Source organism: Meriones unguiculatus, chromosome 8, assembly GCF_030254825.1.
Source record: "Meriones unguiculatus strain TT.TT164.6M chromosome 8, Bangor_MerUng_6.1, whole genome shotgun sequence".
In the NCBI taxonomy this organism is placed as follows: domain Eukaryota; kingdom Metazoa; phylum Chordata; class Mammalia; order Rodentia; family Muridae; genus Meriones; species Meriones unguiculatus.
This window is the reverse complement of record NC_083356.1, coordinates 71,730,056-71,795,976: the sequence shown is the minus strand read 5'-3', so window position 1 is coordinate 71,795,976 and position 65,921 is coordinate 71,730,056. Positions and strand designations below refer to the sequence as shown.

The window sequence follows — 65,921 nt, the reverse complement described above, 5'->3', positions numbered from 1 at the left end:
TCTCTTTCTCCCACTTTCAGAACTTTGGGCCACAGCCTGATGGGGTCTTCACAAAGGTCTTCACAAATGTCCATGGGAAGCAAGCTGTGAGACCTGAAGTTTCTGTCTCAGGCAGAATTGCCAGTGCAGAAGTCCCTGGCCCTCCTGGCTTGACGCCAGACCCCAGTGTTGACTGTGTTCAGAAAGAAATCAAAACACCCAAGTCATCACACCAATCAGCATTGAAGCCTGGGACATCACCTCTCCCCAGAGCAGAGCCAGCCCCCACCTTCTACAGGGGAGCAGAGGTTGAGCTGATATGATTCCACCTTCCTGCAAATGACTGTAATGCAGGCATGTGAAGGAGGCTCCAGCAGCAGTTAGAACCACAGTGATCTAGGTCTCTGCTCGGGAGGCAGAAGGAGAGAGCACATGCACAGATTAGTGAAAGGTGAAGGTCTCAGGAAAACTGATCTGGAAAGAAGGGTGGGGGTGGAGGGGTGGGAAGGGCCCAGCTTTGGCCTGACCCATGAATTGGGGTGGGGCTGTGAAGCAGAATTGCTGTCATGGCAGGGCTCTTGTCTTGAGCAAGGGTTGCAGCCCAGAAAGCCTCTGGGTCTGGTAATGGACTATGGTAACAATGGGGCAGAGCCTCCAGCAAAGAGGCCCAGCACCAATGGCTCCTACACACACATATCTCTTTCTTTCTGTCACCTGGGAGTGTCCCAGGACACTGGAGGGCCTGGGAGGAGAGGAGGACCCACCCTGTCCTTCCTGACCTCTCAGCCGGCCTTGCTGTGTCAGCATCTCTGGGACCAGCCAGTCATCTCCAGAGCAGAGGGCTGTTGCAGTACGCTGTAAATCAGAGTGGCAGCCCCAGTCCCTGTGGACCACTCAGGCCCTGACCTCAGACGGAGGTCAGGGTGAAGGGAACGTTGCCAGTAGCCATTTGGGAAACTCTGACATCTTCCAGACCATGGAGCAAAGGAGAAAACAAGGTCATCCAAGCTGGAGTCACAGCTCAGCTTTGGGCTTTAGGTGTCTGGTTCCCCAAGGCAAAAGTGGGGGGGGGGGTACCCTTTGCCCAGCTGTGCTCACAGCAGCGCCCACCGGTACGGGTGTCAGGATGTTAGCCCTGTCCTTATCCAGGACCAGGTTTTCATCTTGACTCTGTGGGCTGCGCAGCTCTTAGTGGCAGAGGTGGGAAGCCCTAAGCACCAGGGTTCCCATGGTGATGGAGCCAGCTGTGGCCCTACCCCATGTGGTAACATTCACAGGTTTCTCCCCAGTGCCCGAGCCAAGGCAGAAATGCCCTAGTTTGACAGTTTGTGTTAGGAGGAATGGGTGGCTCGTTTTACAGAGGGACAAGTAGAGGCTGAGAAGGAGACTGAGACTTGCTTGAAATCGGGACTGTTAAGAGGTTGCTGGGGTTGCCTCTCCATTTCCGCAGGCCTGTGCATCCCCACAGGCTCTTTTTTACCCACCTCCCTCTTCTGCCCTGAGTGGGGACCCTGGGGGAGCCTGGCTTCATCCCGTTGACTGCTGAGAGCCAGGGGAATGCACCCCTACACAAAGCTGCCTTGGCCCTGCCCCCTAAATAAACAGGACTGCTGCGTTGGCAATCTTGCCTCCACCATGCTTCACAGTTATGAGGCATTTATGGGCGTCTGGGGAGCAGCTCACATCTCTCGAAGGTTTGGGAGAAATGGGGAGGAGCGGAATCCGGCTGGCCTCCCCAGAGTGAGCAAACTAGCCCATCCAAGCTCATCTTAGGTGGGAACTCTTAAAGGGATGGGCCAATAAGAAAAGCTTTGCCCATTTATTTTTGCTTTTGAAAGCACACGTTGCAATTTATAGGGAAGTTAGAAAGTATTAAAAGCTAACAAAACATTTGTATATTTTGAGACAAAATCTTGCTCTGCAGCCCAGGCTAACAGAAGATTCCTGATCCTCCTGCCTCCTCGGCCTCCTTTGTGCCAGGACAACAAATGTGTCGCTTCACCCAGCTAGTCATTTTGAAGTTAAAATTACCTACAAGTCTCCACCCAGAGCTAATAACTATCAATATTTTTGATAGACGTTTCTAGTATTTTCTGTTACAAGCACTCCTGTGGGAAGTTATCTTTCCTTCCAATGCCACAGGATGTTGGGATTACAAAGACATTCACTCTGTCCAGCTTTTGTTTGTGCTCTGGGGATCACAAGTCAGGTCTTCATGCTTTTGTGACAAGTGCCTTACCCACCGAGACTTTGTTTTTTTTGAAACAGGGTCTCTTGTTGAACCTGGGGCTCACTAATCAGCTGGTCAGGCTGTCCAGCAAGCTCCAGAACTCCACCCACCCATCTTTGCCTTCCTAGTGCTGTGTTTACAGGTGGGCACGTGGATACTTTCATGGCATTTCCTAACTGAGCCATCTCCACAAAAGAAAGGCTAGCACAGCCTTTCATTTTGCCCCTGGCCCCTTCCCTCTTCCCTCCCAGCCTCAGCTGTTGGCAGAGGGACTCCAGCTCCTAACAGGGAGTTGCTGTGTGCTTCTCTGTGAGGATGGGTCTGGTCAGGTTCCTGCTCCCACCCCCTCCCCGCCCCATGGTTGTTTCTGTTGGCAGAGGAGACCTTACTGCCCTGGAAGGCAGGCCGGAGGCAGGAGGCTGCAGGCTGCCAGGTGCTTTCCAACCTTAGCTGAACAAGGAGGTGACTCTTCGGATACAGCCCAGAGCTGAGATGGGCACTCTCCTTAGCTGACCAGTGCCTATATGGCTAGCCAAGATGTGGGGTTCTGCAAAGGCAGAGAAGACAGCAGGTCAGGGCAAGGCTGGGAGCTTGCCACTTGGATTTGAAGCTAGTCTTGACAGCTATACTTTGTGTGACTTTGAGCGACTCAGTCACTCTGTGTCTTGTCTTCTCGTCTATGAAAAGGGACACTGACAATAGCACTGGTCTCCCAGGGACATCTCTGAGTCAGTGAGTTCACACTGGTGGACATAAAGCCAGTCACCAGTGTCTACTGCTCCACCACTTGGTCCATCTCCATCCTGTCACCTCCATGCCTGCCATGCGATACAGTCTCATCCCTGCTCCCCTTCTCTCCCTCTTTTCTCTCATATGCCAGTGTGCTAGGCTCTCAGGCACAAAGCACAAGCATCCTTGGGTAATAAGGCCCACCCCTCCACCTGCCCTACTCCTTCCCATATGCAGGCAGCTGGCCAGCTTTCAGGCTACCCAGGACCAGAAAGACACTGCACGCCTCTGCCCACTGTGCCCAAGGATCCCCCTGCTCCTGGACTGCCATGTATGTAGCGGCCAGCCAGAATCCTCAGGGCAGAAACCCCTCTACTTACTTCTTCATGGCTGGCCTGAAACTCATAGCAAGCCTCCTTCCCCAGCCTTGAGTGCGGGGTTTACAGGCGTGGGGCTTGCTCCTTCTGTTCAGTCTCCTGCACATGTTGGGTAGATTGGGGCTTGGAACAAGACAGGGAAGGTAGGTTAGCAGGACTGGAGAGAAAGCTGTGGATGGGACAGTGCAGGGGGTGGGGGGGGGCAGGAAAAGGAAACCATAGGACAGGAGCTCCCAGTGCTCTTTCTGGAAGACATAGTCATGTGTCTATCCTGGGCTTCCCAAGTCCACAGAGGCCTTCTGGATACTGGCACGGCCTGTCCAGCCTCTGCTGACCCTCTGTTGCCCTGCCCCTTGTCCCTTCAAGAATTTGCTCAGCCCAAGAATCCCCAAAGAGGTATGGAGGGAAGGATATATAAGCCAGGCAGGGATAGCTCTTAGAGAGTCAGGTTCTAGGTCTCAGCTGAACCGGGTGATCTAGAACCTGGTGACAGTGGACAGGACTGGTCCAGGAACAGGTGACAGGGCTTTTCAAGAGTGGGCCAGGCTGATGTGTTGGAGATGCAGACTTACAGGCAACTTTGTCTAGGAAGTACCTTTGAGTCTCGCAGCCACTGTTGGTGGCTGGGATACCAGCCTCCAGAGTCCCTGTGAGTCTAGGGCAGGGACGAGATCACAGATGGAGGCCCACACCCACATGCCTACTTATCATCCCAGACAGAGAGTGGTGCACGCCTTTAGTCCCAGCACTTAGGAAGCAGGGGCAGGCGGGTCTCTGTGAGTTCAAGGCCAGTCTGATCTACGGAGTGAGTTCCAGGACAGCCAGGGCTAGTAGTGAGACCCTGTCTTGAATAAAATCTCCCACCCATCCATGAATTCAGAGCAGCCAGTCCATGTTGAGCAATTGAGAGCAGGTTTGCATTAAAGTCTTAGGACTGTGCCTGGGGCAGTGGTCTGAGTCCCTCTCATACTGATGCATGATCTAGAAGAGAGGCAGGCTCTACTGGGCATGTAGGAGCAAGAAGAGCTGAAGAAAGATGGGGGAGTGAAAGAATTGTACCCCTGCGGCCTTTCCCACTGCACCTCCACTTCTGCCCACACCCGACACCCAATTCTACTTGCTCATTCCCTGAGCTCAGTTCTATAAAGCTCCAGCAGGAGAGCAGGGAAGTTTGGAGTGCTTGAGCCTAGATCTCGCCTTGAAAGCATTCTTCTCTAGGAAGAGGCGTGGCGGAGCTCTAAGGAGAAAAAGTGGGTTCCAGCCTCTGGACTACTGGGGGCCCTGGACCAGCATGGTCAGAGGAGTCTTTAATAGAATACTGACAGCCATGAACTCTTACCCAACATGGGTCATTTTTCTTAAGCCTGTACAGTAACACTCAAAAAGTATTGTTAGGGTGTGGGAAGGGTGATGGGAGGGTGGGCACTGGCCCAGGCCACGGGGGCAGGAAGAACATTGTCCATATTGCATGATAAGCAACCAGCATTGACAGTCACCAGCTGAACACTTCAAAAGAGCTGGCAGAGAGCAGGATAGGTTCTCAACAAACATCTTAAGGGATGAGTGTGCCCGTCACCCTGCTACAGTCTCCGCATACCTCGCACTTGTGCCAAAAGGTCATCGATAGGCCATAAATGAGCCCAGTTACTACAAGTCACTAAGGGTCAGGAGATGGCTCGGCAGGTAAAGGCAATTGCTGCCAAGCCTGTCTTCCTCAGTTCCATCTCCAGAGCCACACTGTCGGAGCAGAGAAACAACCCCTGCAAACTGTCCTGTTCTCCACAGGTAGCGAGTACGGTGGCATGCATGTGTGCGCACACACAAAATAACTAAAATGCAATTTAAGGGCTGGAGAAATGGTTCAGTAGTTAAGAGCAGTTCTTGCAGAGAACCCAGTTTCCGTTCCTAGAACCCACGCAGCAGCTCACAACCACTTAAAACTCCAACTCCAAGGGATTCAAGCCTCTAGGAGCATATACACATGTACATACCCAATGCCCCCACCCCCATATTCACATAATTAAGAGCAAAATGTTAAATTTTCAAATGGAAAAAGTCTTTCCAGCTTTTCTATATTAAATGACATTAAGAGCAAATCCTTCACTCGGCAGTGGTGGTGCATGCCTTTAATCTGAGTGGCTCTACAGAGGGCCAGCCTGGTCTACAGAGAGAGTTCTATGGCTATAGAGAAACCCTGTCTCAAAAAACAAAACAAACAAACAAACAAACAAACAAACAAAAAATAAAGGTAGTGTTGGGGCGGGGGGGTCGGCAAATCCTATCTAACCAAAGGCAGGAGTGACGGGCAGAAAGCAATGCACTGGAAATGGACAGGATTTACAATTCACACTGGAAACATATCACTTCTCTAAGCACAGAGAAAAAAAGAGCCCAGGAGGAAAATGTGCAGAGCATGTGAGCCCCAACCTCCAGAAAAGGGGGTATCCACTCTCAGCAGGTCCTGCAGGCCTTGGGAGGGGCACCGGGAGAGACAGAGCTTCCTCCAGTGTGCTGCCATCCACAAGGCTCTGGGCAGAGCCCCTGCGGACAGTGGGACTGCCGGACTGCATCCCCTAGACCAGCGCTGTTCCAACCTCTACTCCCAAACTCCTCACTGTAGAAAGTTTTACATGGCCACCAGTATACACAAACAAAAAACCTATCTGGCTGGTGAGGCGGCTCAGGGGGTAAAGGTACTTGCTGCCAAACCCGATGACCAGAGTTTGATCCCTGTAACCCACATGGTGAAAGGAGACTTGCTACACATGACACACATTGTACACACACATGTAATAAACACTTTAAAGAGGGACTGGTTAGATAACTGGCGGGTGCTTTTCATTTTCATTATAAAGGGCCAGAGAGATGGGTCTGCAGGTAAGAGCCCTCACTGCTCTTGCAGGGGACCTGCAAGGGATCCTGCACCCATGACCGAAAGCTCACAAACTGCCTGGAACTCAAGGTCCAGGCTTATCTGTGCCCTCACCTGCACATGCTTATCTCCCTAATGCACACAATTTAAAGGTATAAAAAAAAGTAAAAATAAATGCAATTGACTTTTACTGTTAAAAAGTAAAAAGGATAATTAGCCAAATGTCATGGGATGCCTTTAATCCCAGCACTCAGAAGGCAGAGGCAGGTGGATCTCTGAGTTCAGCCTGGCATATGGAGTTCCAGGCCATCTAGGGCTACATAGTGAGATCCTGTCTCAAAAAAAGGAAGAAGCCAGGCCCAGTGGTGCACGTCTGTAATTTTAGCACTCAGGGTGGCAGAGGCAGTATGATATCTCTGAGTTCAAGGCCAGCCTGGTCTACAAAGCAAGTCCAGGACATCCAAGGCTACACAGGGAAACCATATCTCAAAGGGGGAAAAAAAAAGGGGTAGGGTGGGGGGATCTCTGGTGATGTGGACTGCTTGCCTAGCATGTGCCAGGTCCAGGGTTCAACCCCCAGCACTGGGGGGTTGGGAGTAATGGGGGAAGATGTACTATCTAAAACAGGTGCACACAGCTTTGGAGGTGGTAGAAACCTGTCTCCATGGTTTTATACATATGTCCAAGCCCAGAGTGTCCAAAGCCAAGAGCAAACCCTCAGGAAAATCAAGGGTTTTGACGATGATGTTGGCTGCTTGCAATTAGGCCACTTTAGTTTCCTCCCTAGGCTCTGCTGCACTACCCTAGTGAACCTCGCATCTAAGCAGAAACAAGTGTTTTTTGGAGAGCCACATCTAAGGAGCTCAGAGATGATGTACTGACCCCTATGGGACCCTTATTCCTGCTGCCTCCACAGGAGCTAAACTCCAGTGCTGGCTGTGCCACGGGAACACCCAAGAGCTGCGCTCCAAATCCATTACATCAGAAATTCTGGGGCGGCCAGAAGCAGCAGTTTTTTAAAAGGCCCATGCTGACTCCCAGGCTGAAGGCTCCTGCTTTAACTATCTGTAGTAGAAAATGGCACCCGTGTTCCTGGCGACCATGGTTTCAGATGCCGTTGGAGAACATCACTCACATCTCTTGCTGTGGTGCCTTCTGCATAGCAGAAGGGGATGATAACTCAGGTCACTGGTGGGCAGAAACCATCTCCGTGGTGCTCACAACATTGTAAATTCTAAGTTCAAGCTAAACCTTGTTGCTCCCTGAATTACTTATTCCTTAATGGTGAAACCCAGGAAGTGGGGTGATTACATGCAACTGTGGTCTGGTCCAGGGAGGGATGCCTGGTCACTTCAATCTCTGATATACCTACCATGCTAACAAATTCCACAGATGAAGTGACCATGGCACAGCACTCATCCCATTGGGCAAATTTATTAAACTCCCTTGTTTCCTGTGACCCGAGTGCACCCTGGGTATAGTGACATGCAGAAAGCATCATTCTGTAAGCCACTGTGTGTTCTGAGTATCTGTAACCACTGGCAATTCCCTGGCTTGAACATGGATACCCGGTGCGTTTCCAGGAGTGCCTGTCCCGAGTCACTATACCCAGGTAGCTCCTGGCTACCCTTCTCGCCCCAGCCCAATAGCGAATTTGCTATAATCTGCAGGATGTCCATGTGGCAAGGGGGAAGCTCACAACCTTACCCAGGAAATTCAAAAGGGACCTGGGAATGAGGAGAGTGGGAATAGAAACATGGAGCTGGCAAAGCGTCATCTGCAGCTCCTTCAGCGTTAATCCAGCAATGAGTAATTCTTTAACATGGATCCATTTTCTTGGTTTTAATTCTGCCATTTTCTCTTAAATTTTAGATTTTAACAAAGATAACAGGTTTATTATTTGCCAAAATCCAGTTATGAATCCAGAGCATACAAAACACAAAGCTACAGAAAGATTCCCAAAATGCACATGTAATTTTAGAAAATAGTTTAGTACACTCTTGTTATAAAACACATTTACAGGAGGACATTCACATGTTCTTGTTCCAATTTGCTTATGATAATTCACAAAAACATAACTGAACAAATTGTATGATAAACCAAAGAGAAGCAAAATAAGACAGGTATAACACATTCACCTTGAAATAACATTTTGAAAGTAGTCACGGCACCTTCTTTTAACCAAAGCAAGGACAAAGCAAACTTTTCGCCTGGCCAGCATTAACTGCTCCTGATGGTGCTTTCAGGAAAAGACACCCGAGATGCAAACATGTCAAGCACTTTCCGCAAATACCTTTACCAACTGGAGGAAGGAAGGTTTCAGATCTGAGAGACACTTCTAAGGCAAGTCTTGCTCGATGGAAAGGATACCCTGGCCCCTGGCCAGAATCTAGACCCAGCAGCCTCTAACTCTCAAAGTAAACACAGTGTACTGTCCTGCTAATCTCATATGCTCTGATGTGGTTAGCAGTGAGCCAGCAGATGAACAGAGTCCTATGACACACTCACTGATGGTGGTCAACTACATGTTTTGGAAAAGCTTCTTTCAAAAAAAACTTGTTTCTTAATCTATGTGGTAATGTGAGCAGAGCTCGAAATGTCCCGGCTATTGCCGTTTTGTTATGCCTCCTCAGAAGCAGACTTTTCGCCTTAAATCACAAGTCCCTGCTAAACTGAGCACTTCCCAAAGACACCAAGAAAGAAAATTTCAAGTGGACAGTGAGGTTTTCTTTCAATGGCTTACTGAACCCTTGCCCTAGCCAGAGCAGGATTTACTTCCCACCTGGCTGGAAACAGGCAGGAGGTTAAAGCCTATGCCCTCGCTTCACAAGTGTTTACAGACAGTAGAGTTCTGTGCACCAGCAGAAAGACACAGATTAGGAGACTGTGTTGAAACTTGGCAAAATGCACACTGTTTTTTCAAAGCTCTTAACAAATAAAACCTGCTTCAGCAGAATTTCTAACACAAACCCTTTTAAGAATAGATGACAAAAATAAAAATAAAAATTCCAAAGAGTGAACATTAATTTTCAGGGAGGTCTTCCTGCCCCAACTGTATGGACACCAGGACCCCACATTCACACACTCTTCTCCATGGAGGGTTGGAGACCAGGAAGGCAGCACTCCTGTCCTGGTTTCTAGTCCTCCCCTGCTTTTCTCTCACAAACACACACACTGTCTGAGGGAGGCCACAGTCCCCAGGGACTCAACACAGCATTTCATTTGCTATCCTCCCATGGAATCCCTTGAAATGCATCCACTTTTTAAATTTCCCTGGCAATCCTCAAGCCTTCACAAGCAACCTAAAGTGACAGGCCAGGCCAGGCCAGCACAAACCCTTCATTTGGTAACTATGTCCACAACTCACAAGTTACACCAACCTCACAAAACACTGCAAACATATATATGAATGGCAGCTCAAGAATTGTTCTTCCATTTTGAGAAGGGAAAGATATTTAGCCAGAAAACTAAGTCATATACACTAACATGGGTAAATGAACTTGTCACAGTAATACCTTGTGTCAAGCTGCCTTGCCCACCAGCTCAACAGCTCCCAACATGGTGCCTTCTGAAGGCCCAGGAGACCCCAGCTTGAGACAGTGGCCACTGGTACCAATTCCCAGTACTAAGGCTGTTAAAGAAACTTCTACCACACAATGGTTGAAAGGACTTGTTCTCTCTCTCTTTAAATATGAAGTCTGTTCTGTTGACCACTAATGTTTTTGGGCATAGAAAGGAAATGTGGTCTACCCATTTACATTTTAAAAGGATTTCATATTTGCTATACAGATTCACAGTTTAACCTTTAGAGCCCCCACTCTGATCTGACCTTTTCTACAGAACAAAAGCTCCCAACATTTTGAATTTCTGACTCCAAGAACATCACAGGCATTCAAATGCCCTCTCCAAGTATCTACAACTGGCAAAAAGTACTGAGGAAGACCAACAGTCCAAGGGTTAGCAGGTATGTCCACTCTTTAACACAGACTCTTCAAGGTAAACAAAAACAAAACCCAGCTATTGTATGCTGTTCCTAGCAGGCCTGTGGATGACAGTCTCATCCTCGGGCACTACTAGAGAAAGCGTCTCTTCTTGGCACTGCTGTCACCCTGCTCCGGGTCCCTCCTGTCCCAGTTAGCATTTCTCAGCATGTGCTGAGTCACAGAGCCATGCCTTTCCTCTTCACTGAAAGCTCTAGGTGCTCTTCTATGCCTGAGCTCAGCATCTGGGTGACTAAAATTCCTCTTACTTGTGGAAGCAGCAGCAAGGTGAGCAGGTGGTGACTGAGCCTGCATAGGAGACCTGTGGCTGCCCAGAGGAGCAACAATGGCAGTGGACGGTGGTACAACAAAACTTAGGTCCTGGAAAATCACAGGAAAGCCAGACTGTCCCAGGAGATGGACTAGCCCAGGGAGCTGGGAGCTCACAGGCTGTGCATCCTTCAGGAATGTTCCCTTGGCTTCAGCATCCAATCTCCTAAATAGTCGTGGATCTCGAAGTCGTTCTTGGAAAGGTGGCCTTTCAGATTCCTTTGAAGTAATAGCATCAGAAGGTGTGTGGTACAGAGAAGCAGCAAAAGATGTCGTGGTAAGTCCACTGTCTAGCCTGCCACTGGGCAAGCCACCCTGAGGTCTGGGTGCCTCTGGGGCAGTGGCTGGGGGATGGGTTACACTCCTCTGTAGCACAGGCTTCAGTTTCAGAATCTTCATTGCATCACGTTTATAGTTTGGGCCACAGGTCTTAATAATGGCCCCACGCTTCTGAGCATCCTGAATGAGTTCATACCAATGTTCGTTCTCCTGCAACAAAGGAGAGAAGTAATCACACCCTACAGAGACACTCATGAAGCATGGGGGCCCAACTTCCAGACGAATACACTCTTAAACACTCACTACTCAGAAGACAAGGTCAGAGAAGTTCAAACACACAGCGATAATGGAACATTACTAAAGCTAGGGCTGATGACAGCTGTTAAGGAAACTCCACTTGAATCACTGCCATCCTTGCAACACAGTAAGATGCCACCCTGCAGATCTGCACTAGCTGTTCCTAACTCTGCCAAGCCGTTTCAATTTGTGTTAATTAAAACTCACCCTGCTGCTGCACCAATCGTAAGTGCACCGTGACTGCATTGCTGCAGCAAGCATGTAATTTCCCACTGCTTCACAAGGCTCCTCTGCACCCTGCTCATCTACACCGCCACCTGCCCCTAGCCATGGCTGACATTTTTAACAGTTAAGACTTGATTTTAGAAGGCAAGTTTCTGACCACAGCATTTACTGGCTTACCAAAGGTCTCCCAAGCCCCAAAGGACTAACACATTTTAATCTATTGAGGGAGAATAACAAAGATATTCTCCCAATTTCTGTCATTTAAATTTTTAAAAATTTGTGTATGGGTTTGACTACATGTATGTACATGCATCACTTGTATGCCTGATATGCACAGAGACCTGATGTCAGATCCTCTGGAACTGAAGTTACAGGAGGTTGTGAGCTAAACCTGAGTGGCAGGAACCAAACTTAGGTCCTCTATAAGAGCAGCCAATGCTTAATCTTAACCCCTGAGCACCTCTCCAGACCCTAAATCATTCTATTATTTTACTCTTCTCTTGCTTATGTTGTGCACATGCTGCTGGGGATGGACTTACACCTTAAGTCCTTACACCTGCTGGGCATGTGTTATACCACTGAGCTGTCTCTAGCCCACCATTAAGGGTTCATCATATATTTCTGTGTCCTGTATGTTTGTTTGTATTAAGTCAGTGCAGGTGCCTACAGAGGCCCAAAGAGGGCACTAGAATGCCTGGAGCTGGCCATCCAAAATGGGTGCTGAGAATCAAAATCCCTGTCCTCTAGAAAGACAGCAAATGTTTTTAGCCACTGAGCCATGTCTCCAGCCCCCAAGACTTCATTTTAAAATGTCAATATTTTTAATGTTAGAAACAATCTTTTAATATTCATGATAAAATTTTGTTTTTCCTTATCAACTTAAAAAGGGACATTAAACAATGGTATATGGCTTTTACATATACATATAAAGGGTACAAAAACAACACAAGCCGAAGACCAAAGATCTAGTTAAGATTTAGGTAGGAGACATATCTGAATGCTCTTGGCTACTATTAACAAAAGAGGGAAGAAAAACAATCTGAGCTGGCTCCTCTCCTCAGATAACCACCACTTTTAAAAGCACCAAAAAGTTACTACGCCCGCATGAGAGCGCAGGAGTTAAAGAATAACGCTCACAATCAAAACTTCGGAGGCACCGATACATTGTAACCCTAGATGAGCTGAGCAGCAAGCACATACTACCCAGTTGTCTGCCACTGGCTTCACTCACACTGTCCACACTAAAAAGTAGAGTGTTATGTTTCAAGAACCCTTCAAGCAGAACGACTCTACAGCAGACCTTGTGACCCAACCCACATGCCCAAAAAAAGGCAGTTGCAAGTCCCCTGCCCTCTCTTTGAAGAAGCTGCTCACACATCCACAACCCTGTTTGCTAAGCTCTGTCCCAGCACTTTGTATGTGGATTTACTGACGCACACCAGGATTTAGATAGGTCATACAAACCTGAGCTTTGAGCTGAGAAAGATGGTTTGTGTGTACATAAAAGCTCACAGCCAAGTTGCGGAAAGACCTAACAACCTTTATTTTTTAACCAAGAAATGGTTTCCATTTTGATGGAGAAAAAAAACAAACAAACAAACAAAAAAAAAAAAAAAACAACCAAAACCCCACAAACCTGTAACAGAAAACAATGGATAAATTTGTAATCCCCTGTAGCACCCACAGAGTGTACCTACCATCAGAGTCCTCAAATGTCCAAGGATAAAGAGGCTGTACTTGGCTCGTGTAATGGTGACATTCAATCTCTGCAAACTTGCCAGGAATCTATGCAACAACAAGAAAGTTACTTCTGTCTGCTTCCAGGATGTGCCTATCCCTGGCCCAGATGCTGGGGGTTAAATATACACATGGCTTTTTACATGGGTATTGGATAGTCACTCTCAAGTCCTTATGCTTGTATGGTAAGCATTTTACTAATGAGCCTTCTGCCTATTAAACTTGTTTAAGCCAGTGGTTCTCAACCTTCCTAATGTTGCAACCCATTAGTAGTTTCTCATGTTGTGATGACCCCCAAACATAAAATTATTTTTGTTGTTATTTAATAACTGTAATTTTGCTACTGTTATGAATTGTAATATAAATGAACTGACATGATGGACATTTGATATCCCTGTTGAAAAGGTCATCCAACAACCCCAGGAGTCACGACCCACAGGTGGAGAACGACTGTTTTAAAATGGAAGGCACTGAATCAACTATTTATTTGATAGATAAGGCTTTCTAAGAGTAGTGTCTGTGGATCTGGATGACAAGAGGATTCTCAGCAAGCGACAAGGCAATGTGAGCTACTTACCCAATTGAGCCTTGTACAGAACTCGCCCTTACACAGGTAACGATGATACAGTCTTTCTGCCGGCCCTGGAAGGCATCCACCGTATCCACTTCTGCAGGTCTATTTATAAAAGGCAGAGGTTTACTAAAAATGTAGAATTATGAAATTCATGTACGCAGCAGTATTTAAAACTCTTCACTGTGAAGCTGGGTGGTGGCGCACACCTTTAATCCCAGCACTCAGGAGGTAGAGGCAGGTGGAGCTCTTTGACCTTGAGGCTAGACTGGTCTCCTGAGGTTCCAGGACAGCCAGTGTTACAGAGAAACCCTGTCTTGAAAACCCAAAAAAAAAAAAAAAAAAAAAAGGTTCATTATATAGTCCAGATGGGACAGTCCTTCCAAATAACATTCTGAGGTCAGCAGGTCAGCACAACATCCTTTTTCCATTTTCGTCATAGAATTTTCTGAAACACAATTCTTAGTGTTTATCAAGTTTGTAAGAAACCATCTTCTCCCGAGGCTGTCCATATTTATATATATGTTTCCTTAGGCCTTTTGGATTCTTCTATGATTTCATCAGCTTGACTCATGGCAGAGAACGCGCCATTCTTCTTTGGGAAGCTTTGTCAAGGAGACTGAATTTTGTTTTCACACCACTTGAGGTTGCTTCCACACACATGCCTGAGCATGTATGTCTGTGCGCCACAAACATGCAGAGGCCAGAAAAGGGCTTTGGGTTCCAAGAACTGGAGTTACAGACAGTTGTGAATTACCATGTGGGTGCTGGGAATTGAACCCAAGTCTTCTGGGAGAGCTGCAAGGGCTCCTAACCACTAAACCATCTCCCCAGGCCCTGGAACCGAGTCTTCTTATCCACACACTTCTTTCCATGTTCTGGCTTTTCTTTTTCTCATAGCACGCTTCGAAGCTTTCAGTGGATGCATCGTATACTACTTTGTTGGTTTTATTTACTCCTACGTACTTTATTATTTTTGGTGCCATTATAAATAGAATGTTTTTACTTCCTGAGCAGACAACTCACTGACAACAGTTTTTAATATATTGATCTTCTATTCTACGAGTCTCTTAAACTTGTTTGTTAACCATAAGGGTTTCTTTGTGTAGCTTCATTAGTGAACCTATAAATATAACCATGCTGAATTATTTATAAACCTACACAAGAAAAACTCTTCCTTTGGCTAGACCCTCTACTGCAATGGACAGCAGAAGTATTAAGAACAAACATCCTTCATGGGTCTACGGAAAAAGACTATTGAACCATCATGGAGCAATGCTAGCTAGCGCTTTCTACAGATACCTTTTAATCAAGCTATAGAATTTTCTCTGTGCTCTTAATAGTGTTTCCAACTGTGAAAGATGATAGGTCTTGTTGAGTTCCTTTTCTGTCATCTGTTGGCTATGGCCTGTGGGTCATCTTCTCAATCTGTTTGTTCTTTGAGACACAGTCTCCAATCGTAACTCAGGTTGGCCTTAAGCTCATGATTACCCTGCCTTGCCTTCTTAAGTATGGAAGTTCCAGCTGCCATATCCTGCTTCCTTCTCTTATTCCATTGATCTGCTGAGCCAACACTGTACTCTGGGATAAATTTCACTTGGTTTTCAATTCCCTTTAATGTGCACAGAATTCAGTCTGCCACTGCTAATTAGCATCCTCACATCTGTAATCATGAGTAGTTATCAGCCCTGTGGCTCTTCTAACACCTCCTCTGGCTTGGTGTCATAAAATGAATTACAGTGATCATGGAGCTGACAGCATGGTTTATCACATAAGGTAGCTTGCCACCAAGCCCGATGTCCTGAGTTCTCTGAGCACATGCACACTGTGGTGTGCTTGGCTTACACAAGTTTAAAAAAGAAAATGTTCTCATGCTTTTGTAAAGTCCCAAGTATTACTGGGTTTTCTGTTGCTGTTTTCAGATAGGCTATTTTCTATGTAGCCCAGGCCGGTCTGAAACTCTAGCTCCTCCTGCTTCGAGTCCCGAGTGCAAGGATTACAGGTGCACAGCTGGTTCATTAATAGTTGGGGGAGCTCAGCAGTCAGCTGTAACCCATCTCTCATAATTGAGGGGTTTAGGTTAGTACCTCTATGTGCTGTATATATAGTTTCTTCAAATGTTTATTTTTCCTAAGGTCAGTTTTGTATGCTTCTAGATTAAGAAACTTAAAATGTTATTTTGGTATTTTAACATTTTTGTGTGTGTCTCTGATAACAGTGCATGTGCGCACATGAGCAAAGGCCACAAGAGGGAGCCTTTGCTCCCTCTATCACTGCCTTCTATCACTGCTTAGTCTTTGAGACAGCCTTTCCCTGAACCTGGGGCACATGCTTTCTAGACAGGCTAGAAACCAGCAAACCCCAGCAAACCTGTCTCTGCCTGCTTCTGAGCTGAGGTTACAGGAAAGTGTACTGGACTCTCAGATTATTGTCTAAGTGCTAGGATCTGAACTCTGATCCTCATGATTGCATACCAAGTGCTAGTAGCCACTGAGCCCTCTCTTCACACTGTTTTCTTTGTTGAGACAGGTCTCATGCAGCCCAGGTTAGCCTTGAACTCACTATGTAGCAGATTATGATGACTAGTGTTAATAATCAGGTTGGTAAAAGTTATGATAGCCTAAGAGAGGGGCTGAGGGCATGTCTTCGGGGAATTATCTATTGATGGTGTTAGTTGAGTTGGAAAGACCCACCCAGTGTGGGTGACACCATTCTCTGGGCAGGAGATCCCGGACTGTGTAAGAGCGCAGAAATCTTGCTCATCGTTAACATGCATGCATTCACTGCTCTTCTTCTTCTGATGGGATGCTTCAGGGTCTTGCTGCTTTGATTCCCCCATCATGATGGGCTGTAATAAACTGTGAGGTGAAATAAGCCCTTTAATGCTTTTGTCACAGTATTTTGTCACAGTAATGGGAAAAGAAACTATGATACCAAGGATGACCCTGCCTGGTCATCCTGCCTCCACCTTCCCAAGTGCTGGAATTACATGTTTCTTAACACACACCTGACAGTGACTTCCAGATTTTAATCTTTGACTTTATTGTAGAGGTTAGGAGATAAAAACACAATCTTAGCAGGGCCTGGTGGCACTGTAATTCCAAGTACAGAGGGAGCTGAGGCAGGAGGATACCAAGTTCAATGACAACCTGTGAAACTTACTGACATGTTTACGAAAATAATAAAACGATTGGGTAATAAAGATGCCTACAGCATTTGTCTAATGTACAAGACTGCCCTGACTTACCCCTGGTACTGTTAAGGAAAAAAACTAATTCAACCTAAACAACAGAAATACATGTAAAAATACATCACCCTTTTGTATCAAATTCTTTCTCCAAATCCTTCTGGATCATCATCTTCTGAGCCTTGTAATGGGTTATTATGCCAATATTTCGGAAGGAAATATCCTTTCTTTTCTCTTTAATAAGTTTAATTATTTCCATCACCAACTTTATTTCTTGAACATTTATATATGAGCTAAATAAGATGGAAAAAGAAGACAATGTATCAAATCTCATAGCAGTTCTATTTAGTTTTCCATTACAGTAAAGAGCACATAAATAGGTGTTTTCCTCTCTAGTCAGGCAGCAGTGTCAAGAAGATATAATAGGGATTATTCATATACATGAATATGTTGCAGGATATCTGATCCCATTTTGAACCCCCGAAACTGTGAATTGTAAAACCCTGTTTTTTGTTTGGTGAGGTTGAACCCTATCACACAGCTTTAATCCAAACTTTGTTTACTGTAAACGGGTGACTATGGTGAGGTTTAGCCATCCCTATCACACACTTTTAATCCAAGAGCTTTCTGTACACAGGATTTAATAAGTTAACCCTAGGTCAAGAGTTGGAACAAGAAACCAGATGACAGGGATTAAAGAGAAGGAGGGACTTTGAGTTGAGGGTATTTAAGACAGCATGGAGAAGTAGAACAGCTTTGGCTCAGCCCTTTAGCTTTAGCTCTTCAGCTCTCCAGCTTTTTGAGCTTTGATCTAGCGAGTCTCTGGCCTTTGGTTTTTTGGGCTTTTCCTCCTGGGCTGTCACCTGAGCTAGTGACAGCCTTTTGGGCCTTTTCCATCCAGATGTGAGCTGAGAAGGAAGGTCAGCTGGGTGCTTTCTCTGCTTTTCTCAGCCAGCAGGTTTTCACCCCAGCATCTGGCTCCTGGGTCTTATTGGTAAAATAGAATAGTTGGGATTTTCATTCATTTATAACATGAGTAACTACAAACAACTGTCCAATCCAGGAAGTGATTGTAAAAAAAGGGAGTTTGAACCAATGAACCACACACCTAAATCGATAACACCCAAACAGCTAAACACAAACAACATGGCCCAGCAGTGCTGAACAGCATAAAAGCCATCTCATCCTGCCAATGTCCTCCTTGCTGGCTCTATATCCTATACTCCGAAGCCCAAACAAACTCCAAGTACCTGTGTCCTGTCATTCTCAAACTAGATTCAACCCACATCAACCTTGTTCTCCTGAGTCTTAAATATCCAGTAACTACTGACATGCCATCAGCCACTCTAAACTGAGGTTCACTCCCTCTCCTAGCCCTTGGTTATTCCTCAGGTTAAGATTCCATTAAGGGGGCTGGAGAGATGGCTCAGAGGTTAAGAGCACTGGTTGCTCTTCCAGAGGTCCTGAGTTCAATTCCCGGCAACCACATGGTGGCTCACAACCATCTACAATGAGATTTGGTACCCTCTTCTGGCTTGCACACATACATTCAGGCAGAATACTGTATACATAATAAATAAAGAAATCTTTAAAAAAAAAAAAAAAGATTCCATTAAGGTTCCTTGTCTTCTGGTCCTGTAATGTACCTGGGGCTCAGCTCTTCATCCTCTGCTCTACTTCTGAAGATGCCACATGAACCTTTCAATTGCAATCCCTATGGCATTGCAATCCTACAATAAACTCTGTATTTTTCACTCCTTCAAGGAATGTTTGCCCCATTTCCTCTTCTGATCTTAGAATCTGTTTGTTTGGTTTTTTTCTTTATTCGTATTTCCCCACATTCTCATGAACATTACCTCCAGACTGTTAACTCCTCTATTCAGAGTAATCCTTGGCTCCGCTGATATATTTTCTACCTGGCAATATACTAAAACCCCTACGTTTGCTGTCATTTCATAGGTACCTAACATATTCCCTCACAACTCAAAATCTTTAAAAAACGGTCCTACTAGGCTTCTGTCTACTCCGTTAACACCCATTCATTCAGCTGGATCTTTTCACTGCACTTAACCTACACCTGGAATAGTCACTCATCTCAATGACTAGATTATTAATGCCTGCTTTCCAATGAGACCATAATCATCTTACCATGGGGTCTCGAACTGCTATGACCTAGTATGCAGAAAAGGGGAAGCTATCAATGCAAACAGTGAAAATGACAGTGCCCTGGTACTGGAGAGACTGGAGAATAAAGAAAAAAACATACTCATTATCCCGTTGTTCTGAACCATCTCCAACATCAAACACAAGGTAGGGCTGAAATGGCCAATCTGATGAACATCGAATGGATTCAGTCAATCTATAGAAAAGCAACCATATTCAGAAAATATGCTCTAAAACACTCATTTTATGATTATCTTCTGTTTTTCAGAACCAGGAGAAAGTTAAGGGATTAAGAAGTCTTCTTTTACAGATGTATAGCAGTGAAAATTTTAAACTGATTTCATTTCCATTCTAGTACCAAGGAAGATGATCTACACAACTATAACTCAAGAATAGCTCATAACATAGTACAGAAGATATACATAAAGGGCTAAGGAAACATGGTGCAGCCTCCAGGGAAAGCAAATGCACAAACATGGCTAAAAGCCTGGCTTTAATCCCCAGAACCACCAATACAAAGAAAGCCAAGAAGTTACCAATGACTGCACTTGTCTCTTTTTTCCTTTCCTTTCCCCACCCCCCCCCCCCCCTTTTTTTTCCTTTTTCTAGAGAGCTTTCTCTGTAGTCCTGGATGGCTGTCCTGGAACTCACTTTGTAGACCAGCCTGGCTTCAAACTGATATTCACCTGCCTCTGTCTTCCAAGTGCTAGGATTAAAAGCCTATGCCACCACTGCCCTGAACCCTCCTTTTTCAATTTATCTGCATTTGATATAGTCAATATAGCACTTATAATTAGAGAAATACCATTTTAAGTTGACGATGTAAGGTAATTCCCCTACCCTTTACCCCAAAAGGGTCTTTTCCTGTAGCCTTGGCTGGGCTCTTAACTCTTAATCTTCTTGCTTCTGCATCCAAAGTAACAGGGTCACCTGCATCAGCTAACACAGCTAGCATGATTCATGCTTTTTATGCTAAGGCTTTTTCCATAAGAAGCTAAAACTTCAAGAAGGACAAGTTTACAAGCAATCAAGGACACCCACCTATTTGTTTTCAAGTTTTTGTTATAAACATAATTAGAAGGGAAGAGACATATGTCTGGATGCATCCTGTACTGAATGGTGAGCTGTAAAATGGGCAGCCTGCTGATCATGCTTTGCTCCACATTCTCCTCTAGGAGCTTGCAGAACCGTGCCATCATTGACTGGTCATAGCCATACTCCTGTGCTTTCTGAAAAGAAAAGAGTAATTCTTTAGAGTTTGTATGGAGTGTGAGGGGGGAAAATGGGGCAGGTGTGGCTCATGCCTTTAGTTCCAGCACTTGGCAGAGAGAGGCAGTTCTCAGTTTAGGGCCAGCCTGGTCTACAGAATGAGTTCCAGGACAGCCAGAACTACACAGAGAACCTTGTCTCAAAGAACAGAAACAACAAAGCGGTTTTATTTTTTCTCCTTAACATGTCCCACTACTATAAAAACTGATACTCCAGTACAAATGTGTCAAAGTTGAGATGGTGTAAGAGCATCAACAATCAGATTTAGGGAAAGGTATTTACGGATGATCCTCAGAGAGCTGTGACCTTTGACTCTGAGATGTTCTCTCTTTAGAATATCCAAAGTGCTATGGAAGAGGTGAGGGTGTGAATGACCACACACAAAGCTGTTCTGATAGGAACAAGGGACTACCTGAATGAAGGAGTCACAATAAAAGAGGAAAAGTAACTTAACACAGATTTTAACAAATCATTTACCCTTACAACCTCACAAACAAAAGCGTTATGTGTCATTATGAAGGAGCCATTGCAGAGTGATTTCTTCACTGAAATTTTGGAGTATGTGCTTTATCTGGCACTAAGATACATAAGATCACAGTTAAATTGATTTTGTCAGCCAAATCATGGGTTATAACCTCAGCATGAAAAGCAATGACCCAAACAGATGGTGAAAACTGCCCACGTTCTCACAGCTGTATTTTTAATTTTCAATGATAGAAGCAAAGATCCAAGACCAGCTAAACAACCCCAGAGTCCAAGTGTGGTCGAGGCCTATGCAGAGTCATGCATATTAGTGGGGACATTCACTTGGAACATGTGGACAGGAGGAGTAAGCCTTTTATATAAACTTCCTAGGTTAAAATAAAGCACTGTACCCTAATATTTATGTAATTTTACAGAAATGTGTCTAACTAAAGAGTTGTTAACAGATATCTGGCAATTTCATCTACATTCCCCAATGTTTACTCAATTTAGCCCCAAATCCAATTTTAAATATCTCTGGGAAAAACAGAAAAAAGAATTATGTAACATAACAGACGTACTTAAGAAAAAGTAAGTCCAACTTACAGATTTGCACTTGAGGACATTTAGAAAAAAAAGCTGTCCCTGAAGAGGCTAGAAAAAAGGCTGATTCCATATTACTTCTGCTCTTTTTCTTTTTTTGGTTTTTTGAGACAGTGTTTCTCTGTATGGCTTTGGCTGTCCTAGAATCCAATATGTAGACCAGGGCTGCCTTCAACTCAGAGATGTGTCTGCCTCTGCCTCCTGAGTGCTGGGATTAAAGGTGTGCACCACAACCGCCCAGCATTGTTTTGTTTGTTTTAATAATTTGTTTAGTTTATCTTATGTGCATTGGTGTGAGAGTGTCAGATCCCCTAGAACCAAAGTTAGAGACAGTTGTGAGCCACCATGTGGTTGCTGGGAATTGAATTCAGGATGCCTGGGAAGAGGTTAAGAGTCAGTGCTCTTAACCTCTGAGTCATCTCTCCAGCCCCGCACTGAAGTAGAAGATCAGTGGTTAAGAGTACTTCCTAAGCCAGGTATGGTGCCACAACCCTAAAATCCCAGCACTCAGGAGACAGAGGTAGAAGGATCTCTGTGAGTTCTAGGCCAGCCTGGTCTACAAAGCAAGTCCAGGACAGCCAAGGCTCCACAGAAAAACCCTGTCTCAAAACACCCAAAATCAACAGCAGACTAGACCATGTCAGCACTCATCTTCCACAGCTCAATCCATAGTAAGTGCATTTTCTTTTGTTATTTGCATTTCCAGATGTAAGGGGCAGAATTGTTTTTAACTATTGAAGAAAAAAAGTCCCAACTAGACATCTATTTCCAAATCAGGCCTCCTTACATTTTCCTCAGCTTTGAGAACACTTAGTGGCATAAGGTGTGTGTGGGTCTTTACCTTTAAAGCTGTTGTGCATGTTTTGTGCCCTTATCAAATCAGACACAGTGCCTCCTCTGGCCAGGAAGCTTTCCTGTCTATGGAACTTACCCATACTTCAGAAGCACAACATATACAAGGCCATTTGCGGAAACACTGTTTTGAAACAAGGTATCCCTGTGTATCCCTGGCAGGCCTCAGGTGAGAACCTGCTCAGCCTCCTCAGTGCTGGGACTGTAGGCACAATCATGTCTGGTCACAATTTTTCTCATAAAACTTCAAATAACACTTCTCTTTTCTCTAACATTTCCTAATTTTCCCTTCAGTAAGAGATGAAAATTCAAAACAGTACCATTTCCTCAAATGAAAAGAGGCCCTCTGACATCAATAGAAACACTCACCATAGAAATGACTGTGGGGGGGAGCTGTTTGGGGTCTCCCACTAGGATAAGTTTGCTGCAGCGGTGGATGAGTGGAGAAAGTGTCTCAACTTCACAAGACTGCCCAGCCTTGGTAAGAAAGTGGACAAGGAGAAATAGCCTTAAGTTCTAATCACCCAGAAAAGTACAAAACTTTTTTTTTTCTTTTTTGGTTTTTCGAGACAAGGTTTCTCTGTGTAACTCTGACTGTCATGAACTCATTCTGTAGACCAGGCTGGCCTTGAACTCAGAGACCTGCCTGCCTCTGCTGGGATTAAGGGTGTGCACCACCACTCCTGGCTCCCAAACTTTTCCTACACTACACCTAAACCTCTTTGTTTTTAATTATGCAGGACCTCATACTTGGTGGGCAAGCGTTTTACTACTGAGTTACATCCCCGCCTCCTCTATACCAGATTATCAAAAGCAAGCATTTTTTTAATGCTCAAAATATATCATACTTGTATGAAACCTCTTTATTAATACATATCTAAGACGTAATATGTACAATGAAGATATAGCAATGAAAATGAATACATATAGAAGATTTCCTCATAAACAAATTATCTAAATACAACTTTTGGTTGGGAGCCTAACCTTCCATGGCTAAGCCATCTCTCTAGCTCCTAAACATAATTCTTAAACAATCTAACAAGTATTGTGAACTCAGCCACCACAGATGCCTTAACTGTGGAACTAGCTACCAACGGAAGGCTGTGGACATCCTGAGTGCCTGCTTTCATCTTGCTGAGCTGCAGCCTGGGAAGCGTCTCCTCTAACAGACGTTTTAGAAGGCTATGTCTGAAATTCAGTTGTTATTTGTCTTTCTCCTGACTTTCTAATTCAGTAACATTGTTTTTATGTTATTTCCAATTTAATAAATAAAAACATTTCCATTGTTTATGTTATCATTTCTGACTTTCTAATTCGATAACATTGTTTTTATGTTATCATTTTCATGTTCTTTCATTTTATCATACTTAATTCCTAATACAGGGTTTAGGATTACCTAGACTGATTCTCTGAATCTAATGATCCATTTCTTCTATCTTCTGAGTTTTCATTTTAGACAGACAATGTTCAGAAAATGGACAACAGCCAAAGCTGTTCAAAGTAATCAATTTGTATTTCAAAGTTAGTAGAGAAACTGCAACAGCTCAAAATGGATCGTGTTAGAGACAATCCTGCCCAGACTAGCCCTACTGTTATCTAGAATGGAAACTCAGAAGACAGAAAAAATGGATCTTTAGATTCAGAATCAGTTGAGGTGATCCCAAACCCTGTCGTAGGAATTAAGTATTATAAAATGAAAGAACATGAAAATGATAACATAAAAGCAATGCAGGAGGCTGTCAGCACCATGTTTTACTATGTGAGGTCGTGTGCACATCAACTAAGGGCTGGGGGTGTAGAGGCTTCCTAACAAGCAAGGCTGGAGGTTCACTCTCCAGCACTGCAAGAGTAGTGACCACTTAGGAAAAATCCCCACTTCATCCACAGCACCCAAAATTCACCCACAACTTTTCTTCAAAGTCCTAGTCACACCTGTACACTTGAGTGCCGACTGACCTCATCTACAATGACACAACTGAAGGGAACACCCCCTTGCCCTCGAAAAGCAGACTCAAGCAGTAAGCCACCACTTGTGCTCAACGTGCAGCAGATGACATGGGACTCCAAGATGATGGTGTTCTGTGTTCTCTGTGGGCGTCCCTGAACCTGGAATGACAAAAGATAACTACATTTATACATGCAGGAACCTCTTACAGTCCTATTTTTACTATTAAATATCTACCATTTTTTGTTCATGTGACATAATAAAAATATTTAATAAAAGGGAAAGCCTCAGATCTACAAAACAAATCCATCAGGACTTCAAGGCAATGTATATGAATTTTAGAAGAAGTGGCAATTTAGCTTCAGTGCTAAATGCATTGCCATTCTCTCCTCTCAGCCATAACACTATAGTGATTAATTTAATGGCCCATAGAAAACGTGATGAATTCACAGCCAAACTTTGGGCAAAGCACAAGAAGTCTTGTGGAAGAAGTGGGGGATGGGTATAGGATCTGGAGGGAACAGGAGCCCCACAAGAAAACCGACAAAGCTAAAAAACCTGAGCCCAGGGGGTCCTTGACTGATGCACTGATGCACCAACCAAGGACCATACATGGAGAGAAACTAGAGCCCCTGCTCAGATGTAGCCGATTGGCAGCTCAGCCTCTATGTGGATTCCCAAGTAAGGGGAGCAGGGGTTGTCTATGACATGAATTCTGTTGCCTGCTCTTTGATCACTTGCCCCGACGAGGCAACCTTGCCAGGCCACAGAAGAAGAAGACCCAGGCAGTCCTGATGAGACTTGATAAGCTATGGGCAGATGGCAGAGAAGGAAAACTCCCCCTTTCAGTGGACTAGGGGAAGGGACTAGGGGGAAGAGGAAGGGTGGGACTGGGAGGAGTTGAGGGAAGGGGCTTCAATCAGGATATATAATTACAAAATAAACACCACCACCAAAAAAAAAAAAAAAAAGATATTACGAGCAACAAAGCTCACAATACCTATGAACATTGTACTTCATCTGTGAGTATGGATGACTTAGAGGTCACTTACACTGTTAATGAAAATGTACATTAAATTTAACTGTGTTTATCTTTGGTCCAAAAACACAAACCACCAAATAACCTTAAACTGTCCTGCTGAACTTACTTGGTTTCTTTTGTTTTGTTTTGTTTTGTTTTGAGACAGGGGTTCTGTGTGTAGCCATGGCTGTCCTGGAATTCACTCTACTGGGTAGCCTCAAACTCAGAGATCTGCCTGCCTCTGCCTCCCAAATGCTGGGATTAAAGGCGTGTGCAACCACCGCCCAGATCTTACTTGATTTCTTTAGAGACTGCATTCTGATCATCCAGACATAAATCTACCTTCAATTAATCTAATAAAAATCTGGTATTCTTACAGTGAAGTCCATAAGGGAGAAGCTATATAGCTATTCTCTGTACCAGGGTTCAAATCTCTGGCATTCATCTCAGAAATTAGAAAAACAAACAAACAAACAAACAAAAAAACCCCACACACCTGTATTAAATATGCACATTTTTTGCATTATTTCTTAAATGACACAGTATAATTATATATATATATAAAATTCACATGGGGTTAGGGATTTAGCTCAGTGGTAGAGCGCTTGCCTAGCAAGCGCAAGCCCCTGGTTTGGTCCTCAGCTCTGGGAGAAAAACAAACAAACAAACAAACAAGGTAACTAAAAAAAAATTCACATGACATCAGTTATTTTAAGGAGATAATTTAAAACATATAGGCCAACATACATAGGTTATATGGAGGCAGCTGTATGTTTTTATGCCAAATCATATCCCACTATCACTCAATTTATATTCATAATAGAACACATGATAGTCCATAGTTACTACCTTCTTACTAAATTACAAATGTAGTTCATTCCTGTTTTTTTCTCAGTATCCACAAACCTATTCTTACAGACTATACTCATGGTAGCAATTCCCTATTTGCAGCTGGTAAAAAAAAAAAAAAAAAAAAGAAACTGTGTTTAGTAGTGACATAAACCTAAGAGAAAACACTGATATCTCCACGATTGCAGTTTTTTAAAACAAAACTGCAGTCTCAGAAGTGTTTATAAAGAAAGTAAACCACTTCAGGTAAACTACTTACCTCTTTTATTTTCAAAGCAAGTTCTTGCCTTTCTTTTGAGACTTTGGCAATGTGTCCATCTAATTCTCGCCTCTGGAAATAAGTTAGAATATTATCACAAAAACTAAGCACTTTAGAAAGCTTTCCGACACTTCATACCTTAGGAGAGTGAAAAACATCTTACCCATGAACTCACTGAAACCGTGTGCTCTCTTCTCTACCAGGCAAGTCCCAGCACTCCTCTACACAGCTGAGGGGTCAATATGTCTCCTGTGCTGCATGTTTGCTGTCTGCCTAATATCTAAAAGCTCGGAGCATCATTCCTTCATTCATGTTAAAGGCGCTTCACCTACAACTCAACAATCCTGCCACAGTGATGAGCACAGAACACAGGCATGGAAAATCATGGTACTCCTCCCCCAAATAAAACCAGGGATTAGATCTGCCTGGCAACCAGAGACTAATCAGAGCGTACTGCTGAACAGATGCATGGTATTTTAGGCCGGGGTGGGGGCACCCAGAAATACTGGCACTTGTCTTCTCATGGCTGACATACAGAAAAAAGGAAATCAAAAGGTGGCAAAATGTTACCTGTCAAGGTTCTTGAGCCAAACATACTAAAAGCTAAGTCATTCTTGACTTTCTGAGTATATGACCCAATAAATTCTTTTTTTCTCAACCAAATTAGAAAACATGGTTGTTTTTACTTATGTGTATGGGTGTTTTGCTTGCATGTATGTCTATATCACATGCATGCCAAGACTCTGAGGAGAGTGAAAGATGGCATCAGACCCTCTGGACCTGGAGTTACAGTTGAGAGTGAGTTGCCACATGAAGGCTGGAAATCAAACCTGGGTCCCCCAAAGAACAGCCAGTGCTCTTAACCACTGAGCCATTTCTCCAGTCCCTAAAGCGGGTTTAACTCATCAACAGAAAAGTGTCTAATAAACACAATATGCCATCTACTTTTATAAATAAATCTTTACTACAACACACTCGCATCCGTTTGTTTATACTGATCTGATTAGACTCTACAGCCACAACTGGGCTGATAAGCTGTCACATAGACTGGGCTATAATCCTGGCATTAGGCATGCTACACCAACGTAATCCACAGACTCACACCATCTCAAGGAGAGCACTGTCACACACCCATTAACTAGTTCACACCTAAGCCACTTCTGCAAGGTCTATGTGAGGAGGTGTCCATACCTGCATCTCTCGCCCACCTCGACACAGAGCTCGTTGACGAGAAAGCTCATCAAGTTGACCATCCAGAAACTCTTTTCTTCTAAGCAGTTCTTGAGTATGAGAAGGTAATTCCTTTTCTAACATAAATGTAAAAATCACGTTATCTATAACAAATTCACACACAAACTCCTTCCCAAAGCTAGACTAGTTGAGGAGTCTCCAAAACACCATTAGTGTCCTCATCATTACTTTATCATAAAAAAAGCAGCACTCCAATGCAAACAGCCCAGCACTTACGCATTCTATGGTTGACTTGGCTGTCCAAACTGAACTTTAGAACCTCCGCATTAATAGACTTTTCTGGACCCAGCCGAACTAAATTTATATCTCCACAGTTTCCTGTTGATAAAAAGACACAAAATCAGTGGACTTGGAAAGGGGCAGGGAGGAGATGAGGGAGGGAGGGTGGGATTGGGGAGGGAATGAGGGAGCGGGATACAGCTGGGATACAGAATTAACAAAATGTAACTAATAAGAAAAATATAATTTAAAAAAAAAGACAAAATCCCATTTCCATACTAACCAGAGAAGGCAACACAACTGTCAACTGCATGCCAAGAGCTATGCTAAAGGCTTCACACACATTCTTTTCAGATGTTCTGTATAATAAAGCTGTATAATAAAGCTGTAAGGTAAGTACTAACCACTTGACTCAGTACAACCTAGGAAGGTCACATGGACAGTGCATGTAGAGCTCACAATGTTATGTTGTTGTTTCTCAAACTTTTCTCTATACAGGGTTCCATAAAGAATACACTTGAAGAATTAATGGTAAATCCAGATGCTGAGATTAAAGGCCTGTGCCACCACACCTAGCTCAAAGTTTTCTTAACCATATATTTCTATGTATTTTATTTTAAATAGGATCTTATTTGGTCATCCCACCCCCAAACACCAAGAATTAAGATGTTTGTTTTAAGAAAAGGTTTTATATGTAGTACTGACAGGCCTGGAACTCAGTATGTAGACCACACTGTCCTTGAACTTCTAATTATTCTCCTACCTATATCTCCTAAGTCTGGGTTACAGGCATGCGTACCACACTTGACAAAAATTTTCAAAACAACAAATATACAGTGAAGAAATGGCATATATAGTTACCTTTAATACAAGTTTTTAAAAATCCTAGTTCAGTTCTCTCTCCTAAATGTGAGGCCATCTTCTCTAGCCAACATATTTACTTGAAGGTTTCAAAATCGTCAGATTCACCATGCATCCACCAGAAAGATGGAAAAGATCATCTGGAATTCATCCTAAATATCTACAAATATCCTACACATTACAATGGCCATCCTTTATACTGCAGAATGAACTTATAAAAACCTAAGACAGGAGTGCCTAAAAGCAAAAGCAGGCAGAGCTGAGAACAACGTAGGAGGCATGGAGCTCTGGTAGTTTCCGTGGGTGCTGGAGCAGGGCTAGGAAGAGGGCTGGTGGGTTAGTAGGCATTTATTTTGCTCTTTAAATTATCATCATTAAGGTATAATTTACATTCAATAAAATACCGGCCTAAAAACTCTTACTTCTATGTTTCTATTAGCAAATACCACTCAAATAAAAACAAAAATATCTGTAATGGGAGCTTGTATTTTAAGGACCACTAGAAGGGGAAGAGGTTTGGAAGAAATGGAGCAGTGAAAAGAAGTGTTGGCCTTTAAATGTCTGAGTTGGCCTGTGTTTAGGTAAAAAAAAAAAAAAAAAATTTCTTCCGGGACTATGCAACATACAGGCTTAGGCCATATATGCACTTAGGAGATACATAAAAGCAAAAAAGACCCAACTGTAAATTCAGTTAAAATTTAAAGAAACAAACAAACAAACAAACAAACAAAAAAAAAAAAAAAAAACTCAGGAGGCAGAGGCAGGTGAAACTTTTAAGTTTGAGGTCAGTCTATAGAATGAATTCCAGAACAGCTAGGGCTACACAGAGAAATTCTGTCTGGAAATACCAAAAATAAATAAATAAATAAAATGAGAAGTGCCAGTTATCTATAAGAACCTAAGTTAAAGCACATTTTCCCCTTTAAATTATGAATTAGCAAAACTCTTGCTACTGAGAAGCTGAGTGACCTGACCCCTGAAAATATTCAACAATTCACAGACATTTGTCAAAAAGAACAAAATAAATTAACCCCAACAAGAAATAACAAACTGTATAAAAGTCTGTTTTACAACAAAAAAAGAACTATGAGCTGTTCTTATTTATTAGCACTTTCTTCCAAGTCCTAAAATAACACATCAACAATCAATGTCACAAAGTGATATTCACATGTTGGTATCACTGTGATTTACCAAAGGCACAGGAAAAAAACAAACAAACAAACAAACAAACAAAAAAAACCTCTGCATTATCTTAATAGATATAAAAGAAAAGCAGAAAGGTTATAATTTATTATCAACTAACAAAACTTTAGAATGTTCCTTTATTTCTAACTTGACCTGTATATACCTGACCTTGGATAGACTTCAGCGCAGGCTCTACTACAGAAGATGCGGTGCCCCACCCTGTACCCCGTGTGCTGCTTCACTGCAGTTAAAGCACACTGAGCGCAGCAGCTGCAGTCTCTTGGCTGCACATGCAGCCCTCTTGGATACTGCTATCCAATCTGTGGCTTGAGAGCCTGTCAGGTGGACTGCAGGATTGAGGGATACCAGAATTGCTATTACTTAAAAGTTAGAACAGAAGGATAGAAGGATGATGTCTACCCTCACAACTGTTAAAAATACATGGCGAAAAGGAAAAAGTTCAGCTACAGACAATGCAATAAGTTTTAGAGGAAATCAACCCTATTTTAGGTATACATGTGCCAAGAGAGGAAAAATGTATGTCATCTCTCAGAATATAGACATGTTCCATGTAATTCTCAGTGAAAGGGAAATAAGGACATGATACTACCACATGTAGGAACCCTTCTCAGGGGATAGCTCATTTGTTCTGTCATTTCATGTCTCCTCATTTTTGGTGATGTGATACTGCACGTGCAGCAGCTACCCTGACGAAGAGATACACTAAGGAATGCCAGTCACAGTACTGTAAGGCTCCGAGACATAAGAAATCTGCTCTCCAAAGAGTCTGCACAGCAGAGGTCAGTGCCTGTACTAATCCGCTCCCTAAGCAAATGTCTGTCATGCTTAAGCTAAAGCATGTGGAATTTCTGTTACTCGAAACTGACTCTGATCTTAACTGATAAAAGGCAGTGTCAAATATTCTCAAGGAAAATAAAGATGAACAGAAAAATAACAAAAACAACAAGTTGAGTATCATACCCAAAGGATTCTTCTTGTCTTTACATTTTTCTTTGAATTCGAGGATAATTTTTTTCATAAGTTCATCAACAGCTGCATTGGAAGGTGCACACACGAGGACTCGGTTTTGCTTGATCTTGGCATTGAAGTTTTCATCTGAACGGCCCTTCCTCTGGCTCTACAATTTGTCACACAGCAAACAATAAGCTATATTCATTGGAATCAAGTCTTCCTCTCCCTTCTAAGAATGCTTGCAAGTTCTCACAATGGTTAAAGGAAAGCACCCACTCCTTACACAATGTCAAAGTTATTGTGACCAGTGCTACAGAGGCACAGCACTTACAAGAACATACAATACCCTAGGCCTCATTCCCAGTGCCAGACACACACACACACACACACACACACACACACACACCCCTTCTTTGGCATAAAGTTCTTTCAGAGGACTCAGGTTCGATTCCCACCACCCACATCATGGCTCACAATTGTTTGCAGCTCCAGTTCTAGGGAAATCTGTCTTCTTCTGGTCTCTATAAGCACTGTATGCATGCTATACAGACATATGTGTGAGCAAAACATCCATACACATAAAATTAAAAACAATAAGGTTAAAAATAAATCTTCTTAAATACATAAAGGAAAAAAGAACTTTAATCCAGGTCAAGTAAAACAATGTCCAGGCTAATAGTTTCACACCTACCTCTGTCAGTAAGCGGTACAAGAGACCAACAATAGTTTTTGATTTTCCTGTTCCAGGTGGTCCATGAATCAAACAGATTTTGGCAACGGATGGGGAGTGTTTCACCATGGCATATGCAGTTTCTATGGCTTTCTTCTGGTCTTCATTAAAGTCTTTTAAGTAGGTAATCTATAGAGAAGATGGGTGTAATAAATTCTTTCTGTAGTGACACATGGGAGAAGTAATAAACAACAGTTGTTCCACTTTCTTTCAGTCTATGTCAAACAGAACAAGTGTAAGTGACTGACCTAAGACAAATTTTCACAACGAGAAAACTTAATGAGTTATTAATTACTAATTAGCATATTTAGGCATCAGCCTACTTATAACTGTGGTTTTATTTACGCATCTTACAAATATGACAATAAATTACTTTTTCTGTTTTTTTCTTTGAGACAGGGTTACTCTGTGTAACTGCCCTAGGCTATCCAAGTTGTCCTGTGTAGACCAGGCTAGCCTCAAACTCCAAGAAATTTGCCTGCCTCTGTCTCTCCAAGCACTGGGACTAAGGGCATGCGCCACCACACCCAGCTCAATTTTCTTAAATAAGCTTTTCTTCAATTATTCTGATTTTTTTCTATTTGGATTCTAAGAACTCTCTTTCCAAATTCAATATTGCATACTGGAAAACAGTTTTCATGGCAAGACATAGTCTAAATTCATTCTTACTTTCAATTTAGATAGCCATACTCCTAACCTCTTTGATTCATTAGATTAAGATTCCTTCAAAGGTACAAAATTACTGGATAATGAACATGAAAACCTTAGTATATGATCAGGGTTTAGAAATATTCATTTCCTTTTGCATTTCTTTGCTAATTTTCTGGACCATATGTACAATTTTTACAGTGGAAACTACAGGTTCATCTGTTCATTTCCAACAATCCCAGTTTACCAACTATTCAAATAGAAAACTCACTCCACAAAACTTTGCCATGAACATCTCCTCAATGGTGAACACCCAGCAGATGCTGGAGAACAGCTGAATGGTGTTCTTTTCACTTTACTGTCTTATCCTTACCCTGACATAAGCTACCCTACTTAGGTATCTTGCAAAACTGAAGAGAACTAAACACTGTGCACAAGCATACAGGACACTGCAGCAGCTAAAACTATCCTGACAAAAATTGTCCCTCACTCTTGTGGCTTCATACAGATCAGCACTCACAATCCTCTCAGATGTTGTTGTCAGTAGGTCTTTGGTACAGAAGTCCATGGGATTTGGATTTAGAACAGCTCTGGCCAACTGGTTCCGACTACTCAATAGAGACATGGCTTTCAATTTCCTCTGTGTAGTTACCAGAGAACTGATTACAATACATTTGGTAAGTTCTTTTAGACTGGCTGGCAAGATATCTTGTGTCTGAATGCACAAGGAACACTCCGCTTTCCCACTGCGCACTATAATCAAAGAGGAGAAAAGCAATGCATCAGTGTAATGTTATCCAACGGAAAAGGTTAGTCACAAGTGTTTAGAACTCGTATTTTATATGACGTATAAGTCACTTATATTTACTAAATATTATTCTGATTTTTTTCACAGTTCAAGAGTTGGTCTCAGGTTTTGTGGAGTGATTTAGATACTTGAATGGCTGGTGGAGAACTGTTTGTGAGTGCTGCAAATGAGATGAACCTGTAGTTTTTTTTCCACTGTAAAAAACCAAACACTCCTTCTTTGAAGCCAGCCTCTGGATAGCCAGGGCTACACAAAGAAAACATGTCTTGAAAACCCAACAAACAACCAAATAACCAACCAAACAAAAAAGTGTTCCTGTCCTCCAGAGAAAAATGCTAAATAAATGTCAGAAAGTAGTGAGTGCTATGGAGAAGCAAAGACAAGATGCGGAAGGATTGGAGGAGGGAGGGCACAGAGGTGGAAGGATTGGAGGAGGGAGGGCACAGAGGTGGACAAGCTGATCATTGTCTTCCAGACAAGCAGAGTGTGAAGGAAAAAAGCTATGTCCTTTTAAGAAGGGAAAGAGTTCTATAAGCACTCACCAAGCACAGAGACAAGGGGTAGAAGCATGCTGGGAGTATTTCAGATATAGTGAGGCAGAACTAGCACAGTGGGAAAAAAAGTAGGAGGCACATACTACACAATCCAGAGAATAAAATGGGGTGTGTAGTTTTTGTAGAGTTCTGGGTAACAAGACAATGACTCAGAATGCTACTCAGTTAGGAAAAGTCATATGGTATCTGTGTATAGGTAAAAGGCTCTGCCATATACATTAAAAAAACAATCACTTTCTACTACAAACCAAGAAAAAAGTGCTAGATGTTGGGCATGGTGGGCACACCTTTATTCCTAGCACTTAGGAGGCAGAGGCAGGTGGATCTCCGAGTTCCGGGTCAGCCGGGGCTATCCAGGGGAACCCTGCCTTAAGACAAACAAACAAACAAAAAAAGCCCCAAAGAATAAAGTGTTCGGAGGAATGTGATAGACATGATGGCTGGATATAGGATGCAATGAACAGAAACCATCAGTCAAATTTGCAATGAATTAGATACACTTGTGAAAGACACAGAGGATCTGAGATGACCACACAGTTTAAACACAGAGGTTCAACAGTTTTGATCTTTAAGTTCAGAAAGAAGATAAATGTAAATTTGATAATTATAAATTCGGCAAATGTAACCCTTTTCAAGAGCCAGAAGTAAAAATTGAGCTGTAAATTCTTCCACACGTGTTGTACACAGAAAGTCAAGCTAAACTTGGCACATCGGTTAAAATGCAGTGTAGTGCTGCAGTCTCACGAGGATTAATGTTACTTTGAAGACATGATACAGTAAGGATGAATACTTCCTTTCATGAATACTAGTGTTTCAAAAGGCAGACTGACATAAAGAACCTGGGCTTTGTAGTAAACCACAACTAGGGTTTGAACCATGCATTGTGACACACACAACTGTAGAAGCAGCTTCTTGGGAGGCAGAGGCAGAATACTTGAACCCATGCACTCAAAAACATAGAAAAGCCCCACTAAAATAAAGTTTTAATTCTGGACTGCAAACTGATGTTAGCAACAACCTTGGCTACATTACCTAGTATTTCTGAGCCACTGGCCACCTTTGGAGAATACTATAAATGTGCAGAACAGCAAGACACACTGCTTGGCAGATGTCCTTAAGTTCAAGCTATGGGGAAGAGATCACTACAATGCAATAGACACGTGTAAGTGACGGAAACAATACATTTCCATGTTTAAGCCGCCTTGTAATAAATTGTTTGCTCTTTTTAATAGTAATTAGTCACAAAACCAAGGTTGGAATGTGACTTAAGTTATTAAACAGATGACTTGAAAGTGATATATAAAAGTGACAGATGGAATAATACATCAGAGGAGGACATTAAAACAAAGCTTGGCCAGGCAGTGGTGGCTCATGCCTTTAATCCCAGCAATAGGGAGGCAGAGGCAGTCGGATCACTCATGGAGTTTGAGGCCAGCCTGATCTACAGATCGAGTTAAGGGCTACACAGAGAAACCCTGTCTTGAACAGACTTCCTTCCAAAATCAAACAAAACAAAGCCTGAGGCTGGAAAAATGGCTCAGAGGTTAAGAGTATACATACTGCTCTTCCACAGAACCTGAGTTGGGTTTCCCAGGACCCATTTTGGGAAGTTCATAACTGCCTGTAAGTCTGGCTCCAAGGGGAACTGGTGTATCTGACCTAAGGAGGCACCTGCACTTACATGCACACACCTACCTAAACATAACTAAAAACAGAGCTTTCAAAGAGTAAGCAGTAAACTTGGAATCTTAAGTGAGAAAATAGAAGAATTCTAACGGCAAGTGACCAACCTGGAAGCATCAGAATAGACGGCTAAGACAGCACAATGTATAGGAAATAATATCACCTTGTTGACACCTCCTGTTTACTTACCGACTGAAGTACGGCGGAACTTATGAACATAACCACAGTAATAGCAATCCTGCAGGCCATTCCTGTCCATATCTTTTTTATCTCCATGTAGTTTCTCAGGAACCAAAAACACCAGATCATTTTCCTTTGGGTGGAGCTGTTTAGCTAGTTCAGATTCCTCTAGGTAAACTATGAAACAAAAACTGGCACTTACGCAACTCTGAACAAATTTCAAGATCTACTTACAAGAAATTAAACCTTTGTGCTAAGTTCCGAAGTATAAAGTCCTGATAGAACACACACATATATACATGCACACACACATTAAAAGGGTGACATAAACCAACAAAAATTTAAACTACTGATGCAGATCCTAAGGTTGCAGCTGTGGTTGCCTACACATGACCTGCATAAGATCAAGATCAAGCCAATTCAAAACTCCAGAATGGAAAGCAGCGGGGCTCCACAGGTCCACCACCTGCTCCACCACCAGCTAAGGAGGAAGGGTCACTTTTCTTTAGTAGGATGGACACTTGCAAGATTCCACAGGGCCCAGTGGATGACCCCACATCCAGAAACAGAAAGGTAGCACCAACTGAGCTCAGTTGAGCTTACCAAAAAAAAAAAAAAAAAAAAAAAAGACAGCTGGGTTTTGGTGGGGCATCCCTTTAATTTCAGGTAGATCTCTTGAGTTTGAGGCTAGCCTGGCTTACAGAGTTCCCAGACAGCCAGGGGCTACACAGAGAAAAAACCAAAACACAAGCCAACAAAACATAAAATAGTAACTAAACATTATAAAAGGGGACTGGATGGCTCAGGTGTTAAGTTGCTATTCTTCCAGATGATCTGGGTTCAATTCCCAGCACCCACACGATAGCTCACAAAAACACTTTTAAAAATCCAATTGTAATTGTTTGTTCATTACAGGATTCTACAAAATACACACATACACACACACACACACACACACACACACGCACACACACACACCTATAGCAATCAACCAGGGCAGTGGTGACACATGCCTTTAATGCCAGCACTCAGAAGGCAAAGGCAGGAGAATCTCTGTGAGTTGGAAGCCAGCCTGAGCTACAGAGCAAATTCCAAGACAGCCAGGGCTACAGAGAAACTCTCAAGAAGAAACAAACAAACAAACAAATTACAAAGGAAAGATATGAAGTAGGAGAGGGGTGTAATATAGGTGTTCTTTGGGGAGCTGGAGAGAGGAAAGGGAGAATGGACATGATCAAGATACACTGTATGAATTTTTCAAGTGAAAATTACAACAAAGCAAAATAGAATACTGAGAAGTAACAGATACACTGTTTCCATAAGGTGCATTCTAGTCTTTATTATTTGAGATAGTCTCACTATGTAGTTCTGGCTGTCCCTGAACTCTTTTAGATTCATTTTATGTATAAAAACATACTGCTCGAGTGTGAGGTAGCACCTAGGAAACAAAGGGGTGTTTTCCAAACAAACTGCACAGTACTCTTTAGGCATCACAAGCACACAGTAAAGACACACTGAGGAACTAATTACTCTAAGAGTGCTGGGGACCGAGAAGACAGCACAACTACAGATGTTTGGACTCTACTGAATCCCAGGACAAAAAAACAAACATTATTGTGACCACTGCCATGATATGAATAAGGTCTCATAGTCAGTATCACATTAACACTAATCCCTGTTCTCATCACTGTTCCCTGTATATAAGATGTTAACATGAAAAGGCTTGCTGAAAACTGTATGTGGACTCTACTATAGGTTTTACATCTTTTTAAACAAACAAACAAACAAAAGGTTAATTTTAAGTGAGAAGTTAATTCTTCTAACTCAAATGCCCATGGTTCTTCCCCACCTTACACCACTCTATAAATCCTCTCTTCTCATGAGAGCAATTTCCTAATAATATCAATATACTCATACTTGCCCTACTCAAAATCCACAAGAGTTCAAAACTATAAAGCCAGTTCTACCATAAATGTAGTAGAATCTCTGTACATTATATTTTGATATAGAAGAGTCATTTATTTCTACTGTATTTTACTTTTATTGCTACTCTTTGCTGATTTAATGGTACAAAAGTCAGGTGTGCTGTGTGCTTTGAATCTCAGCACTCAGGAGGCCCACACAAGCAGATCTTTGTGAATTTGAGGCCAGCCTGATTCTGAGTTCCAGGACAGGCAGGGAAAGACAGCAAGACCTGGTTCAAAAAAAAAACAACACAAAAACCATGTATATGAAAAGTTTATTTTTTATCTGTTCCTATGTTCTTTATATATCACATACATATGCACTAAAATTACAGAACCTGTTTAACTTAACTTTCTGAACATTTGTTCTTTTTATCTCAACTGATACTTTCTGCCTTAATGTCTCATCGTAACTACAGCTAAATGAGGTGAATTTACACGGCTATCTTCATGTGATCACTGGCTGTTGCCAGCCTGTCTTGTAGCACTGCTGAGGGCTGTAAGTGCTTGTCCCACTAGGCTACCTTAACAGTCCCTGGCATCTCCTCTAAAGTAAAAATTTCCAATTATCACATCATATATTCCAAATTGCACACAAACTTACTCATAAACTCCCAGTACTTTTTATAGTCGGCTGGAAATTTTCGTAAATGCAACTGATAGAAGTTCTCTTTATTTGGAGAGTTGAGCCATTCCTGGGCTGCCTACACAAAGCAAAAAAGCAAAGTAAGAAATAAAGCACACAGAAAATGCTCCAAATGAGCTTTAGGGAAAGCAGAACCGAATCCCAAGTAAAAACCTAAAAATCAGTTTGTAAGGCTTATCAAATTGTCCACAATTACCCTGTCCAATTCAGCAGCCATCTGCCACATTTGGTCATTACTTGTTAACTGATTTCTTGTTTTTGTTTTGTTTTGTTTTTTTATAGAGACAGGGTTTCTCTGTGTAGCCTTGGTTGTCCTGGGCTCACTCTATAGACCAGGCTGGCCTCAAACTCACAGAGCTCTGCCTGCCTCTGCCTCCCTGAGTGTTGGGATTATAAGCAAGCACGACTGCACACAGCTGTTCTGAATTTCTAAAGACTAAATATTCCTCAGTTGAGACAGACACCTATCATGTTCAGCAATCACCTGTGGCCCTGATGCTGGTCAAGTGCTGCTAGAGCTTGTTGGTAGCACCTACTTCCAATGAGACCATCTGACCTACATTTCTCTCAACCTCTGGGAATGTGCACAGAACTTTTCCTGTTGGCTTCTATGTCACACCTACTAGTCTTAGTCTTCCAAAGCCTCAAACCAAACCCATAATATTTTTGAGTTCTTTGGTGAATTAAAAATGATTACTCCTAGGCCCCAATTTATGAAAGAAACTGCTGGTGTAAAAAGGCTGTTATATACTTATTTTTCAAAAACAAATGACCTTTGGGCACCTTAAAAAGGATTTTATTTACAATAACATTTTGACTTAAATAGCTAAATCTGCAACTGCCCTCAGTTCCTCTCATAACCATTCACCAATGACTCTTAGTGTGGAACTGCTTCTGCACAAAGTTAAGCAATTGCTCACTGGAGGGGTGGAGATAGCCCCGTAGTCACACTATGTATCATTTTTGGCTAAACATCCAGAAAGGGCTTTCCAGCCAGAACTGAGGGGAGGTGGTGTACTTAAGAGGCTCCTCCACCCAATCCTGGGAGAGAATAAAAACAGTACAACCTAACTAAAAAGCCTCAAATCAGTTATTTTTTTGTTTCCACTAGTTAGTGATACATTGCAAAATGTACCCTACAACCTTCCCATCTCCACAGCTACCACCCAAACAAAGCCACCATTCTACCCACAAGGTGCTGTAACCAATCTAACTAGTCTGCTGGCCTTTCTATAGTCTATTTTCTACCCAACAACTAAGAATGCTGTGTAACAAACTAGTATCACTACCCCCTGTTCTAAATACTGAACAACTCAAAGCCCTCCAATACTTTTTCACTGAAGAAGAGAGTCAAACAGAAGCTATTGGGGCTATATGCTCATAACCAACCATTTCTCTGATCTTTATCTACAGAAGGGGCAAAGAATTAAAGCATACTTACTGTTTCAAAAGCATTCAATATAATTAAAGGGAGAAAAACATTGAAATATTCCACACAATCTTGAAATCGAACAGGCACGGGTCTCGAGATAGACTGACAGAGACTTGGTGGGGCACCACATTTATCAAAGTTCAAAAACATCTGGTATTTCCATTTTAAGACCTCTTTAATGAAGGTGTCAAAGATAGACTGTGATGGCAAGAGAATATTCAGTGGAGAAGAAGCTGACATAGGCTTGTTATCATTAAGTGTAGGCTTGTAATTCTGCTTGTTGGAACTGCTTGGAGTCTGAAAATGAAAAATATTGCATAAACTTTTCACTGCAGCCACTGGCTTCTGAGACACCACAGAAAGTGGTGGTGTCACCTTCAAATTTGGCTGTGGCCCACCTGACTTTTTTAGTGCTGACTGAAATGTAGTACTTTCCAAAGTCTTGGAAAGGTTGGCAGTTCGTGAAGCACTGCTTGAGCTAAATATCTTCGTAGTAGTAGGTCTCGAAGGCCTGGCCACAGACAGAGGCAAGCCAGGTTTACGAAACACATCATCATCTGCTGCTTTAGCATCACAGTGTATTGGGCAGTATTTACCCTGAGTTTTCGTGGTTTCAACACAGTCTTTGTACTTACACTTTGTGACACTCAAAGACTCCAACTGAGGCCGACTTACAGAATCTTCTCTCTGAACTCTATCTTTTTTATGAGCCACTATAATGGGTTTATCATCTTCCAACTGTGAGCACAGATCCATATCTTGAGGATCATGTTGTGTTAGGAATAAATTGTCATCATCTGTATCACTACTTGATTCTGGCTCTCCAGCTTCCACAGCTGCCTCCTCCTCAACTTGCACTGTGGAGGCATCTCCACCTACAGGATCCTCTGAAGCAGAGACCATCATTACATCTGTTGGCACTCCTCCACTTAACACTCTAGATTCGCACTGGTTCACAAGTGAAGTTATATCAGTTACCTGATGATCAAAAATGGCTCTTGCCTCTTCTGGTTTCACAAGCATGAATTTTGCTAATTTTTTTTCATTACTGTTGGAAAGTGGCTCACTTCCTCCAGGATTATCTGGCCCATCATCGTCTGGTTCAAGTCCATCCGAAACCTGCACTGTGCATGGCACTGCTCTTGAAATATCAGTATTTTTGTAATCAAGGTCTCGTTTTTGATGCGATCTGGATCTCACAAGCCTTTGAAACTGAAGATCCTGACTTGTCAGAAGCTTATTATTTTTGATGGAAAGAGTATGAGGAGAAATTAATTTAGTCTTTTTGGGGGCATTGACTACTCCAACAGTTTTACCATGGTCACGTAACTGGACAATACACTCCAAAGACCTCTGGGACAACTCAAAAGCCTTCCGAGGAGCTTTTTTCAGGCCAAGTTTTTCAACTGTTGAAGTCGGCTCTGGACACTGGCGAAATTTCTTTGGTGGCACAATAGCAGGAGAAGTTCTACAACTTATGTAACATGAACTCTTATTATTCTGTCCTCTTTTGGTGTCTGGAAGTGTTTTCTTAGTAGCCTTAGAAGCTGGAACTTTCCTAACAGGTTTTGAGTGAGTATGGGGCTTTGTAGACTTTTTCTGTGTTGTAGAGTCTCTCTCAACACTTGAACTGGGAGCTGATGTCCCCGTGTCTGTATTTTTAAAATCACTTCCAGTAATATCTCTGTCATCAGGCAACTGCTCAGCTCTAACAGAAGAGGAGGGCCTCTGAGGATCTTCAGCTGTAACTCTGTCACATCGCTTTCTCTTAGATTTTTTTACTCCAGTTTTACAAAATTCCTCAGCAGAAACACTACTATGTGGTTCTGTATGCTCTTTAATATCCTCTGCTTGGTGTCTAACCTCTTCACACACAGAGTCAGCACCACAACCCAAGGTACTGTTTGTACTATCAGCTACATGGGTTACACAGCCTTTCCCTTCCTCTTGAAGGGTGTTCTTGCTGTCTATCTTATGATCTTGCCAAACTGAAAACACTTCAGATAAACTTTCAAACTCAAAAACCTGAGATTCAGAGTCCTCAATTTCTTCAGGGTACTGTGGTCCTTCTTCCTTTACAAGCTTTTCAACACTGGTATTAACTACTGAACCTTGCTGCTCTGGACAGTCTTTCTCCATGCCTACTTTGCTGCTCTGTTTGATGTTTTTCTCAGTGCCACCACTTCTTTCATCATCTTCATCAGAATCTGAAATAACAATAATTTGTCCACGGCAAGAGTCAGCAGTGTTTCCATTAGCTGTCAAACATCTTTTATCATCTTTTTTTGGTAGCTCGGATGAACTCTGTTTACTTGAACCTGATGGAAACTGAATAACAGTAGTTTGAGCTATTACGCTTACATTACAGAGGTCTACTTGAGAACCTGTTACTGAAGGCTTGCTACTGCCAGGAGGAGGCACCTGTCCTTTTACCAAATCAGAAGTCAGCGCTGTACTCTTCCTCATTTCCTCGTATCTTAATTCAACTACATCTCTCGATTCTACTACTACCTGTATAGGACCCTCACATGGAACAGCAGCATGGCCTTTCTGCCTTTGACACTTGTTTTCATCAGAAGAAGTATTATCCAACTCCTCACTTTTTATCTGCTTCTTTTTTAGCAGTAGACTGTCTTGAGATTTTTGCTGTCCATGTTCATCATCCAGAGCAGAGTCTAAGGACACACCACGTGTGATAGCATCATCTTCCTTTAGAGTACTTCTATCTTTTCCTGAACAGAAGTTCTCAAGATCAGAGATAGCTGTATTTTCCTCTAGATTGATGTTGTTATTGACCAAAGTACTTTTCCTGTGTTGCTTCTTTATGACATGTGATAATTTTGCACAAATTTCATCTTTCTGTGCTTTAGATTTTGGTTTTGAGGTTTTACCCACAGTGCCGTCCTTCAACAAGACATCTTCACTTGATGTAGATACCTTTTCCAGAGAATCAGTGCTAGAATCAGTCAATGAATGTGTTGATATTATTACTCCTCTATCAGAACCCAATTCTGGACCATTTCTTGATATACTATTCTGCGGCTTGTATGAAGAGTTTTCTTTCCCAGACTCCTCTGGGCTTATTTTAACTTGCTGTTGAGCACTTTCAGAAAAAAGAGCCTCATTCTTCCGCTTCAAGCACAACTCAGTTGAAAGATGCTCTTCTTCATTCAAATCAATATAGTGTTGTTTGGCCAAGTTCTCCACCTCTGTTATATCTGCCTTACTCAACACTTGATTGCTGTCAGCTTTAATTGGTTCTTTAGAAGATGTTGGGCTGCAGTTTTCCAGACAATAAATGTCTTTTTTAGACTTAGTGTCTATTTGTTCACTTTCTTCTTTAAAAGATGGAGGACTTTTACATGTAAATGTCAGATCTCCAAAAGCACTATACTGGGGCATTTTGATTTTTATGTTTCTAATTATTTGTTTCAAACATGTTTGTAACTCTAGGGTTTCTTGAGCAGTCAACTGCCAACCCAGGGATAAATTTCCTCGAAGGAATAAGTTAAGTTTATCCCAGAACCGCTTACAAAGTGTTTGCTGACCAAGCTGATAACCTTCTTTGAGGAGACCCCTAATCAGCTGTACACAAGCAAGCTGGACAGAGTTAGACTGCACTGAGTGCAATCCCAATGACGACATTATTGCTGCTCCTTTAGGGGTACTTCCAGGTGACTTCTCACAACTCCGTGCAAATGCAGTGGTAGGAAGCTTGGCACACTTCACAACAGCTTCTACCCACTGTTGAGAACTCACCCACAGCAGATGCAAACACTTTTTATTTCTATGCAGTTCAATCACAGATATTAAAATCAGAATAAAAAATTCAGTGACTTTGTCACACACAGCATCTGTCTGGTTGAGGACATCTCTGACCTCAGAATATAGATGATGAATAACTTCTACTATGTAAGCCACACCCAAATCCTTAAGATCCATGAGTGACTGAACAAAAGGTATGAACCACAGAAAGGTGCTGTTATGAACACGCATATCTTGACCAATATCTGACTGAAGCACACTGGCTAATGTTTCCATTTCTTCATACATGTTAGGACAGTAATCTGGACAAATGGCAGATCTCCACCCTGAATCCTAAAATGAAAAAATAACCAACATTCAGATAAACAGCTATCATGTTAAGTGTCAACACCCAAACTGTAGAAAAGGAACATATTTTGCAGCTTTACTCTTTTGGTCTATTATATGTTATATTTAACATTAATTTGATTATAAAACTGTTTAAAGTAAATAAAAATTCACACCTTCACGTACTTCAACCTTCCTGTCAGTTGGCTTGATTACTCCTACCAAAATATTCCCCTGTGGTTAGAGCTCACGTTCCCCACGTGAAATGCATCAGTCCCACCACAGGGTCTTTGTGGAACAGTGTATTCAGACTAACTACACATTACAGAATCAGCACCCAGTCACTCCACAGAGCACTGTCTCTATAGTATCATTTCATGTTTTAAAATGTTATATACCTTTTTGGTCTTTTCAGGATTATAGTTATAAACAATCTGGCTGCACGTCACCATATCATCAAAATGTGGCTCCGGTTCTAACTTGGTCCTTAAATATTAAGAATAAATAGAAATTACTGAAATGACAGGGGTTGGAGAAGAGAGAGGAGGAAAAAAGTCTCCTTGGTAAATCAGCTATGATACATTATTTTTAAAATTCTGATATTTAGCCAACCTTATGGAGCTGTTCCGTATATTCTGGATCTCTTTGTTGTAGCTTACATTGTTAATAATGGTTTGAAATGCTTCAATAGGGTCAATAAGTTGACCCCACACCTTAGATCCAAGGCGATCCAGAATCACCATGAAACAGTGTAATGCTGGCCAGAAAGGATCCATGCTGTCATCTGAAATAAAATGAACAATTTCTAAATTATAAAACAGTAAGAAAAACATTCTAAAATTTATTGAGAATTAGATAGTCTTAGTGAAAACTGAAAGCAAAATAGCAAGTAATTTAAAGTGATGTCTAATTTAAAGTGAGTAGTGTTTTTTTTTTTTTGTTTTGTTTTGTTTTTTTTTGTTTTTGTTGAGATAATACTTCTCTGTTTCAGCCTTGGCTGCTCTGGAACTCTCTCTGTAGACCAGGCTCAAGAAACAGGCTGCCTTTGCCTTCCATGTACTGGGATTAAAGGCATGCACCACACAGCTTGCAAAATTGTTTTAAAACTTCCAAAATGTTTTAAAAATTCCAAAATGTTTTAAAACTATAATCTCTTTGCAAAAATAAATAATAACAGGAAACAAACTTTGTAATGATCTGTAAGTAAATGCAACCTCATCACCATTTTGCTATGCCTAAAACAATCTTTCCTAATTCACTTAAGCCCTCACACAAATTTATGCCCCAACTTTAAATGGAAAGTTAACAGGAAAAAGAAGTGTGAAGGCTAGTTAATACTCAGTAGCTTTAAAGGCACTGGCTGCCAAGCTCAGAAGCCTGATTCTAATCTCCAGATCCTGAATGTTGAAGAGAACAGACTTTCAAAAGGGTCCTCCGTCCCTCTCTCCCTCCCTCTTTCCACAGTGTTTAAAAAGAGTAAAAGAATAAAAAATGGTATTTACAGATCTAAAATTTCTGCTTCAGCAAGATCCTTAATTTTGCTTAACATATAGTATCATGCTGAGGACTAAAACTCTTGAGCAAGAGTAAAACTCTTCACACCCATTCTATTTCTTATCTTTGCTGTACACTTTTCATGGACATGTAGGAATTCCTGCTATTCATGAAGTGTCCACTTCTGCCTTCTCCCCAGGCACTGATCCTGGTTAAATACCTTCTATGATTCAACATCACAGTCCTTAGTCAAGAACTCAAGATTTTGTTATTTCTAAGCTTTATTTTTCATATGCCCATAATCACTGTTTGTAGCAAAAACAAATCAACAGCTGTTTGTGGGTAATACCAGAATGCCTTTCCCCATCAACACTGCCTATCAAATTCCTAACCAGCCTTATAGATTCCATGCTGTGTCGTCAATGTTTGCAGCTGTTTAATTCCCAGAGTACTCTGTGGAGGCCAGTGCGACAGCTTGTTCAATTACTCAAGTGTTTAGGTGCCTTTCACCTTCAGCTTTAAAATTCTCACAGACCTTGCTAACTCTGCTTGGTATTTGTTCTTCAGTGCTGGTCTACCATCCCCAACCCAAACTGCTTATCTCATCCCCTGTGTAGACTTCCTTACGTATTTTATATCCTTCACAACCTCTGATGGTGCTTTATGTTTATAGTAAGATCTCAAATAAGAAAAGTCATGTGAGAACAACTATGTTAAGCATTGACTTACACCTGAAGACTGTGTGCAGACACAAATGAAGAAATGTACGAACAATGTATTCAGTATGTGCTGTCAAGTCTATTATTAGTAGCATAATCTAGCAGGAAAATGTATGCCATCGGAAAGAAAATAGTGCTATTTCTTCTAGAATCTCAATTAAATTAGATATAAACAGATTAGTTTTTCACCAGTCATCTTTCCAGAAGCCAGTGAGTGTATTTTCATACGTTCTGACATGCTTTCTCCTTACCAACACATTCCTTTTTCAGGTCCCCTATGATCAGCTTTGCACAACCATCAGGAGAGGCTGGGGCCTAATAATAACACAACACAACTATATATTACAGGCTTCATGTCCTCCTTTGTGTGTGTGTGTGGGGGGGGTGCTAGTTATTTTTTGAGACAGAGTCTCACTGTGTAATTCGAGTTGGCTTCAAGTTCATGGTCTTCCTGAATTACAAGTTCCTGGCTTCATTTTCCAGCCATCTAGAGCGAGCAGACTGACATGATGAAAATGCTGTGGGTCTATACTATCTAGTACCATAGAGCCTTGAAAATAAGGCTAGTAGGAATGAAAAACTAGATTTTTACATTTCAACTGATTCTCAGTACCTCAGTATGTCTGGTGGTTATTATGTTAGACAGTACCACCCTAGAGAAGCAGAGATCAATGAAGCAGCAAGCAAAGACAGACTCTAAATTGGAAAGGCTCTTCCCACTGTTAAGTGACACGCCACTATGTATCTCTGACTGACCTTGAACTCAAGAGATCCCACTTGGCTTTGCTGGGATTAAAGGTGTGTACCATTACCATCGGGCAACACCAACATTTTTAAAAGTATGCTATCATAGTATTCAAAAGTATTTAACAAGTATATTACCATCTGATTGCTTCTCCATGGTGTGAAGAATTGATTGCATAAAATCATTTTGTTTATCTGAGCCCAGTAAGAGTGAATCCATGGCTTGTTCCTCAAGAATAGTCAGCAACATGCAAATACCTGTAAGATTGCTTCAGTTTACTAGAGGAAGTTAACACTACACTAAATGTTTTCTTAGCTGGCATAAAGAAAGCAGGGCAGGAAGTCAAAATACAACAGAATCCAGCTCCCGATAGCTATTTAGTCTGAGGTACTTCACACAGCACACCCTAACAATAGAACTTGACACTTTTTCTAGTGTAAAACATGTAGGCAGTGCTGTCCGTAGTAGAAGGTGATTTCTAAGATGACTACCACACAACTTGTACTTCACAAAATCTAAGACACCACAAACACCCACACATGTTGTATATACTTCATAAACTACTAAGAAGAAAACTGCTACCAACTATGACATATAACTTTAAAGGACTAGAATTAATCAAACAGTGACTTGCAAACATTGACACTTCTACTTCAAACAAAAGACTCACTTGCCAATGTTTGAAAACGTACCTGTTTGGAAGGCCATCTACAGTAACTACTTAGTAAGATATAAAATAGTTAAGCTAATTTAGCAAGGAAACAAGAATCTTGTAATAAGGAAATCTCCCTGTGCTCAGAACACTAGGGAAGTTCATGTAGAAATGATACTCACCTAGCCAATAGTTTTTGTAGTTGGTAGTATCATACATGTGTGCAGGCAAAAGGATCAGTTTGCCTTTTTCAAGCACAGAAGATGTGTAAATGTCTGGACTTTCCAAAAGCCCCAACTCAATGACTTTAAAAAGGCAAGTTAAAACTTCCTGTAAGTCATAATAGTCATCTCTGTCCACCTTCCCCAGGTTCCTTGCTGTCAGAATAGCCCATCGCCGAACCTAAAAAATTGTATTAAAAAAATAAGATTGTACATTTATTCATGCAATGAACAATTATCTACACTGAACAACATAATAATATACAATACAGATTTCAGAAGACATCAAAGGAATATTCCTGCAATGTATGGATCTTATTTTATCCTGGTTCAAACTAAATCATTTATGAAACAATCATTTTCATTCATTTAAACACTTGTAGGAATCTGTCCTATGTTAATAATGTATTTCATTTATTATTATTATATATTAAATATTTTGTAATTCTTTTCCATTCATTCCATCAATCTTGTGTTCCCTTGGGTTTTTCGAGACAGGATTTCTCTGTGTAGCCTTGGCTGTGCTGGACTCTTTGTAGACCAGGCTTGGCCTTGAACTCAGAGATCTGCCTGCCTCTGCCTCCCTGAGTGCTAGGATTAAAGGCGCATGCCACCATGCCTGGCCTCCCTTACATTTTAGGTATGTCTATTAGGAAAAATGACTTAAGTCTTCGATAAGCCAATCCTGACTTTAGCTGATAAATTTAGCTGGTTTGTGTTACACTTATTTGTTCAAACCTGTTTTTACACATGGATTTTTATCCTTTCTTTAATATTTTTTATTATTTAAAATTTAGTAATTTATATAATAGATCTTGGTCATTTCCATCTACCCACTACCTGCAAGTTCCTTTCCAGCATGTCTTCTTTTCAACATGCCGGGATTACTTAAATCAAGGCACTGACATTCACTTTCTTTAAACTTGGCTTTTTCTCCACTTTCTTCCTTGAGACAAGCTTTTGCTCTGTAACTCAGGAAGCCTAGAACTCACTATGTAAATCAGGCTGGTCTCAAACCTATGAAATCTTCCTCCTTTAGCCTCTCAAGAACTGGGATAACTGGAATAAATCACATGCCCAACCTAAACTCAGATTTTTTGTTTTATTTTTATAAAAGGGCTTCTTACATCCACATTAACAACAATCAGCCAACTACATATGTTTCTGCATTATCTCAAACTCTTCTATGTACTATTTAGTAAAAGTCACTGTGTGGTATGAACAAGACATTATATCTTAATATTTGGGGAGTTTGGCTGGATATACAATTTTGTATTTTAAGCCCTTCCCCTAAAATCCCTGTAAAAACACCCTTGTCTTCTTTCATCCCATGTAAAGAACATTTTTCTTATAGTTCTGTTTGTTTCTGGCATTTCTGCTTTAGTGACTTTAAGACAAATTAAATGTCCTTTATATCTTCTTTTATCTAATTATGACTTCTAAAAATCTGCTATCCATCTCATTCTTGTATCTTTGTATTTTACGCTCTTTTTTGAGAATTTTCTCAAATTTGTCTTTGATACTCTTTCACTATTTAGAACAGGTTTGGAGTTTCCCTTCTCTCCCCTTCTGAAATCCTCAGAGGCTCTCTGTGGTCTTATTTTAGGTTCCAGTAAAGTTGTCTCCACTATTTCCTTGTTTTATCTTTATCTTTCTTAGACTTCTATTTTAATACTACCATCCTTAAAGTAAGTGTTAAAGTAAGTGCTTAGCTGGTCCCCGGATACCTATCTCAGTGTCTTAAGCACCAGGGCTCTGCACTGCCCTGATCTCACTGCTTTCTACCTTCCAACAGAACACTGAATTCAGGAATGTGAGCAGGCAGTGCTTACTCATGGTAACATACACAACTGAAAACAAAACCATATTCCTTTTCATTCTGATCTACAACCAGACAGCAAAAATGAATCTTGCCCTTTCATATACACCATTCAACAGACTTTTATCAGCCCGGGGTCCTTCAAAAGTTGATCTTATCAGAAAAGCCAACAAAGCTGGTTCAAGCTACATGGGATTCTGTGTTCCCCTCAACTATAACCAGTCCCTTTCCAGCTATGCAAACCCTCCCCCCACCCTTTTTGAGACAGGGTTTCTGTTTAACAGCTCTAGCTGTCCTAGAACTGGCTCTGTAGACCAGGTTGGTCTCAAACTCATAAAGATGTTCCTGCCTCTGCCTCCTGATTGCTGGGATTAAAGGCTTGTGCTACCACCATCCAGCTCATCTACACCTTTTTAAAACTACACATTTGGAACTGTCTCCAGCAGTATTCAGTCTAACTACACAGCCAGGATTAGCATCAGTAGCTCAAAATGTCTTTGGTCACACAAAAAGTTCTATCAACTCAGTCATCAAACCTGCAAGTATATGGCCCCAGACATGGCTGTGATGATACTTGTGTTTGGGACCTGAAATGTCCTCCAAAGGCCCAGGTGCTAATAAGCTTAGTTTATGGGTTCAGTGATGGTGCCTTGCCTATTGTGCCTTAGGCCTTGGGTCCAATACCCCATTTCAACAACAACAGAATACAAACAAAAAACTTTTAGTCTTCAACACTATCAGGAAAGAACCTTTAAACAACAGAGCCTATAGGGAGGTCTTCAGGACACTGGAATATACCTTCAAACAGAACTGCAGGACAGAGCTTCTTTTTCACTCTTACCACAAGAGAAATGGTTTTGCTCTGCCACATACCTCCCCATCAATGAGGTGCTGCCAGATACAAAGCTACACAGTTGGCTGATCTTGAATGAATGGAGTGCCAAAAGATTCTCCTTTACATACTGAATTATCTCCAGTATTTATTATAGTAACAGAAAGTTAACACAGCTGTCTTCTATAGGTATTTGCTTTTAAAAAGCCAGTAAATGGGCATGGTGGCCTACACCTTTAATGCCAGTACTCAAGCAGCAAAGGCATACAAATATCTGAGTTCAAGGCCAGCCTGGTCTACACAACAAAAACACCAACCAACCAACCAACCAACCATCCCAGGAGTAATTAACTTGTATTCTTGTCAGTTTTCTTTCACAGACACTCTGGTGTCTTGAGTATATTTCTAATTCCTATTACCATGCATAATAAATTCCTCATGGTCTATAGGATTCTAACACATTACTCTATACTTCTCTTCCATTGCTGGTCCACAGAAACACCTAGTCTGATGACCTAACTTCCTCTTTGGGGACTTTTCCTATCATTTATTTATAGACAAGAGGAAACAGATTCATCATCATCTTGACTGACAGTCTATCAACATGCATGCTCCTTTTTTTTGATTTGATTTGTTTTTCCTGACAAAGGTCTCACTATGTAGCTCTGACTATGCTGGAACTCTGTAGACTAGGTTGGACTTGAACTCAGATACACCAGCATCTGTCTCTCCAGTGCTGGGACTAAAGGCATGCACTACTACACCCCACAGTATGTTCTTTTCTTACTGGAGGCTTAAGAACAAAATATCTTTTCTCACCATATTTTGGCAAAACAGCCTTTTTCAAAAACTGCCTTAAACTACTTACTCCATTCTAACTGCCAGTGTGTATGGAACCGCCTATGTGTGTAGGCTGCCTCACTTCCTGGTAGGCTATGTCCCATTTCCATGCTTAGGGACGCTCTCTGCATCTGTTCTCGTCTACCCTCTGAACTTTATGTCTTTCTTCATCTCTAGCATCTAGGAACTTTTCTTGTTCCATTCAATCCCCCGCAATTCCTCCTCCTTCAATCTCACTTATTAGCAAAATTAATATTTTAAATGACATTTCCATGTTTCAGCAACGCAAAAGCAAGAATCTTTCTTCCATTAGTTCAGTTTGACAATATACTGGGTTCATTTTGTAAACTTAACACAAACCTAGACATATCTGGAAAGAAGGAATCTTAATTGAAAAAAAAATGCCTCCATAAGGCTGGGTACTGTCTTAATGGTTGACATGGGCAGGCCCAGCCCACTGTGGATAATATCTCTTCTCCCTTGGCCAGATGGTCCTGGGTTGAACAAGAAAGTAGGCTGAGCAAGCCAATAAGCAGGATTAATCTGTGGTCTCTGCTTCAGTTCCTGCTGCCAGGGTCCTCTCCTGAGTTCCTGCTGACTTTCTTTGATGGGATGTGATGTGGCAATGTAAAATGAAATAAACCCTTTCCTTCCAAAGTTGCTTTTGGTCAGTGCTTTATCACAGCAACAGAAACCCTGACTAGAACCATCAAACCACTTCCCTTTTTGTCTTTTAAACTCAAGTATCATCAAGTACTCCCTTGCTTAAGTTCAAAACACAACCACATAGCATCCTAAACAGAGTGAAAAATTTAAACAATATTTGAAACAAAATACACAGTAAGACTACATATTTAAGCTACCTAATATGTACAATGTAAAGCCAATACTAGCATTGCCTACCATTCATACTCACCATTTCATTGGGATGAACCAAAAACAAATAGATCCCTGGGTATTTGTCAAAAACCTGAAAGGAGGAATTGGTTTGTTCCATTCGACAAAGTGCTTCCACACACAGTTCATCTAAACAGAAAAAAACAAAAAACAAAAAAACAAAAACAAGTGATTTAAGCAAAGAGGCCCTAAAAACTGGCTCCTAGGTTGTTTTGTAAATAAATGCTACTCCTTTTTTAAAACAAAGGTATTAAAAATGCTGATGTTAATTGATGGACCAGTATTTACCTAATTTTTTTTTTTTTTGAGGTGCTGGGAATCCAAACCCAGTTCCTGAGGCACGCTAAGCAAACATTCTACCACTAAGTTACATTCAGTCTGACAGACTATTTATGGTGACTATACACAGAATGATCTTCTCATTTTAAATTTACTAAAACATGTATACTTTGTGTAATTATCTCCAAAGACTATCTCAGGAGCTTGGTTATACATACAGTATCTTGCATTTGACATTTGATCCAACTGGACTGAAAGTAAGAACAAGTGAGCTGCTCCTCTTAGTGGCTAGTCATCTCAATTTCACTTATTGGTCAATTAACTTTCTCTATTTAAAAATGAATTTTGTCCCAGCACTCTGGAAGGCAGAGGCAGGCGGAGCTCTATGAGTTCGAGGCCAGCCTGGTCTACAAAGCAAACCCAAGACAGCAAGACTACACAGAGAAACCCTATCTCAAAAACAAAACAAAAATCATTTATTAAAAATGATAAGCTTCAAAAATTATTGTGCTATCTATCATAGCTATCTTAAAGGGTGAATTAAGACGAGGTCAGCTTACAGGGAACTCCTACAATACCTTTTTTAATACACAAAAGTATAAACAATCTTTAAGCTTATATACTTTTAGAAATTTGTAAATTTTTTACAATATATTTTTATTTTATGTGTATGAAATTTTGCCTGCATGCATGTTTGTATACTACAAACACCTGTGCCCATAGAGATCAGAAGTGGGTTTGAGTCAGATCCCAGAATATGGAGTTACTGATAGTTATGAACAGCATGTGGGTGCTGAGAACCAAACTCAGGTCCTCTGCAAGAGCAGCAAGTGCATTTAACTGCTGGGCCATCTATCCAGCCCTGATATTTATGGTATATTATTCTTTATAATGTTTAAAGGGCTAGAGTATTGGTTCAGCTGTTAAGAGCATTGGCTACTCTGCAAGAGGACCTGGAATTTGATTCCCAGCACTCACATCCAATCTTAATTCTAGTTCCAAAGGGTCCAACATCATCTTCCAGTCTCCGTGGGTTTTTGCCCATGTGATACATAAATATACATGCAGGCAAAATACTCATATGCATGAATAATAAAAAATGTCTAAAATCAAATTACTTGGAATTTAGTAATTTCACTAATCAAAAGCAGAACTTGGCGGCACAGGCCTATAATCCCAACACTCCAGAGGGAGGTGAATCTCTCTTGAGTTTAAGCCCAGCATGGTTTATATGGAAAGTACCAGGACAGCCAGGGCTACAAAGAGAGAGCCTGTCTTAAAAAGACAGCTTATGGGGGCTGAAGAGATGGTTCAGTGGTTAAGAGCACCAGCTAGTCTTCCAGAGAGCTTGGGTTCAATTCCAAGCACCCACATGGCAGCTCACAACTGTCTAACAGTTCCAGGGGATCTCACACCAATGCAAATAAAATTAAAAACGAATAACTAAAAAAAAAAAAAAAAAAAAAAAAAAGACAACGGCTATGTACTTTACAGAAGATAGAAAGAAAAAAGAAAAGAAAATGCATAAAGTATGTGTTTTATATTTATAGGGCAAGTCACATGGCAAACAAAACAAAAAAGGAAAGCCTGGAGTCACAAGCCTGCCTAGCTACAGAGTGAATTCAAGACCACTTAAAGATGCTGCCTCAAAATAGACAATACTAAGCAGGCTAGGGATACAACTGCTTGCCTAAGGGATGTACGATCCTACCTTCAATCCCCAGTACAGCACCAAAATTAAGTTGTGTGCAAGTAGACGTTTAGATTAAGAGAAAAAATAACAAATTTAATGTGTTGTCCCTAGTCATTCTAACTTCAACTGGCCCCAAACCACAGTTTAACTTTTGAGAATATACGGGCTACATACTAGATGTCCTAAGGTGTTCTTTATACCTGGTGGTATACTGGCCCACACTTTTCCTCCCAACTCAGGAGGCTCCGCACGACTTTGATTTCAAGGCCATCCTGGACTGAGATCCATAGTAAGAATGTAAATACAAAACTCAAACTAGAACCACCACACAGGATTCTGTACCAAGCAATTAATGAAAACGGCTATAGAACAGTGGTGTGGTTTTGTTTGCTTTGAGAGGGTCTCATATAGCCCAGCCTGGTCTGAAAGTTTCTGTGGAAGAGACTTTGGTTCCTAGTTCCACTTTCCTAGTAGTGGCATTAGACGTAAATAGCACACCTCATCGGAGTAGCAGATTTCAACCTGTGGAACAAGAACCCTTTGAGGGTCACATATCAGCTATCCTGTGTATCAGATATTTATATTGTGAGTTATAACAGCAAAATTAGTTATGAGGTAGAAACGAAATAATTTCATAGTTTTGGTCAATACAACATAAACCATAAATAAAAGGGTGACAGCATTAGAAAGGTTGAAAACAACTGGGTTAGAGACCACTGGTTTTCAGAGTTATTTTGCCCCTCTCTTAACAAGGAACATTTTTGGTTACAGCAGTAACAGGGGAAGAGAGAAGGTGACTCCTGACAGATAGGGGATAAAGGCTAGGCCTGCTACTAACAATCCCAAAACCAACAGCAGTGTCCTCCGGAGAAATGAGCTGGTCTAAAAAGTCTGTGTCAAAGCTAAGAACCCTGATGTAGATAATTTACAACATTAAAAACGAGGTCAAGAGATACATGTTAAGACAGGCTTGGTAGCTCACACCTGTAATCCCAGCACTCAGGGAGACAGAGGCAGGTGGATCTCTGTGAAATTAGAGGACAGCCTGGTCTATAAAGTAAGTCAGGACAGTCAAACTACACAGAGAACCCCATTTCAAAACAACAACAACAACAAAAAAACCAAAAAACCAAGAACGAGATACATGTGAACCAAGGCCCAGAAAAGCTTGCAGAGACCCTTGAAGCACCAACCAAGGACCATGCACAGACTGGACCTACAGCCCCTACACAGATGCAGCCAATAGGCAGCTTGGTCTTCATGTGGGTGCCCTAGTAAGGGGAGCAGGGACTGTCTCTCACACAGACTCTGTTGTCTGCTACTTGGTCACTTCCCCCTGTCAGGGCTGCCTCACCAGGCCACAGGGGAAAAGGATGTGCGCAGTCCTGAAGTGACTTGATGTGCTGGGATGGGTTGGGTTCCTCTCCTTTTGAGGAGTAGGGAAGCAGGGAGGGAGGGTAAGAACAGGAAGAAAGGAGGGGGCTATGATCAAAATGTAAGATGAATAAATAATTTTAAAAAATTCATGTAAAAGCCAATACAGCAAAACTGCTCACTGTAGAACCTGTATGGATGGGTATACAATGGTTACTCCAATCCTGTTAAAAACAACACATTAAATACCCTAATTACATATTAAAGCTAACAAATTTTTACCTTAGATAAACCAATTCTTTAAAAAAAAATTTTTTTTATACCAAGGTTCTCACACAGCCAACTACATCCTTAGACTCTTTAGATGTATTATTTTAAGTGGTGTGTGCACCACATGACTGTAAGAACCCACAGATGCCAGAGAGGCATCAAATCTCTTGGAGCTGTAGTTATGAGTAATGTAGTTGTGAGCCACCCAACATGTTGGTAACCAAACCCAGGCCTTCTGCAGGAGGTGTTCTTAACCACTTGAGTCACCTCTCCAGGTCCAATGGATCCCAATTATTTTAAAATATTTTATATGTGTGAGTTTTTGTATATGTCTGTGTACAAGGTGTGGCTGGTGCCCTCAGAGGACAGAATAGGGCATCAGATCCCCAGAAACTAGAGTTACAGATGGTTGTGAGCTACCATGTAAGGTGCTGGGAATTGAATCCAGATCCTCTGGAAGAGCAAGTCATGCTCTTAAATGCTAGGACGTCTCTTCAGTCCCAACTCCAATTCTTAATAAAACTTATCTAAGATACTCACTAACAGCCAGGGGAGGTGGCACATGCTTGTAATCCCAGCACTAAGGAGACAGAGGCAGGTGGATCTCTTTGAGTTCAAGGCCAGTCTAGTCTACAAAGCAAGTCTAGAACAGCCAAGGCTACAAAGAGAAACCCTGTGTTGGGGAAAAAAAAACAACAAGATACTCACTAACACGCTCATGCAAAAGTAAGTAAGGGTACTTCAATATTTCAAAAAGAGGAACTCGAAGCTTATTTTCAAAATCTTGGCCACTACAATCAAACAGCTGTTCCTCTCCATTGTTGTCTACTATGTACAATTCATCATCATCTTCAACTTCTGCCTTCATACACTTCTCAAAGTGATGTATGAGACGTAAGGTTTCTAGCTCCCACAGAACCTGCAGAAAGATGAAAACAGGGACTTTTTATCTTAACAAAATAGAATGTGTGTGACAATCATTCCTGTAGAAAGTCTTTTCCTCTATATACAGAAGTTTATAATCAAGACAGGCGCAGTGGCGCACGCCTGCAAACCCAGCACTAAGAAGGCTGAGGTAGGCAGATCACTGAGTTCAAGGACAGGCTGGTCTACAAAGTGAGTCCAGGACACCAAGGGCTACACAGAGAAACCTTCCTGGAGCTAGAGGTTTGGTTTCTACAACTTCAACAAAGTGAATACTGAGATAAATGAGTCTCATCCACTGTTTGGCGTCCCAAGGCACTTAAAAGCTGGTTACATTATTTTAGTCCAAAATTACTGTATATACCTGAACTTAGTTTTTAAAAGCAAAAGCAGTTTAAGAGCTGTGATACAGCTCAGCTGTTAGGGTGCTCGCCAAGCAGGCATGAGGCTCTTGTTCTATCCCCAGCACAGACAGAATTGCTCGAGCATTAAGGGCACATGACTAAAATTCAAACACCAGAAAGGCAGAGGCAAGAGCACAGAAAGCTCAAGGTCATGGTTAGCTACACAGAGAGTCTGAGGGTAGTGTGAGCTGGACACCCTGTCTCACACAAAAAGGAGCTTATCCTTGATATCCACAAGTTAGCTATACAAGTTATGAAGGCTTAGCTTTCAGCCCGTCTTGGCTTTTCCCAGGCCTTCCTAACTAAGCAGGTCTAGTTTTCACCTAGGAAATGATGTGCCATTCTCGCTTTTACTTCAACACTTCAGTCCACTCTAAGTGGACTAATTTCAGAAAGCGATCAGGAAAAGTCCAATCAATAAAGCAAGTAGGACTTACACATTTACTGACTAGAGAACTTACTGCCTTACATGAATGATTCATGGCACTCCAACAAACACCAGTAAATGGTGATCACAAATCACCAGAACATATGACAGTAAAAAAGTTCAGGGGCTGGAGAGATGGCTCTGAGAGTAAGAGCACTGGCTGTTCTTCCAGAGGTCCTGAGTTCAATTCCCATGGTGGCTCACAACCATCTATAATGAGATCTGGTGCCCTCTTCTGGACTGCAGGTGTACATGCAGGCAGAATACTGTATAAATAACAAATAAATTTAAAAAAGAAAAACTTAAAATAGGAGAATTACCAACAGTGACACAGAAACAAGATGTGAGTCCATGCTCCTAAAAAGTGGCACTAGTAAGATTTGTTCAATCAAGATTCCAAAACCTCCAACTTGTAAGAGGCAAGCAAGACATAAGCATATGAACAACAACAAATAAGTCACCAATGAAAGACCTACACACTACCCTGCCTCCTTCTTCTACACATATCTACTAACTATAAGCTATTGCAAATGAAATAGAAGCAACTGCTGCTTCACTGTCAAATACATGAAAGCAGGCCTTTCTTGTCTTGTACATGCTGAAATTCCAGTACTCACAAGTGAAGACGTAGAGCAAAAGTTCAAGCTCATCCTTGGCTTACTTAGTATGAAGCCAGTCTTTTCTCCAAGTGGGAAGTAGGGGCTTTTCCTTAAATTGTAAGTTTATACACAAATACATGGGATAGTTTCAGCATAAAAATTAGGATGGAGAGATGCTCAGTCAGTAAAGTGATTTCCTTGCAAGCATGAGGATCTGAATTTAGATCCCAGCACTAATGTAAGCTGGGTGCATCAGCACGTGTCTGTAATCCCAATGCCAGGTGAGACAGGTGGATCCCTGAGCTTGCTGGGCCAGCCAACCTATCTGAATTATTCAATAGACTCTGTGTCAAAAAATACGGTGGAGCTCAATCAAGAAAGACACCCAACATCAATCTCTGGCTTATGCATACACATAAAAACATACACATATACCAAAAACACTTCACATTTCGTATATAAAATGCTCAATTCTTCCCACATATTAACCAAACAATACTCATATATAGTATATCTATTATCTACTGTTCATCAGATACATGTAATAAACCTAACATGCTTGCCTTAAGCATCTCAAAAGAGAAAACAAGCTTTTTATTTTTTGGAATCAGGGTCTCACTATAAAGGCCAGGCTGGCCTACAACTGGCAATTATCCTGCCTTACTTTCTTAGTGCCAGAAATGATAATATTTTATAAAACTATCACAAAATGACTACAACTGACAGATCATAAAACTACTTTTAAATTTCAATTTAAGCCTATCAATAAGTATTAACTGATATTAATAAGTAGTAAATGTTATATACTGGGAAGTTAGGTGCTAGAGTTATACTAGACCTCAAGGCTTTAGTCATAGCCTGGAACTTCCCTGAATGCTTCCCACAGCTACACTACACTTGTTAGGATCCACTGCAAATTACCTCATGCAAGAATGGCACCTGATCTCTGGCTCTGTGGTACTCAGCCACACACTCTAAGCAGTAACAGAGGTCTTCATCAGCTGTCTGAAATTCACCTGACCCAGTGCTAGAAGCATAGCACTTCAGGACATCAATGGTGGAGGTACCACCTGGAGTACACCAACAGCAGGTGCTCATTCTGTACCTGTAACTGGAAAAGAAGACACTTAAAAGAGAGAACAAGTAACGCACCAGACTTACTCTTTATGAAGAATGGGCATACTTTCTACTTGTGATCCAAGTCTTCATCTTAAAGACTGCTTCCACAGCCAAAATGTTCTGCTGGCCAACTTTTTTCCCCCCCAGATTGGATTTCTCTGTGTAACCTTGGATGTCCCAGATTCACTTTATATACCAGGCTGGCCTGGAACTCACAGAGATTCACCTAACTCTGCCTTCCTGGGTGATGAGATTACAGGTGTGTGCCATTGCACCCAACTTCTGCTGCCCATCGTATCAACTGATTAAACCCAAATCTGAAAGCAGGGCAAAAGTGAAGAATGGCAGAGTACTTGTCTCAAATATATTCCCTAGGTTTGATCCCCAGCATCAGCAAAAAATTTGAACACATTCTGTTAATTAAAATATATCTAAGGGTTATGTATGCTATTGTGTGTCAAATAAGTTCAAACTACACAGTACTAATGCAAAATCAAAGACATAAACTAATGTCTTCAAGATACAGATTTGAGTCTCTCAGTAACTTACAATTAAAAGCTAAAAAAAAAACCTTTCATAGTCCTAAAGAGCAATTCTAGAAACTTCTAGAAATAAAACACATATTTATACCAACAGTTATACATACTTAATTGACAAGATATACACAAATTGCTACCCTATACTCACTGCTCTTTAATCCACTATAAACTAATAGCTACAAACAGTAACAACTTATTGCTACCAAGTTTATTTTTTTTATGATCTAATCCATCCTTCACCATCCAAACACCAATTTAAAGGGTTTTAAAATGATCTTCCAAATCCTATCCGACTCTAAGAAACAAAGTAGCAAGATGGTACCAGAAAAAAAGGAAACCTGAAAATTCAAATATATCCAAGGTTCAAAGTAAGGTACTTGTTTCCTTTGTGAGCCAGGGTCTCACTCTGTAGCTCATACTGAACTCATTGTCAAAGATGATTATTTTAGGCAATCTGTTTATCAGAATTACAAATGACATAGAACAGAGTAAAAGATTACCAAGTAGCATTGAAGCCAGAGTTCAAAGAATCACTAGATGAAATACAATACAAAAAACTTTATATATAAAAGCCAATAAAAAGCCCACTGTAGTAAACAGTGTTCCATGGCTGAATAAAAAGCAAATGTATGCCCTGGTAATGCATTTAAAGCAGGTAAAATGAAGAATGAGCCTGGAGGATCCAGCACTAGCAGAGTAAAAAAGAAAAAGAAACCCACATCGTAAAAGCTGAAATAATCTGAGCAAATAAATAATACTGGCTAATATGCCATATAATCAGCACATTTCAATTACAATAATACAAATAAGTGAATAAACAAATGAGACAATGAGACAGAAGGAACACACCTTCCCTAAGAACAATAGTTATTCCTGTTGCTAGAGGTGGTACCTAATCCTAGCCTATCGGTGTAGGAAGCAGGCTTTTTATTCTTTTTTTTGGGGGGGGGGGATTGAGACAGGGTTTCTCTGTGTAACCTTGGCTGTCCTGGACTCACTTTTTAGACCAGGCTGGCCTCAAACTCAGAGATCCACCTGACTCTGCCTCACCCAGTGCTGGGATTATTGGTGTGCGCCACTGAAATAGATTTAAGTCACTACCAAAAACCAGAATTTAGAAAGGCAAAACACACACACAGAAACTTTCTAATTGAGTAAACTATTGGCCAAACGAAGGAAAAAGTTACAAGAATCACTGTAAATTTCTTTAAATTCAGTCTATAAACTCCACGGCCCCAACCCAGGCATTCTCATCAGGTAGTATCACTCCAGAGCCAATCTGTGAGAAAAGTTTCCTCGTGTATAATGTAGAAATATAAGCATACATTACACAAAGACAATGTATTAGTGATACTAAATTTCATGAAAAAGACAATTAGAAAAAAATGTCTACAGGGTCTCCTTTCACTGAGAAAGAGGAGATATCAAAAGTTAGGAAACCTAATCAGAATCATTGAATGTTTGGATATAGCAATCTGGCTCTCTAAAATCAAAGTCCATTATCTCTACTAATACAAAACCATTAATATATCCAGGCCTTTAATCCCAGCACTCCTGAGACAGGGACAGGTGAATCTTTGTAAGTTCAAGGCCATGAGTTCCAGGATAGCCAAAGCTATATAGAATATATAGAAACAGAAGAAGAAAAGAAGAAGAAGAAGAAGAACAAGAAGAAGAAGAAGAAGAAGAAAAGAAGAAGAAGAAAAAGAAGAAGAGGAGGAAGAAAAAGAAAAAGAAAAAGAAAAGAAACCAACTCCCTGGAGCTAGAGAGATGCTCTTAACTCAGGGGTTAAGAGCACTGGCTGCTCTTCCAGAGGTCCTGAGGTCAATTCTCAGCAACTACATGGTGGCTCACAACTATCTGTAATGGAATCTGATTCCCTCTACTGTGCATGAGGACAGAGCACTCATATACATAAAACAAAAACTCCCAATTTCTTAATGCATGATTAATTACTGCTCTCCCTGATGACCAGAGTTCTTTTCCCAGCACCCATGTCAGGCAGCTCACAACTCCCTGTGACTTCAGCTCTAAAGGATCTCAGACCTCTGTCCTTGGCAGACACCTGTATTCTCTTATACATCCATATACACAAATAACAAGTATTAAAAAAATGGTTATTTTTGCAGGACGTGGTAGTTCAGGACTTTAATCCCAGCACTCGGAGGCAAAGGCAGGTGGATCTCTTGAGTTTTAAGGCCAGCCTGGTCTACAGAGTAAGAGTTCCAGGGTTCTTCAGAGAAATCCTGTCTTGTGAAAAAAGAAAAGTATGCTTATACTTTCTGAAGCATACTTCTGAAGCATACTTTCTCCACACTTCTGAACAATTTAGAGTAGTTTTCAACATTAAAATACTTACAGATGAGATTTCAAAAGGAATAAAGAAAAACACTTAAATCTTTTACTAACTATATTCCCCTACACTGACAGTGCTGCCACATGCTTTATTTCCAAAGCAGTAACCTCATTCTTTTCCCTCTTCCTTTGCTTCCTCTGGGTCCTAACACCTGTCCTTTCTTGTCAGTATCACTGAGTCTTTGTACATTTCATCATTTGCCTGACTTACTGAGTAAGTCTAATCTCTCTGCCTCATCTAACCCACCTCCAATTCTTCCCACAAAATGTTGCCAGAGGTTACTACACAAACTAGACTTCCAAAGCACCTATTAACTCTAGTTTGGGAATAAAATTCCTATCACTGCACTCCACTCACAGGCCCCTACGATCTTGCTTCATTCTCCTGCTATATACCGCCCACCTCCTCCACTTACTCTGCCTCAAACTCAGTGTCTGGCATTCCAGGACTGCAGCTCTCCATCTGCCTTCAATACAGCCGTCATACATCTACATAGTTCTTAACCTTAAGAATGTAAACCATCAAGTTGATAACTTAATGTACCCCACTACGGATTCTGAAAGAACACCTGCTGAAATCAGTGTACAACACAACCCTGAGTGTCAGCAATCTGGAAGACTTGTCTCTTCCAGGGTCTTTGAGAACTTCCTTCTCGATCCTTCAGTTTTATTGCCTGCCCTCCTTATCAAGGTAGTTTGGATTTCTATTGATTTGTCTGCCCCCACCTAAGCAATTTGAGATGTCATAGTATGGGCCTATTCTATATTTATGTAACTCCAGTATTTATCAAATAACTGAAAAAGAACTGTTTTAAGAAGACACTTACCTTGTCAAACTTCCTACAGAGAAGTGATCCTCTTTGCTGAAATTGCTAGACTAATCTGTGAACAGATGAGGCTCTGCATTCAGATAAACTCAACTGCAGCCCCCAAAAACATTTCTGAAATTAAAAATGAAAAACTGGTAAGTGTTCCTTACATTCTGCATCTCACCTGGGCCTTGCATCACCTTGCACGGTGTCACCTGATGAGTTACCTAGGGCAGGTTAGACCACACACTACAGTGCATGGAGGGGAGTGCTTTAATGCTTATCCCTAACTTCTCCAGGGGCTGTCGCCCCTAGGGGGCCAGGTGGGCACTGGTTCACTGCGTGCGGTGGGCGTGAGGGAGGCCGTCTGCACTGCCACGCATGGGGTGGGGATCGGGGCCCGCGTCCCAGTGCCCGCACGGAAGCGACGTCAGGACAGAGGGCTGCAACCAGCCGGACCCTTACCCGGGAGACCTCCCTCGCCCCGAAACCCTGCTCAGGGCCCTCGCAGTGCATCGCAGCTCAGAGCTAGCCGCGCTGATGCCTGAACGGCAAGGCTCCCGCGGCGGGCCTGGCGTGCAGGAAGCACCAAGCGCTGCCCATCCGAGGCCGCCGCAGCTCCCGTCGCGCGCTGCTCTCACGAAGGGCTGGAGCCGGCGCCCTCTCCCGCAGGCCGCGCGCAGCCCACAAGTTAGTAGCGGCAACAGACCGCGCGCCCCGCCACGCGCCCGCCCGCTTGATAGCCCGCTCGCGGCCTGCCCGCCGCGCTTCTCACCCGGCTCGGCCCGGCTGCGGCAAAGCCAGCCCACCTCCATGACCCCGGCCCGACAACCGGCCGCGAGCGGAAGCGTAGGGCGGCGCCCGGTGCCCAACCCCCGAAGGCCGCGAGGGCGGGGCCCGGCCCTAAGCCTCCCCCCGCAGGAGCCTGCTTGTTTTGGTACGCCAAGGGGGCGGGCCACAGCGTCACTTCCGGGCTAAGGGGGAAGTCCGTCCAACCAACAGCTCCGGTCGAAAGGGCCTTAAGTCGGACGCGGAGCCTTCCCCGCCCCGCCCCCTTTAGCGCCCGGGTCGGTTTGGACGCTTACTTACCTGCCATTTCCGTTCCGCTCTTCCGCTTCTTAACGTCTGAGGCCCGGAAGGCCTTCTCTCAAGTAGCCGTCAGAGACCTAGACGGTAAAATGCCCACTTGAGGCAAAAAACGGCCCTTCAGGGCGGCACCGAGTCCAGGCTCCTACAACACCTGCACGGTTTAGGCCTTGTGTTAAGCAGAGCCTCTAACGGAACACACACAGACACTCCAGATCCCCCAAAGGACACCGGGGCCGCCCACAACTTATTCCCTCAGAAAACGGAATTTAGGGGAAAAAAAAAATCACTTTACAAGCCCAAGCATGTCTGTCATCCCAACACTCAGGAGGCTTGAGGCCAGAGGATCCGGACCTGGAGGCCGGCCTAGTACACAGAACAGTTTCGAGGCCTACGTAACAGTGACCAAAATTTCAAAAATTAAAAAAATTATTTTTAAAGGGAAGAAGATGGGCCCCACTTGCCTAGTTCACTGTGCCTCTGGGTTCCATTGCCAACGCCACAGAAAAGAACAAGGCAAGTGGGGGGCAGGTGGGTCGGAGACGGTCCTACCTTGGAGAACCTTAAGGCCGAATGAGAAGCCAAGCCAAGAAGCACGAAAGTAAGGCTCTAAGGAATGTTCCAGAAAGGGGCGTGGCTTATACAGCAGCTGGCGACCGTTAGAGGGGCTTTAGCCAATCAGGAAGCAGCAGTTGAAAGCCAGCACGTGGCTGACCGTTATTTTCTCACCTTACGGGTTTTTGTTTGTTTGTTTGTTTGTGTGTTTGTTTTCCATTTCTTCAAAAGTTTCTATCAAAATAAAAGTTTCATTTTCTGGCCTGTAGGTGTACATGCAGACAGAACATTGTATTCATAGTAAATAAATAGACAAAAGTTTCAAATTAAAAGTATTATTATAAGCATTTTTTTTTAAAAAATAATGCATTTATATGATACCTTTAAAAAAAATCAAGGCTCTGGATTTAACTGAAATTTTCAGAGATAAGGGGAGACGATAGGAACTACCTGCACTTCCGTGACACTGATGAAACAGATCCTTGGCAGAATTCGTTACACAGATTCCAGATTTCAGCTATAGTATACCATGTTTAATTCATGAAAGAACATAAATGCTAAGTTACTCATTGAGTGTAAGAAACTGATGCTGGACAGATAGCCCAGCAATTATGAACACTTAGTCCTCTTAGAGATGACCTGAGTGGAGCCCACATTGCAGATCACACCTGTCCACAACGCCATCTTAGGCGATCAGAACAGATGCCCTCTTCTGGCCTCCTTCGGCACTGCACTGCAAGCAGTGCACATACCTGCAAGCAAAACACTTAAACACATAAAGATGAAATTTTCTGCAAATTACTATGAATTCTGAACAGGTACAATTACCCTTAAAACAGGATAGTTTAGGACACTCCAAAATAGTTATAAGGTGAACAAAAATGTTTTATCTTCTTATGAAATCAGAACCAAAAAGTTGTATGCTGGCAAAGAAGTTTTTCATATAACAGTATATTTATTTGTCTTTATAGTCATAAAACATTATTTTTCTTACTTTTGTGGCTTAAAATGAAGACAAATATTTCCTGAAGCTCACAAAATGTGTAATTTTATCCTATCTCTGAAGACTCTCTGACTCTTTAACTTTCCCACCCTTGTTTTTTTCTATAAACAACATAATAAGTGTTAAAAGCTTTTAACTTTGTGTGATTGGACTTTACACTCAATCATAGCACTTGGAAAATGGAGACAGGAGGATTGCCGGGTGTTCCAGGCAAGCTTGGGTCTTTAGAGTGAATTCCAAGCTAGGTAGGATACAGGGTGAGACCTTATCTCAAAAAGCCAAATATGAGGTTGGGGGTGACCAGATGCCCTAGTCCCACAGAGAAAGTTCATGCTGCTCAACCAAGGCCAGAGCAGCTTCTTTTTGCAGTGAGTAACAGTTAAGGCAGAGACTCTTAACTGGTGAAAATGCCCAGTACTCAGGTGTGGAGGATCATCTACACCAACCCATCCGTTAAAACTCAAAGAAGGCAGAAAGAATGTAAGAACCAGCAAAGGGAAGGAGAGCTGTGAAATGCTGACTTCTGGACATGACATGACTGGTGCATGCATGAAATCACAGCTTTTGTGATTTGTGTCAGTCAAAATTCCAGCACAGCAAGGACCCATTCTTATCTGAGGAGCTATTGGCAGTTAATGGAAGTTGAAGAAGGGTCATTCTCTTTTGGGGTGATTGGTAGGTTGCTTGTTCCCTGGTGGATGGCCACACACTCACGTGCATGTGGGCAGCTCTTACTGGATTTGAGATGGTTGATAACAACAAATAAAGAAGATAGGGAAAAGGGAATTGGAGGAAGTGGTAGATGAAATGTCATCAATGTACAT

General features: G+C 41.9%; 1 protein-coding gene across 4 annotated transcripts; it reads right to left on the bottom strand.

Annotated features, from left to right (window-relative positions):
* Positions 1–8,014: 8,014 nt before the first annotated feature.
* Positions 8,015–63,390, bottom strand: Setx (senataxin). Of its 4 annotated transcripts, none has more exons than XM_021642167.2 (27): positions 63,229–63,390; positions 62,472–62,585; positions 58,552–58,741; positions 55,985–56,195; positions 51,680–51,789; positions 47,234–47,453; positions 46,537–46,656; positions 44,054–44,225; positions 43,840–43,927; positions 39,359–43,447; positions 37,876–37,975; positions 35,317–35,484; positions 32,603–32,835; positions 31,396–31,563; positions 30,714–30,870; positions 27,684–27,785; positions 27,408–27,523; positions 26,217–26,288; positions 24,099–24,248; positions 22,512–22,619; positions 19,998–20,185; positions 19,060–19,152; positions 16,922–17,086; positions 16,300–16,464; positions 13,613–13,711; positions 12,996–13,083; positions 8,015–10,986 (listed from the first exon to the last, which is right to left on the bottom strand). In XM_021642167.2, exons 3-27 carry the CDS (start codon positions 58,726–58,728, stop codon positions 10,261–10,263), a joined length of 8,085 nt encoding a protein of 2,694 aa, XP_021497842.1. In that variant the 5' UTR covers positions 58,729–58,741; positions 62,472–62,585; positions 63,229–63,390; the 3' UTR covers positions 8,015–10,260. The 4 variants fall into 4 exon arrangements, with proteins under 4 accessions (XP_021497842.1, XP_060245765.1, XP_021497993.1 ...); XM_060389782.1 differs by lacking the exon at positions 63,229–63,390 and adding an exon at positions 62,919–63,157; XM_021642318.2 differs by lacking the exon at positions 16,300–16,464 and having other exon boundaries at positions 63,229–63,389.
* Between the last annotated feature and the right edge of the window lie 2,531 nt (positions 63,391–65,921).

Bases quoted from the DNA above. Each gene is read 5' to 3' on its own strand.
- Setx (XM_021642167.2), bottom strand. From the start codon at position 58,728: ATGAGCACCTGCTGTTGGTGTACTCCAGGTGGTACCTCCACCATTGAT. The intron at 43,448-43,839 runs GTATATAACATT...TTTTCATTTTAG, and splicing joins ATCCTGAAAAGACCAAAAAG to GATTCAGGGTGGAGATCTGC. The intron at 13,712-16,299 runs GTGGGTCTTTCC...TTTTATAAATAG, and splicing joins AATGGTGTCACCCACACTGG to ACCTGCAGAAGTGGATACGG.